The sequence below is a fragment of the Neophocaena asiaeorientalis genome, unplaced genomic scaffold (genome assembly GCF_003031525.2).
Source record: "Neophocaena asiaeorientalis asiaeorientalis breed wild unplaced genomic scaffold, Neophocaena_asiaeorientalis_V1.1 scaffold62, whole genome shotgun sequence".
Lineage (NCBI taxonomy): Eukaryota > Metazoa > Chordata > Mammalia > Artiodactyla > Phocoenidae > Neophocaena > Neophocaena asiaeorientalis.
Genome location: NW_020175191.1, coordinates 8,232,560 through 8,304,367, shown reverse-complemented (window position 1 = coordinate 8,304,367; position 71,808 = coordinate 8,232,560). Strand labels below are relative to the sequence as shown.

The 71,808-nt window shown below is 42.6% G+C and overlaps 1 protein-coding gene, 3 non-coding genes and 1 pseudogene across 4 annotated transcripts; 4 read left to right on the top strand and 1 right to left on the bottom strand.

Moving 5' to 3' along the window:
- Window positions 1-2,081: 2,081 nt before the first annotated feature.
- On the top strand, window positions 2,082-14,681 carry PRKAB2 (protein kinase AMP-activated non-catalytic subunit beta 2). Its single transcript, XM_024764776.1, has 8 exons — window positions 2,082-2,113; window positions 2,385-2,567; window positions 6,160-6,326; window positions 7,122-7,215; window positions 7,452-7,572; window positions 11,187-11,320; window positions 11,992-12,060; window positions 14,386-14,681. Exons 2-8 carry the CDS (start codon window positions 2,412-2,414, stop codon window positions 14,461-14,463), a joined length of 819 nt encoding a protein of 272 aa, XP_024620544.1. The 5' UTR covers window positions 2,082-2,113; window positions 2,385-2,411; the 3' UTR covers window positions 14,464-14,681.
- A 5,726-nt stretch (window positions 14,682-20,407) lies between these two features.
- LOC112413006 (ER membrane protein complex subunit 2 pseudogene) lies at window positions 20,408-33,297 on the top strand (annotated as a pseudogene).
- Window positions 33,298-39,424: 6,127 nt separating this feature from the next.
- TRNAQ-CUG (transfer RNA glutamine (anticodon CUG)) lies at window positions 39,425-39,496 on the top strand. The gene has a single exon. It is a non-coding gene; the product is annotated as a tRNA-Gln (tRNA).
- A 2,071-nt stretch (window positions 39,497-41,567) lies between these two features.
- On the top strand, window positions 41,568-41,641 carry TRNAN-GUU (transfer RNA asparagine (anticodon GUU)). The gene has a single exon. It is a non-coding gene; the product is annotated as a tRNA-Asn (tRNA).
- Window positions 41,642-43,803: 2,162 nt separating this feature from the next.
- On the bottom strand, window positions 43,804-43,967 carry LOC112413093 (U1 spliceosomal RNA). The gene has a single exon (XR_003005900.1). It is a non-coding gene; the product is annotated as a U1 spliceosomal RNA (small nuclear RNA).
- Window positions 43,968-71,808: the final 27,841 nt, after the last annotated feature.

Below are 71,808 nucleotides of genomic sequence, written 5' to 3'. Positions count from 1 at the left end.
AGAACAGTGTCATGAATAATCCCCAAAGCAGATTTGCTTCTCCTATGCTGATTTGACGCTTGTAAGGAAATACATACTAGGGACATATTACTTGGCATGGAGAAACCACCCTGGGGCTAGAAAGCTGAACAGTACACAAGTTAATGTTTATTGTATTAGTCCTTCAAGGGCCTTGCTTCAGAGTCCTGTGGAAAGATTGAAAGGAACTCGGGGAATAAGCGGGGGTAAGATTATCCAAAAAGGAGGTAACTAGACAGTAATGATTTTGGAGGGGTGAGCAAAAGGTTGCAGTAAAAAAAAAATGTACCTTTTTTTCTGCAAACTGTCTTTGGTTAAGAGCTACAGAATAACTGAGTTTATTAGGGGCAGAGCAAAAACAAAAGGGGGAGCAGAGGATTTGTTGGACTTAAGTGGATGGGTTTTCAACTTAATATAAAACGAACTTTTCAACAAATAGAGCTGCTCATTCAGAAAAGGTGGCCTTGTGTGACTTGGGGTTCCCCATTACTGGCTGTGTTTAAGACTAAGTGCAATTATCCTGTTATAAATGTAGTAAACAGTATTCATGTACCCTTCATTCTGCAGATGTTTACTCTGTTCAAGGTGCATGCAAGAACATGAAGAATCAAACCTAGATTTGCTCTCTGCCAGTTGTCAATGCAGTGGTTCTTACACTTTAATGTGTATACACATTCCCTTGGGGATCTTGTTAAAATGCAGAATCTGATTCTGTGGGATGGGGCCTCAGACTCAGCATTTCTAACAAGCTCCCAGGTGACGCCAATACTGCTGGTCACTATAACACATGCTGAGTGACAAGGGTTTCTAGTAGGTAATGAGACATGCATATAATCATAATACAAAGTAAGAATTAGTAAATACCACATAAGTCCCATTAATTATCAGTAGAAACCTGAATCTGCTCCAACAAGACTGTCGTTGCCCTTTTCTACCTAAGTATTCCTTCTGATGGTTCTGTTGCTCTCTTTCTTGAATTTCATTTCTTCTGGGGTTGCTCACTGCAAGTGCTGTTTCTTAGCCTAGAATAGCTTTCTCCTTCTCCTTACACTAATTTTAACAATTTGTCAAGATTTATCTCCTGGGACTTCCCTGGTGGCGCAGTGGTTAAAAATCTGCCTGCCAATTCAGGGAACATGGGTTCGATCCCTGGTCTGGGAAGATCCCACATGCCGCGGAGCAACTAAGCCCGTGCACCAACAACTACTAAGCCTGCGCTCTAGAGCCGAAGAGCCACAGCTGCTGAAGCCCGTGCGCCTAGAGCCCGTGCTCCGCAACAAGAGAAGCCACCACAATGAGAAGCCCGAGCACCACAACAAAGAGTAGCCCCCGCTCGCCGCAACTAGAGAAAGCCCGTGAGCAGCAACGAAGACCCAATGCAGTCAAAAATAAATAGAAATAATTTTTTAAAAAAAGATTTATCTCCTAATTATTCCCTCTTCCCTGGGGACCCAGTCAGGCTGTCTGCTCCCCATGGCACTTAGTTTTACCCTCGAGCAATTACCACTACTCACTACTACTTCCTTAGCTTTCAGTTGCAAGTCCGTTTTCTTATTCCCTATAGCAACTCACCTCTCCGGGATGCCTGTCGAAAAGACGCTACAAAATGAAAACGTTTGGCGAACCTGAGGCCAGGTGAGGGAGCGGGGAAAAAAGCAATGCTGCTCCACCGGGTGCGCACCAGAGCCCGTGAGGGGACCCCGTGTCCTTCGGTGACCGTCCCCACCCGATGGCAATCCCTGAGGCTCAAGCAACCAAAGATCTCGGCGCAGTCTCGCCAGCGAAGCAGTCCTGGCCCCGCACGCGGTGGATTGCGGAACCGGCGCCCCCGCCTGGCGCTGAAGGCTGCGCGCGACTGCCCACCATCGAGGCGACGGTGGCTAGAGAGGCCGGCGGGCCCCGGGCGCTGCCGCTGCGCGGCCGCAGGGAACGCGCGCGGGGCGACCCCGCGTCTCTGGCCTTGTAGCCATTTTAGGAGGAAACCCGGGTCGCTAGCCCGGGGCGTGGCTTCAATTTCAATAACTTTATTGGTGGCCTTATCCGCAGAACAGCCATCGCACCATTGGTCCCGGGAGGAGGCAGAGCATCGCGGGAGGTGATTGGGGTGGGAGCGCCCCTGGGCAGTGAGCGCGGAGGGTGCGGGGGAGTTTCCGAAAGCGGGTTTCTTGAGCAGCGGGCAACTAGGGGGATTGGGGGTTCCGGGGGTTCCTGGCGGCCAGGGAGGGAGGGCGGGCGGGCTCCCCTGCGCGCGGCTTTCCTGGGGCGGGGATTCCCTTGCCCGGGTCCCCAGACGCAGGGGCGGGGCCAGGGGCTCCCCAGACGCGACCGCCGGGGTGTCCCTAGCCCCGTGTTGTTCCGCACGGCAGGTGGCCCCCGACTCGAGCTGCACCGCCATGGGAAACACCACCAGCGACCGGGTGGCCGGGGAGCGCCACGGCGCCAAGGCTGCGCGCGCCGAGGGCGCCGGCAGCCATGCCCCGGGCAAGGAACATAAGATCATGGTGGGGAGCACCGATGACCCCAGCGTCTTCAGCCTGCCGGATTCCAAGGTGAGTGTCCCCAGGCCCCCAGTTGGTGGCGATGCTGCAGTAGTCTGGGTGTCAGGGCATCTCCTCCCTATTTTGATTTTTTCTTATCACACTGACCTGGGTTACGGTTTTTAGAATTAAAGGCTTTTTTCGGGGACGGAGATATTGAGTGGTAATTCCTTTCGCGGTGCTGTCTCAAAGTAGGATAGAGGCGGAGTTCTTGTTACCTGACTACTCTTTTGGCCACATTTTTAGGATGAGGCCAACAAACCTCCGGCCGGTCGCCCTTGGTTCTCCTAACAGGCACCCTCTTCTAGAGTACTGATGAATTTGTAGGTTGTGAGCCCTGGTGAAAAACTTCAGAGGGTAGGTTTCCCGAGTTGCTGACCATAGGCGGCATTTCCTCACATTTGCCTTGAGGTAGGTAAATGAATTTCTTTTTCCTGATAACTGTTGTGTATCAGTATCATTTTTGCCCTTCTGAGAGCTCATCACTTCAGATCCTCTTCCCCTTTGGCATGGCTGTGAGCAGCAACCACTTGCTAATATGAATACTTTCTTCTAGTCTTGGGGATCAATAAAGGACATTATTTGGTTGACTGCTTAGTTTTCATCTCATACTTTACAGTAGTCTTGGCTGAGCTGCTTCTTTCACGTCCAGCTGCTTCTCAAGTGGGAGAGCAAATAATTCCAGGATTTCTCTAATTTCCGGTAGTGCTTCATAATGTTACCGCGGCTGAAAATGGACAACCCACAGTTGCCCTGAAGACCTTGCTCTCAATCAAGGACTTTCAGGAAAGTGGCAACTTGTATTCACCCTACAGAAAGGATAGATGGAGCTGACAGCAATGTAATTACTATTCGAATGTTTCTAATCACTTTCAGAGTTGTAGGCATTAAATACATTAATTCCTCCTGGTAGTCTGACTAGAATGAAGTAGAAAAGTGGAGGGGTTGGGGAGATTGGGGTAGGTTTGATGTTATCACTCATCCTGTCCCACCCATCTGGGGTTTTATTTTATTTACTCTTGTAAATAGAGAATAATTTGCCGGGTTGATAACATGTGGATTCTACTGTTTATTTTCTTGGATCACAATTGAGAACATAATCACAAAGAGATTATGCTCCTCAGCCATTTACTTCTTCAGAGCTTTCTCAAGGTGATTGTATTTTTACCAGTTTCCTACTTTGGTGACTCAGGATTTAAGTACAGTGTATTTGTCAAACTGTGACTGCAGTAATTGGCGTCCTGAATAAAAGCCAGGTTGCTCTGTCTGAAATGGAGCCTATTTTGGATCATTCTTTCCCTTACCTCAATCTTGACATTTGTGAAATAAGAAAATAGGTTCAAATAATTCCCAAGGTCACTTCCAAATCTAAGATTTTATAGTTCTCAATCTACTCTATTTCTTCCCTCAATGTTTCACTTAAACATTTTTCAATTATAATTCTAATTGTTTTGCCTCTTTTCCTGATGATTTTGCTGACTATTTAACTTGGAGTAAACAGTCTTTTTGCTAGTCAGCTGCTCTCATGCCTACCACAGAAATGTCATATCATACGTGGAAGGGCTTTCTTCCAAAGCTAGGCATATTAATAGTTTGTAGCTTTCAAATTCTAAACTGAAACTATTAAATCATACAAGTAAGTAATAGAAACAGTGGCAGGCGGGCCTACATTGCTTCAAATGCCAGCCTTCTTTGGTTTACTAGTTCAATGGTTTTCAGTCCTATTTGCACATTAGACTCACCTGAGATTTGTTTGAACACTGCATAGAAAATTTGAAACATTTTTCATGTTTCAAAGTCAGGAGAACAGTGTAATGAACCCCTGTATTAACTGTCATCCAGTTTAAACAATGATCAAATCATGAATGAATTTATGTCACCTATACCCCAATCCACTCTTCCTCCACCAATTATTTTGAAGCAAATCCCAGACCATCATATCAAATATTACTTTATTTGTAAATATTTTAGGATGTATCTCTAAAGATGAGGTTTCTTTCTTTATTTTTAATATAATTTCAGTATTATTGTCTGGGAAGCTTTTTAAAAGTAGATTCCCGGACCTTATATCTGAATCAGAATCTGAGGCATATGTAATTGTTAGGCATATGTAAACATTTCTGTAATTCTAATGCAGCCTGTCAAATAAGAGTTCATTGCTTTGAGAAAATGGAGATCAAACTTTTCTCTTAAGCCACTTCCTTATATAATGTGAAAGTTCCTTCAATTCTCTTTCTCTGCTTGCTTTGGGTTATGCTGCTACTGGTATCTCATAGTGTAGTTTTGAGGAATATTGAGAGAGAGTATGGAAGGTAGTCTGCCTCAGCCATTTTGAAAGCAAAGCCCAAATGAATAAACTAGTCCTTTTTTTTTTTAACCCACATTATTTTATTTGGTAATATTTTGGCTTGGTACCATATAGTCTTATTTACCAAAGTTATTTAAGCCAATCTGAAGTGGGGGTGAGCAAACTTTTTCTATAAAGGGCCAGGTAGGTAATATTTTAGACTTTGCGGACCATACAGTCTCTGTCACAACTACTCACTTCTGCCATTGTAGCATGAAAGCAGCTGTAGAAAATGAGTACGTGAATGAGTGTGGCTATTTTCTGATAAAACCTTATTTGTAAAAGCATCTGGCTCACTGGCCATAGTTTGCCAATTCTGTTCTGAAGGATGGTAATGAAAAGAAACTAAGTAAGGAGTCAGTTGTTTTTCCGGAATCCTACATACTTCATTTCATATTGGAACCACTTTTTTAAAGGAAACTGTGTTTTTGATCTGATGCTTCTTGGGGCTCCAGAATTTTCATCCCTACTCCTGAAATAACTAGTACAAACCTGGCATAGGTGAACAAGTAACATTTCATAACCATTTCTCAAAATTTATGAAACCAATGATCTTCGGGCCTCTCACTGCTGTGGCCTCTCCCACTGCGGAGCACAGGCTCCGGTCGAACAGGCTCAGCCGCTCCGCGGCATGTGGAATCCTTCCGGACCGGGGCACAAACCCGCGTCCCCTGCATCGGCAGGCGGACTCTCAACCACTGTGCCACCAGGGAAGCCCTGATTTTTATATTTTTAATTTCCTTTTGTAACCTATTAACTAAAGTAGAGATTGTGAATTACTTATGAATTTTAGCATCTCTAATTTCTATTACAACTGATAACTTGGGAGCTGCTCATATTTGCATGTGGTTAACTTAATTATTTTTTGTAGAACCATACTTTATTTTCATATTTTTTCTCTTAAGAGACACTCAGAAGCATATCATAATTGTCTGCCTATGAGTTAATCTGGTAAGAGCAAGTAAGGTTTTTTGTTTGTTTCTTAAGGGAAATCCTAAGGCTCTGAAAGAATGAGTGATACATGCAGACTCAGAAGTTAGGCTGTGATTTGGGTAGCCTTTGAGCATAAGCCATTTGACCATTTTGGTCCTAGATGAGTTCCTTTTCTATAGTTTGTTTAAAATCTGATTTAGTTGCTAATTTCAAGGCTTATTAATCCTTAGCAGAAACGTAGCACCCCTCTCTGCCCTAGGGAGGAGAGTGACCTTTTCAGAATTCCTGGGTCACAATTTAGGGATGACCTAATCCTTCTTACAGCTCCCTGGGGACAAAGAGTTTGTATCATGGCAGCAGGATTTGGAGGACTCCGTAAAGCCCACACAGCAGGCCCGGCCCACTGTTATCCGCTGGTCTGAAGGAGGCAAGGAGGTCTTCATCTCTGGGTCCTTCAACAATTGGAGCACCAAGATTCCACTGATTAAGAGGTGAAGACAAGTGTCTTGGTTGAGTCTACAGGGTCCAGGAGTAGAGACTTGATTTCCTTTCTTAGGAGAGAGACCTGGCTGGACTACTCCTCTCCACCTGCTAGGGACTCTCTCTAGAATATTTTCTGTGACCAATAAGTATATCTGTGACATTTTTTTCTAACCTCATAGTGAGTCAGAGATGTTTTACCACTTAGAATGTCATTTTCTTTAAGACTGTGTTAACACAAGTCCTTTCTATGCTTGTGGGAAGTCTTCCATAACTGCCTGAGTCCAGTTGCTCTGACTTCTGCACTAAAACAAAACACACTGTAAAGTTCTAGGTAGTAATGTTGTTTGTTGCTTTCAGAGCAACAGTGAATTATGTAACTGGTTATGGCCCTTTGTATATAGGTAATTTTCTAGAATCTGCTCACCAAAATATGGGAAGGGTACCTTGAGGCACTTCTTATCCTGAACCTACTTGCTATCTTATTTACATTCGTGAGGGATCCGTTTTGCTGAAGCAAAATAGTTGTACTAAGGTGGAACATTCGGGAGGATTAACATCTTTATTGTTCTTTTCCAGATATTAGTTAAGAGCTAAAGTTATTGGGAGGGGCTAGCAAATACATGCTCAAGGTGATATAAAAAAGGAGAATGGGTTTATAAATTATTTTTTACTACAGGGGTTGCAATCACTTAAGAATGCGGGAGATCATTGGTATGATATTGTGATTGCCTCGTGGTTTTTACATTTATATTCTGTCTTCTAATAGAAATTTGGCCTATTTAACTTTCTGTTTTCTTCTATAGCCATAATGATTTTGTTGCCATCCTGGACCTCCCTGAGGGAGAGCACCAGTACAAGTTCTTTGTGGATGGACAATGGGTTCATGATCCATCAGAGGTAAGGCCTTGATCTCCGAGGGTAACCACTGACTTAACAGTCTCCTTTAAACTATCATTCCCCTTGGTGTCAAACATCATTGCAGTCAGGACTGATAGACTCCTATACTGTTGGATTTCTTTCTTGATAAAAGGTGGTGGTGCCAAATATGATCCCTTTTAAAAAGAGGAGAGTTGAATAGAAGAGATGTATTTGAAATGGGGTTTCATGAATTTTTTTTCCATTCATTGTTTCAGCCTGTGGTTACCAGTCAGCTTGGCACAATTAACAATTTGATCCATGTCAAGAAATCTGATTTTGAGGTGTTTGATGCTTTAAAGCTAGATTCAATGGAAAGCTCAGAGACATCTTGTCGAGGTAATTTTGTAGTATTTGCTCTTTCTTGATCTGTTTTTCTTATAATGCGTGTTTCTTCCCAAGAGTGGTTTTTGTTTGTTTTTTCATTTTCTCCTTAGGAATCTTATGAATCGTATGTATATGTTTCTCCTATAAACATTAGGTACCCGTCTTCAAGAAGAAAATCTGTCTAGTGTATTTGATTTCAAACTTTTTAACCAGTAGGTTTACACTGTAACCCAGTACACACACACACACACACACACACACACACACACACACACACAAAACAGTAACACAAGTCTTAACAGTATAATATTTGCCTTTCTTACATGTAAAGTACTCTATTTTCTATTTTATCCTTCTTTTTATAAACCACTAATAGGCTATGGTCTATAGTTTAAAAAGCTATTTCTAGTAATATTTCAAGTTTTTCATTGACCTTTGAGAGTATCAACTAGCAGGGGCTAGCTGTGTCTCATATGCCTTGTTTAGCTGCCTCAGCTTAATCCTGCCAGTTTGATAGCTCAGTTGGCAGTTCTATAATTTTATAGGGCCCTACATATATGGCAGTTTTTTGGGGGAAAAGGGTTATAAAAACCTCACATTTCCTTTTTTTTTTAAATTTCTTTAAATAATTAATTAATTAATTTTGGCTGTGCTGTGTCCTAGTTGCGGCACACAGCCTCTTTGTTGCGGCATGCAGGATCTTTTAGTTACAGCAGGTGGACTTAGTTGCGGCATGCATGCAGGATCTAGTTCCCAACCAGGGATCAAACCCGGGCCCCCTGCAGTGGGAGCGTGGAGTCTTACCCATTGGACCACCAGGGAAGTTCCCAAACCTCACATTTCTTTTGTGTATATGTTAACTGAAGTTTTGTAAGTTTTGGGTTAAAAAAAAAAATCCCTTCGTAGAGGAAAAGACTTGTATCCTTTTGTTTCTCCCAGTGCTTTTTCCAGGGCCTTCATCTCTCCTTACTTTAGCTATAAAACCAGAAAAGTGATTTGCTATCCATACTCACAGTTACCAATTTTGTTGTTTTACAATAAAGGCTATGACTGTCTAAAGAACTGTATTTCCAGTAAGCACACTTCTCCCTTGTGAGTTCAAAGCCTGCCTCTGCTACTAACTAGCTTTGCATCATGGACAACTCCATCAACCTTTTTGGTTCTTGGTTCCTTATCAGTAAAATCAGAGGCTTAGACTCTCAGCGATTCACAGCTGAGGAGACACAGTACCTGAAGTGAGACATATTAGAATCTCAGGACACAAGAGTGGCTTATACAGTTTCTAAAAGAATAAGCAATAGTATAATAATTGTTTAGGAAAATTACAAAGATATTGTTTTCATTATATAAGCTCAGAAAGTAAGGCTGGACATTGTTCTTAACTGGTGGTGCAGAGATTTAAAAGAGTTTAAAAATACTGAATTGAATGATGAGGCCACTAGTTACTCTAAATTTTTGTATTATATGATTCTAGCAAAGCAACCAATGAATAATAGACATATAATCATAATTATGGACAAAGAGGACTAGCATACTTTTGATATTTCTCTCTTCCCACTTTCACCCAATTTCCTGATCCACTGAGGTAGGGTTTAGAATACATATTATTAGGAATCTTCAGATAATGGGTTTTAATCTGCACTCAGTGACCATCTTTGCCGTGTATGTGACTTTGGGTAAATGACTTAACCATTTTTTTTTCTGATGGAAAGGGAAAAAAAAAAAAACTGTTCTGTGTACTTGCAAAGAGTGTTTTTGTGGATCTATGATAAAATACCTGAGAGTACTTTGAAAAGTTTCAAGTTCTATACATTTTTAAGATATTGTTTAATATAACAGTATTTTTGCTACTCTTTTCTTTTGTCCCACGGTATATTTAATTGAAATCTGAGTTCTTATGCTGAACTGGTTATTAAAATCCTTTTTACTAGAAACTGTAAAAAACATTAAAAAATTTTAAGCAAAAAATTATAGTTCTCTGCATTTTTGTGTATTTCTATTCTGTCTGCATACACTTTTTCCATTTTTTTAAGATATAATTTCACATGCCATAAAATTCACTCTGTTAAGGTGTGCAAGCCAGTAAGTTTTAGTATATTCACAGAGTTGTGCAACCATCATCACTATATAATTCCAGAGTTTTGTTTTGTTTTTTTTGGCTGCGCTGGGTCTTCACTGCTGCATGCAGGCTTTCTCTAGTTGCAGCGAGTGGGGGCTACTCTTCGTTGCAGTGTGTGGGCTTCTCATTGAAGTGGCTTCTCTAGTTGCAGAGCACGGGTTCTAGGCACATGGGCTCAGTAGTTGTGGCTTGTGGGCTCTAGAGCGCAGGCTCAGTAGTTGTGGCACATGGGCTTAGTTGCTCCGCAGCATGTGGCATCTTCCCGGACCAGGGATCAAACCCGTGTCCCCTGCACTGGCAGGCGGATTCTTAACCACTGGACCACCAAGGAAGTCCAAATTCCAGAGTATTTTAATCACGCCCAAAAGAAACCCCATCCCCATTAGCAGTCACTTCCCATTGCCTCCTTCCCTCCGCCTCTGGCAACCACAAATCTACTTTGTGTCTCTATGGATTTGCCTATTTTGGACATTTCATATAAATGGGATCATACACTACGTGGTCTTTTGTGTCTGGCTTCTCTCACCTAGCATAATGTTTTCAGGGTTCATCCATGTTGTAATATATATAATTCATTCCATGGATATACCATTTTATTTATCCATTCATTAGCTGACGGACATTTGGATTGTTTCCACTTTTTGTCTGTTACCAATAATGGTGTTACGAACATTTGTGTTCAAGTTTTTGTGTGGGCATATGTTTTCATTTCTCTTGGGCATGTACCCAGGAATATAATTGCTGGGTCATATGGTAACTTTGTGCTTAACTTTCGGAGGAACTGCCAAACCGTTCTCCAAAGTGGTGCACCATTTTACATTCCAACCAGCAATGGGAATAATAAAAAGGTTCCAACTTCTCCACATCATTGCCAATAATTATCATTGTCTGTCTGTTTTTATTCTAGCCATCTTAATGAGCGTGAAGTGGTATCTCATTGTGGTTTTGATTTGCATTCCCCTAATGACTACTACATTGTTATTAATTTTTCCTTTTTGTTGCAGTCATCGTAGTATCAGTAGTCTTAGAGTTTATAACCTTGCTGCTTGACTGGAAAAAAGAACAAATCTAATATTCTCATATTGTTTGATAGTTTATAAGGCATTGTCACATCTGTTGTCTCATTTGATTCCTATAAAAGCGCTGTGAAATAGGGCAGAGATTGTTATTTTCATTTTATGAATGAGGAAACTGACTATAGAAGAGGGATTTGTCCCAAGTCATACAATTGATAAATGGAGTAGCTCTTCCCTGAACCTACATCTTTTACCCCTCATCTCCTCCCCTATCTTTCACGTCATGTTACCATGTTGAGGAACTTCATGGTTTATGTTCAGGATGACGCAGACTTTTTCTTTGTTTGCGTTACAGTTGTAGACCCAACAAGTCACAAGTTTGATTCTTGACTTCTACCATATTTAATATTAGCTGCCATTTACTGACAGTTTTTTCATGCATCTTTAATAGCTCTCCAACTTTCCCTTATATTTGAATAAATATCTTCCAGACCTTTCCAGCTCACCCCCAGGGCCTTATGGTCAAGAAATGTATGTGTTTCGATCAGAGGAGAGATTCAAATCCCCACCCATCCTGCCTCCTCACCTTCTCCAAGTTATTCTTAACAAGGACACTAATATATCTGTGAGTATCCTAAGAGTATTGCTGGGGCATCTGGGGGTTACTAGACCATTTGAGCTACAGTGTAGTAATCCTAGAGGTTGGGATTATTACAAAGGTGTGTTGAGTATAAATCATATACGTATCAGTAGTTTTACAAGTTCCTTTTTCCAGGGCTGAGTTGCGACTTTTCCAAATACTGTTACCTAAATTCATAGTTGTCTTCTGGTCCTAATATATCAGGCTCAGAGCTATGGATTGCTAGAACCAGTTTCTAAGACTTCTATTCCAACATAAGATAAGGAGTATTTATCATTTGGGGATATCCAAAAGAAGTATATTTTGCATATAATTTACATTTCTAGTCAATTCACTTGATTCCCACTAAGATTATTTTTGCCTCTTACACAAATCTTCTATATGTGTTGTGGGCAAGGTCTGTTAAAGAGGATGAATAGGTAGTGAGGCTAAGGGTTTCTGCTCTGGACTCAGAATTTTCCTAATTTTCTGTAATGAGAATGTATTATTTATATATACTAGGATGAGTGCATTATTTAAAGGAAATAATACATTCTAGTTTTGAGTTTTTTAACAGTCCCAAAGATCTCTGAGGAAGAATAAACTGGTTTAGGATTGTGCATTTAACCCCATTTAGTGGTGTTTTTTTGGGTTTGTTTTTTTTTTACCCCTCTTAGTGTGATCCAGCCTTGCTCCCCGAGCCCAATCATGTTATGCTGAACCATCTCTATGCATTGTCCATTAAGGTAAGTGGTGGGCCTGGTTCTTCACATAGTTCCCCAAAATGGGAGGGGAAGAGTTGAACACGTGTTCCCTAGTGGCTACTTGCTCTGCTACTTAACTGAAGCTGAAGCTGGCAGTAATGGTCAATTTATAGGAGAAGAAGTTTCTTTCTTTAACTAGTGGGTTTGTTTGTTTTAAATTTTAGTCTCGATATCTGAGTTCTGGCTAGCTGAATTGCGCTGTGATTGAATGGACTTTTTTGCTTCCTGGTTTCTTTCTGGGTAGCTATAAACCTTTGCACCACCTACTTAATTAAGTTTGAGTTCATAGTACTAGGATTTCATTTACAGAAAAAGCAAGTTTACCTTCCAGTTCAAAGAATGCTTGAATGTGATATTAAGGCTTCCACTTTTTTAGAGGTGGACATGAGCTGCTTTCAGCTGCCTGAGTCATATATACTCAAGTGCTTGCATCTTTCCTATCCACTACTTAAAGGAGAAATGTGACCAGACTTGCCCTGTCCCCCAACATCCCCGTTCCAGCTCTTAGAATGCTTCTTGGTTTCTCTGCTGCTTTAGATTCTGGATTGAAAATATCTGTTCAGTCTTGTCATGTCTTTGTGGTCTGGCTATTGGAATAATATTTTATATAGTTCTGTAGTTACCAAACTAAGCTGACCATCATCAGAATCACTTGGGGGAAGTTTGGGAAAATATAGATTCAGAGGCTCCATCCCTAGGGATTCTGAATAAGTGCATCTAGGATGGGCCTCAGTAATATTTTTAAGCTGCTTATATTTCTTAGATGTGCACCCAGATTAGGGAAGTCACTGATACAGCTGTCTTTAACAGATTACCTGGTATTTACTAAATGTATATTATTGAATTTAATTTTTATAATAACCTTGTGGGCTAAGGATTATTCTTTAACCCTGTTTTATAGATAAGGAAACTAAGGCTCATAGAAGGTCATATTGCCAATAAGTACAAGAGAGAGGACTGAGGTCCAGTCCTCCCATCCTTATTCCATGTCCTTTCCTAGAGACCATTGTGCTGGTTCTTCCAAGTAGATCTTTCTCTCACCCACTTCTCATTTCCACCAAACTCTTTCTGGAGTTGAATTTTTTACCTGCCTTGCTTCTATCATTTTTAGGCTGTGATCTGCATACTGTGGTCACAGAATGTCAATCTGAGAAGTATTCATTGTAGATGATACAATATAGAGGAAAATAGGAAGAGGCACTGGTTTCTTAATTGGATTTGCTTGGGTTCTTTGTGATCTAACTGAATTTTGCCTCCTGTATCTGCTCTTTGGCTATCAGGTAATGTCCACACGTCTGCCATCTCTTTCTATGGTACACCCAGGGTCTGTAACACTGCTTGGGAAATGGTACCTCTTACTCTTCACACTGGTTCTGACCCAGGTCAAGGTCTTGATTGCTGTGGTTCAGCTTGGCCATGACCTATCCCTGGTTCTCTCATTGTTTAAGCTGTTTGGAATTGATCCATTGGATTGAGTGTCTTTCCAAGGAGGATTTTAGGGTCCACTTTGTTCAAGGATAGAAGATGATTCCTGAGTCCCCTCTTGATCAGAGATGCCTTTTTTTAAAGTTCATCCCTGGTATTAAATGGGGCTTGGAAATGGTTTTTCAAAAGGATCACTGCCCTTTTTTCTCATTGCTTTTAGGACTTCCTTCTAGAGATAGATATCAGGATATTTCTTTTTTTCCATCATAGTTGTTTTTTTTTGTTTTTGTTTTTTGTTTTTTTTGCGGTGCACGGGCCCTCACTGTTGTGGCCTCTCCTGCTGTGGAGCACAGGCTCCGGATGCGCAGGCTCAGCGGCCATGGCTCACGGGCCTAGCGGCTCCACGGCATGTGGGATCTTCCCGGACCAGGGCACGAACCCGTGTCCCCTGCATCGGCAGGCGGACTCTTAACCACTGTGCCACCAGGGAAGCCCTTTTTTTCCAATCATAGTTTTAAGCCCAATATTTGAATGTGAGGTGGGGAAGGAAGTGAGGTAGGAGACTAATTAATTTTTTCAGCACCTACTTTCTCTGTCAGATATTTTCATGTAATCATCAGAGCCATATTAATGGTAGGTGTTGTCCTTTGTAATGATGAGAAAAAACTTACAGCCATTAAGTAGATTACTCAAGGTCACAAATAGAGTAACAGTAGGAGTCAGGATCAAAACTTAAATTGATTTGAATCCAAAACCAACCTTTTTTTTATAATATCAAACTAACTCTGTTAAAAGTGAGCGGTTGTGAAGGATTAATAGCTGGGAACAGCTGCCTACTTCCTGAACTAGTGAATGAATTACATATGTTTATTTCCCTTGCAGGACAGTGTGATGGTCCTTAGCGCGACGCATCGCTACAAGAAGAAGTATGTCACTACTCTGCTGTACAAGCCCATCTGAAGGGATTCCTTCCTGCCTCCCAGGATTCAGGAGAAGCCTCTCCCTTGCCTTTCTGGACTAGACCAGTCTTACCTGGGACTGGAAGGCTGATTTGCTTTGAGGCTAATATGTTTGTTTCAGAGCCTCTGAGTAGGATGCTCTGCTTTTGCATTTGATTGCAAATGAGAGCTTTAGGAGTTCATGGAATTTATTTTAAGAAAAAATCATATATATACATACACACACACACACACACACACACACACACACACACACACACACACACACACACGAGAGGAAAGTTAATGGAAGCCTCCTAGCTAGATGTATTCTCTCTGCCTGTGGGAACTCACCAAGATCTGTTGGGGAGAGCTGCAGGAAGAACCATTACAGGAAGCTTTTTTCCTAAAGTGAATGAAGAGCAAACTCTCAGGATCCTTGTTGGGTGGAGATTCTATCACTGCTACCTTGGCTCTCCAAGGAATGGACTTGTGCCAGAGCGCTGCCCTACTTACAGCTGCCTCCTTGCAGGAGCAGCTTTTCTTGCATGGGTTCTCCGTATTCCCAGAGTATGTGCACAATCTGTGTTTTTTTATGATACCAGGTACCCCACAAGAACCCTTTTTCCTCTCATTTCACATTCTCGCTTTGTTAACCTCCTTCAGATCCTATATCTGACTCTTGCCTAACACAAAACTCAGTGGGTAAGTGACCCCTTTCAAAGGCTGTGTGAGGGCTTCCCTGGTGGCGCAGTGGCTGAGAGTCCGCCAGCCGATGCAGGGGACACGGGTTCGTGCCCCGGTCCAGGAAGATCCCACATGCCACAGAGCAGCTGGGCCCATGAGCCATGGCTGCTTAGCCTGCGCGTCGGAGCCTGTGCTCCACAGCAGGAGAGGCCACAACAGTGAGAGGCCCGCATAACCACAAACAAACAAACAAACAAAAGGCTGTGTGAGACCTGACCCACCTTACAGACTAGGGTGGCCAGAAAGTCTCCTTTTTAAGCTCAGCACAGGCCCGTGACACTTTGTCACCACTTATTTTAACTTCTACTGAAGAAAATATGGCTCAGCCTTATATGAAAGGCAGAATGCAAGTCTACTCTTTTGTTTTGGTTTTTGGTGCCACAGTTTAGGCTGTATTGGCACATTCCCATACTTTTTCCCACCTGGTTTGGCCCTGCTTCCATGTTTTCTTTCACAGAGCAGATAGCTTTGAAGGTGGGAGTGAAGCCAGGGAAAACTTTCATGTCTTTCATCCTTGGAAGATTTTTATGTGTCTACGTTTTTCTTTTATCAGAAAATGGCTTTTTGGGCTTCCCTGGTGGTGCAGTGGTTGAGAGTCTTCCTGCCGATTCAGGGGACACGGGTTCGTGCCCCGGTCTGGGAAGATCCCGCATGCTGCGGAGCGGCTGGGCCCGTGAGCCACGGCCGCTGAGCCTGCGTGTCCGGAGCCTGTGCTTCGCAACGGGAGAGGCCACAGCAGTGAGAGGCCCGCGTACCGCAAAAAAAAAAAAAAAGCCTTTTCGTTGGTCTTAAGAGACTGCATTTGGAGAACTTTAGGCTTATGATAAATTGCTCCCAATATTTTCTTCTCTAGTCTGGTCCCGTACAGTCTTAGATTAATAAGGCTGACTCTGTGTACATCATTACAGTAAACATTGCTCTAGATACAGACCCATTCAGGCTCATTTTATGCACCTAAAAGTGTCCCTCAACTTAAGGATTCAAGAGGCAAGAAATTACCCTTGGTGTTCCCAGCCATGAAAAGTATCCCTTTCATGCACTAAATGCTAACAGTTATCTTGTTCTTCTGTATCTTCCAGAAAGTGTTGATGAAGTGGGGTCAGTGACTTCCATTTGTGGAGTAAAAAGTATCTATTCACTCCACTCTTGAGATTCAGAGATAAGATATTTTTCCCCAAGTTTCTGTGGCTCTTCCATTACACATAAATGCAAGCCAAACATTCAATACTGAAGGAGGCTAAACTTGTTGCTGGAGAGGCTCCTTGACTGCTAAGATGAACCCAGCCCCACTGAAAGGGCACCCACAGGCAAATTAGCTACCTCCTGTCTTTCCCACGTAAAGCTGATGATACAGTTGTCTTCCAGTATGTAGAACTCTTAGATCCTGTGTGTGAGGCAGTAGGGTATGGGATTGTTGTCTTGCTGGGAATGTAAATTGCTAAGTGCTTTGGTGGTTAATTGCTGAGAGTAAATACTGCTTTAGCCACTCAAGGCCACCATCCGCCTCAAAAGGCTTTTGTGGAGAACGTTTTATGGTTCCAGTCACTTTTAGAATGGTGTGCCATTTTAAAAATCCAGGCCAAATTCTGTTACTACCAACTCTCAGGATCTACATTGTCTTCAGCTATACTAGAATTTTGTTTTTTCCATTACCCATTAAACAAGTGGGCCACTTAGGAGGATTTAAAATCTTGGTTGTCACCTAGAGGATTTTGTTGTACTCATATGTCTTGTCAGCAGTATTGACATGTAATTGTCTCTGTGTTCCTGTATTAAAATCTCTATTCTGCACAGATAATTTAGAGTGTGGCAGGAAAAGAGATTCCTTCAGTTTCTCTCAGGCCAGAGGCTTCTGTGAAATGGGTCTGTCTCCAGTGACAGTAGGTTTTGGTGCTGGTGACCTTCAGATCCTTCTAATCTGGAAATGTGTAGAAAGTGTCAGTTTTCCAAATTCTGAGGTAATCTTTCAGCCAGATGTGAAACTGGAGCCTACCAGCTGGTATGGAAAGGGATCAGTAAGAGGAATTGGATGATGACTCATTCAGCCCTGTCCCTTCTCTGTACTGCTGACTAACATACCACGGCCTGGAGAATTCCTATCATACTCTCAGTCTGTCCCCTAGAAACTGTTCTAGAAGGTTGCGAGGAGGGAGGAAGGTACCCAAGAGTACAGATCACTCATTCTTTTATATTGGTTAAAGGGATGGTTTATTTTCTACAGAAGAATTTGACAGATTTTGAAAACGAATACAGGAAAAAGATTTTTTTAGGGTTTTTAAAATTTGTTTTGCCTATAAGAGTTTCACAGTCAAAGTAAGAATGTAATTCTTAGGGAGGGCTGACTCTTGAACTGTATCATGGTTTAGGAGTTATGGGAAAAAGAAAGAGTAACTGAGCTGAGGACTGGTACTAGGAAAGTTAAGGCTTAACTCGGAACTAAAAATATCCTTTTTTAAATTAAATCAAACGTATACTGGTGTCTTTGGATCTCATTGTACAGAATTTACAATATAAAAAATCTTTTTCTTGTTTCTATTTTCTACACTTTCTCCTATGTTGTGCTTTAACTTCATGTGTCAGGCAGACTTTACCAGGGTCTAAAGTCAAACATTACCTAAAACAAATATTAGTCATCTTGCTGGTAAGGAGAACTTCTGTGTTATGGTTATTAGCTTGTTTTAAGCTTAGAGTTGAATGAGATTTAATCACTGTAGGCAAAACCCCTGAAGGTCATACCTGGCCTCAACAGTGTTGGCTTTTTTTAAAAACAGTGCTTATATATGGTAAAGAAGCTCTGTAAAAGAAGAATCCAAGAGAGGTTTCTGACAGGATCCTACAAACCCAGGCCTGCTCACTTCACCCCAATTATTTCTAGTCTCGTAGACCTAATGGATCTGAGATAAAATCTTTGAAAAGTGTTGGTACTCCACATATGCTGCTAAAATGAAGGTAAATTCAGAAAGAAGTGTTACCTCTGGACTGGTCTTACATTAATCTGGGTATAAATGAAGGAGGCACATTAATGATATAGAATCCCCTGCTTTTAATTGGGGAAGTAGAGCTTTTAAATTTTTGACCTCAACTAAAAATGATATGCAGTAGTCTATGTTTGCGTATGTTTGAAATACATTCTATTCTCAGAGATTTCTAAATCCTCACGTTCTAGTGATTTGGGGCCTAGGCTTAAGAGCAGATACACAGTTGGTTCCTGCATTATTGTGACTCATCCTTAAAGCCAAGTTGTTGCTGTCTTCTAGGAACTGCTGACTCTAGTTACCCATGGGATGGAGGACCTGGGAGGGATAGGAGTTAGGGTCTTTTAAAACTCTGGATCTAGGCATTTGTCTCTCCTTAAGCACCAGTCACAACTGGAGGTTGAAGGGCTGTGATTTCTGAAATGAACTGAAACTTTTGGAGTAAAAAGGCCAAATCTTTAAAAATTATAAGAAAACAGAAAGAAAAGGAAAGAATTCCAAGAGTCTGTTACTTACGAAATCCAATTCTTCGCAGTGGAATCCCTCTAGGATTCAAATTTGGGCTTTGTCTTGATGGCCTCTCACTGCTGTGGCCTCTCCCAATGCGGCAGAGCACAGGCTCCAGATGCGCAGGCTCAGCGGCCATGGCTCACGGGCCCAGCCGCTCCATGGCACGTGGGATCTTCCCGGACCGGGGCACAAACCCGTGTCCCCTGCATCGGCAGGCAGACTCTCAACCACTGCGCCACCAGGGAAGCCCCTCAGTTGTGCTTTGAATGAATACGTTTTGTTAAAAATTTTTGTTTTAGTTCCAACATTAGTTGGAGTCGAATTTTGTGTAGCACAGTGCTTTTGCAGTACGATTGATATGAAAAACTAAATGCTATGTGGATTTTATAGTCAGGTTAAAATGGTCGAGGAGATACCTACTATAAGTATCACATTATGTGTTCATCATCCTATTTCTTTTCTATTCCCATCTACAGAACACCTACCCAGGTTGTGGTTTTAGAACAGCCAAAGCTCACTAATGTTGATTAGTCCTAATCTCCACACTGGGCCCCATATGTGAAACTTGTTTAAATTTTGGTAAATTGGAGAATGTTGGTTGTTACTACACTGAAGCATTTTGAGTGAGTACAGCTCTGTTACAAAGGGGGAATAAGACTATAAAGGGAATTAAACATGTGAGTCCTCCTTTAAATGGTGCTTTTTGTAACCTTTAGTGCTGCGGTACAGAGCTGCTTTTCGGTATTTCACAAAGGAGTGGCATACAAGAATGAATTTTAAAGCTTTTCTCCAAATGTAATTTTTCACTGGACTCTGACATGTCTGAAAATTATGTGATATAACACATACAGAAATGTGAGGGGTTTTTTTCCCGTGAAACTGTTGAATAAAAGTATTATACAGCAATAATATTTGAGTTCTTCATTGATTACTGATTATATTATCAAGACCTATCCACTCAGTTAGCCTCAGGATCTAAAGAATGTAAATTGCCACACAGATACTTTTGAATAAAGAGGAAAGTAATAGGTATATGGGACACATGGTGTCGTCCCTCCATCTGCCACCTTTCCTCTTCTTTTTGTTCCAGGCTATGCCGACGTTAACTAGAGGAATGCAAACTCTGATCTGATTTTTAGCACTTTCTGTAAGCTGCACACTTAGCCATCTTCCTGTGCTGGATTAGCTGAGATCCTAGTCTAATGATTTTCAGCCCTGGCTGACATTAATACTACCTATACAGATTCTATAAAAATACGGATGCCCACTCTACTACCTCCACCCCAATTAAATGAAAATCTCTGCTATGGGATCCAGGTATCTATATTTTTTTAAGCTCCCCAGGTGATTCTAACATATATCCAGAGATATATGTATCCATTATCCTGGAACTTCCCTACTCCTTCTTTTCTCCGTCAGATATGTACTTGAAAGCAGGTTATATACTTCATTCTGACAGCAATCACTTCCCTCAGATGTCTCTGTTCAGGGCCATGATGATAGTATCATTTTTATTTTCCATCCCTTTATTTCATGGGGTTTTTACATAGCTGGTCTCTGGACTTTTCATCAGATAACACAACAAGGCTACCCTGTATTTGCTGCTGTAAAGATTCAACTGAGTTAAATTTCCTCAAGGGAGAGAAGGGAATGATACTGTGGGAGTGACTAGAGGGTGAGAAGAATAGAGGGAGTTGAAGAGAGAAGTGGAGATGTAAAGTAGAAGGACAGGTAATGAAGACATGTGATAGTAGAAATGGACCAAAACAGTTAGCCTCAAAGCTCAACAGCAGGTCAAAAGACTGCCTGCAGACCAGAGGTAGACAGTGGTAGGTGTAACGTGGACTCAGGCACTAACAGAATGGTCTCCTGAACATCATGTACCCTGGTCACTGAAACAATAAAATGGCACCAGAATTCTGTCAAGACCCACACTTGCACTGACATATGCTTCCCAAAGTGCTTCCTTCTGGCCCAGTTGATCTGGGGTCTTTTGTTGTATCCCTTACTCCTCCCCTGTTGTATCCCTTACTCCTCCCCTGCATCGACAATTACCCATGACACAGGTGGTTGGGAGACATTGTGAGTCTCTCCGCTGCCCTATTTGGTCCCTATTCATCCAGCAGCACATATGCAGATCTGGAGTACCACCTCCCTTTCCCTAACCCGTTCCCTGGCTCCAGGGTACTTACAGATGAACTTCTCTGCACTCTTTTACCAGTAAGAATTCTTCAGGCACTCAGTCATATGCTGAAGGAGACTCCTGTCTTGAGAGTATTCTCTTCATTGACTTTCTAGGGAGGAGGGCAAGGTTCTTTGTCAGAAGGCCATATGCTATATGATATTTTAAAACCCAAAGTAGTTTTTCACCAAATTCTCAACTACTCCAAAACTAATTTCCCTTCACTACAACTTCCAAAGCCCTCCTGCTAGTGATAGCTTAGGAGGAGAACATCAGGTGAGAAGTCTAAACACCTGAAAGAGCCACAAAGATTACTGCAGACCTGTATACCTGGATCTTAGGGGTAAAAGTCTTAACTCCAGGCCAACTGATCCTCAAAACTATGACGACAGATCTAACTTAGTTCTTGTTTTCAGGGATCTTTGTCATCGATTACAATAGTCTGGGTCACAGTTACAAGTTACATTTTGGGATTGGGTAGTGGAATGGGTGTTACATTCAACAGGATCTCAGAAAATATTTCTGAGGGTCAGGGGACAGACTGGAGATATTTTGAATGTTTGGGGTCTTTTGTTGTATCCACAAATGGAAACATCTGTGGCAACCTGAAGATGGTGTTTCTTTTTCTCCCCCAATTAGCAGAGCTGGTTCCTGTAGGTTGTCTGGGAGAATGACCTAGAGTTAGGATATCTGAGGAGAGTAAAGGAATTTGACAATCCAGGGATCTACCTGATCAAGAGCCAGTCTGAGCACAGAATGGATTCTGAGAGTGGCATCTTATTTTTAGATGTAACAAAGAACTGTGGCTGCAGCCAGGACTAAATGATCTAATGTTCAGGAGGGAAAGCAGAACTGCCCAAGGTGAACTGAGATCACTAGCCATCTTATTCCCTGTAGCTATTTGCTGATTCTGGGCATGGGCTGAGGACTGAGCTTTGCCCAGGCAGAGGGTATCTGATGGGGGTAAAGTGAAACCAACAAAGCTCTTAGTGGGTATGTGGTGATAGAGGGATGAGTTGAAAACTTGAAGGGCATCAGATGCACAGCTAGTTTTCCCTAAAGGACACTTACTGAAGTCTGGACTGCATGGAAGGCTTAAGAGCTAGCATGAGAGCTTATAAAAAGCAGAGTGAAATGTCCCAAAGTCTCCTGGTTCTGAGGTAGTAAAGACTAACTAGAGAAAAGGGGCTTGATTGAAGCACATGGTCCCAAGACATTGTCAAGTATTGGACTAATGCGGGATGGGACACAAAAGAACTATACTAAAAATTCTTGAAAGGTCAAATGGTTCCCAAATAATTGCATGCCAAGACAAAACTCAAGAATACCTATAGGAGTACAAAAATATCCAGCACTCAACAATGTAAAGAGTCACAATATTTGACATCCAATCAAAAATTACCAAGAGACTTCTATTTCTGGTCAAAATAGAATAACAGGGACTAGATTTATCCTCACATCTAAAACAACCAAAGATCCAGACAAAATATATTAAATAATGGTTTTTAGACATTCAAAAACAAGCAGTGAAGGACAGTAATCCCTGAAATACAGGAAACAAATGAAGTGAGCACTTTAATTGCCCAGGCTGAATACCTTGAGAATTTCCAGCCTGGTAAGTCTGCAAAGACCAACAATGCAGAATGCACGGGGTAGAGTACCAAGGAGGAGAAAGCTGCACAGAGATAGAGCTTAATAGACCAAATGCTAATCTCTTCCAGAAACACCCTCACAGACACACAGAAATAATGTTTTGCCACCTCTCTGAGCATCCTGTTTGGGCAAGTCAAGTTGACACATAAAATAAACCATCACAACATAATAACATGGTTAAATCTCTAAAACATTAGGCTGAGCAAAAGAAGCCAACAGAAAAGAACATATACCATATGATCCAGAAATCAGATCAGTGATTATCTAGGGATGGAGGTATCAATGGTAGGGATAGGAAAGAGGGAGAGATTACAAAAGAGCAGGAGGAAACTCTGGGGGGATGATGGTCATATTCATTATCATGAGTGTGGTGATGTGTCACAGATCAAATGTGCACTTTAAATATGTGTAGTTAATTATACCTCAATAAATCAAAAAATGTTAAGAATTTTAAAATGACGGTGAAATAACTATGTTTTTAGACAAACAAAAACTGAGAAGACTCACCAGCAAAGGCTATTACAAACATACTAAAACTACTTTTTTTTTTTTTTCTTTTTGCGGTACGCGGGCCTCTCACTGCTGTGTGTGGCCTCTCCCGCTGCGGAGCACAGGCTCCGGACGCACAGGTTCAGCGGCCATGGCTCACGGGACTAGCCGCTCCGCGGCATGTGGGATCTTCCCGGACCGGGGCACGAACCCGCGTCCCCTGCATCGGCAGGCGGACTCTCAACCACTGCGCCACCAGTGAAGCTCTAAAACTACTTTTTATGAAAGAATGAAAATAATCCTAGTTGGAATTCTAGCAGTATTGTGAAAGTAATCATTTGTATAAAAATATACTAAATAAAAAATGTTGCATGTTGATATTTCTAAGGTAAACTCTTAAAGAATGGTAAGGTAAGTTAAGAGGAGAAAATGTAATAACATAAAATATTTGTCTAATCAAAAAGAAAGCAAAGAAGGAGGGGAAAGTGGAACATAAAACATATGGTAAATATAGAAACCAAGTAATAAAGTGGTAGACATATACCCAGGTATAATAGTAATTATATTAAATTTCAATGAACTAAAAGATTAAGATTGCCAGACTAGGTAAGAGAAAACACTGCCCTTGAGAACATAAAGAATTTTGTTTAATTTGAAGGCTATTCTGTAAGAAAGTAACTTCATATATGTGCTCAGGAAGAGATAGAGGGGGTATCATAGAGTACATAATTTTCCTGGAAACATTCTCAACCTCTGTAGTAGAAATTGTTTTGTTTTGTTTTCTTGTTTAGAGACCTTTAAAATTGTTATAATAGCCATCCTAATGAGTGTGAAGTGAAACCTCATTGTGGTTTTAATTGGCATTGCCCTGATGATCAGTCATGTTGACATCTTTTCACATGCTTATTGGCCATTTGTGTATCTTCTTTGAAGAAATGTCCATTCAAGTCCTTTGCCCATTTTTAAATTGGGTTCTATGTTTTTTGTTGTTGAGTTTTAAGAGTTCTGTATATTTCCTGGATATTAATCCCATATCAGATATATGATTTGCAAATATTTTCTCCTTTTCTGTGGGCTGCCTTTTTACTCTGATGATAGAAGTCCTTTGATGCACAAAAATTTTTCATTTTGATAAAGTCCAATTTACCTATTTTTTTCTTTTGTTGCCTGTGCCTTTGATGTTATAGCCAAGAAATCATTGCCAAATCCAATGTCATGAAGCTTTCCCCCTGTTTTGTTCTAAGAGTTTTATGGTTTTAGCTCTTACATTTAGGTCTTTGATCAATTTTGAGTTAATTTTTGGATATGGTGTTAAATAAGAGTTCAGCTTTATTCTAGTGCTGGTGGATATCCATTTCCCCCAGCACTCTTTGTTGAAAAGACTGTCCTTTCATCCATTGAATGGTCTTGGCACCCTTGTCAAAAATCATTTGACCATATACGTAAGAGTTTATTTCTGGTCTCTATTCTATTCCATTGGTCTACATGTCTGTCTTTATGCCAATACCACACTTTTTGATTACTGTAACTTTGTAGTACGTTTTGAAATCAGGAAATATGAGTTTTCCAACTTTGTTCTTCATTTTCAAAATTGTTTTGGATATTCAGGATCTCTTGAAATTCCATATGAACTTTAAGGTGGATTTTTCTATTTTTGTGAAAAAAGTTGGGATTTTGATAGGGAATGCATTGGATCTGCAGATCATTTGGGGCAGTATGGACATCTTAGCAATATCAAATCTTCTAATCCATGAACATTGGCCAACTTTCCATTTATTTTTGTCTTTTTAAAATTCTTTCAGCAATGTTTTGTAATTTCATTGTACAAGTCTTTCGTCTCCTTGGTTAATTTCCAAGTATTTAATTCTTTTTGAGGCAAATGGAATTGTTTTATTAATTTCTTTTTTTAGTAGTTCATTGTTAGGGTATAGAAACACAACTGATTTTTGTGTGTTGATTTTGTATCCCGCTATTTCGCTGAATTCATTTATTTTTTCTAACTTTTTTTTGGTGTGGAATCTTTAGCATTTCTTACATATGAGATCATGTCATCTGTGAACAGAGATAATTTACTTCTCCTTTTAAAATTTAGATGGCTTTTAGCTCCTGCATTTTTATACCAAGAATCCTCTGAGGGATTCTTTTCATTCTTCAAAGATTCAGCAAAGACCCTTCCTTAGAAAGACCCTGACTTATACCATCCATTCTTGAGGACATTCGCCTGTGGTGAACTATGATGAGAATAGGATTGTCCTTGAAAATTCTCACTGTTTCACCTTCCCATTAGCAAGACATGTTCTTGTCTTGTACTACATGCCCCTCCTCTATGCTGCTATAATATCCAAAGGTTAGGACAGTTGCCACATTCTGATAAAAGTATCTGTTTTTGAGACTTATTTCCTACCAATTTGAGGTTCTCAAGGAGAACTTGACTGACTCTGTGACTCCAGTGCCTAGCATGGAGTCAGGAAATTAATTACTCAATAAATATTCATGAAACAATGTGTATAAAAACCTTTGTTGGGCTTCCCTGGTGGCGCAGTGGTTGAGAGTCTGCCTGCTGATGCAGGGGACACGGGTTCGTGACCCTGTCCAGGAGGATCCCACATGCCGTGGAGCGGCTAGGCCCGTGAGCCATGGCTGCTGAGCCTGCGCGTCCAGAGCCTGTGCTCCGCAACAGGAGAGGCCACAACAGTGAGAGGCCCGCGTACGGCAAAAAAAAAAAAAACACCTTTGTAAACTGAAAGTACAGAAGAAAATGATTATTACTATATTTCTTTACATGCAGTGATCCTTTTTCCTTAGCCCCTTCTGATCCTATGAAGAAGATCCATTAAGGTAAAATTCATTATACATCTTCAAGCATCTTTCATTCCTGCTAATCCAAAAGTTATTTGGTAGGCATCTACTGTAAGGACAGCCCCAAGGTTGAATTCTGAAGTGTGCAGCAGAGCCTCATGATTACATCCTCCTCCCCCTGGAGGTGATGCTCCCCAGCAGTATAATGAGCCCTGGGTCCATTCTGTGGACCTCCTTGGCCAGGTGCACAATTCACTGTGGGGTAAGCTATTCTCTCAGACCACACCACTCAGCTTGGGCTGCCCCTTAAGGAGTTGGATATTGTTGTAGGCATTTCTTATTTTCCCCTCAAGCTTTCCTAACCTAGCCTGAATACTGTCCTTATTTTCATCCCCTTTGGCTACCAAAAGACTACCATCAGCTCATCCTTCAACATGCTTTTATAATTCTCTAAACATGTAGACACTCTTCCAGCTAGTTCCTCAGTTATATGTTCTCAGGGCATAGGCTAAGCATAATGTTTTTTCAGCAAATACATACACCAAGGACTACGGCCTGGTCTTGGTTGCAGTTCCTAATGACCGTTTAACACACACTGAGTTCATCACAGCTCAAAGAGAACACTGGAGCAGGAATAAACTGTCAAGCACACAAGATAAGACCAAGGCCTGACTGACTCAGCTGGCAAAAATACAATGAGCCACTTTTAGATGCAGCTTATTACTTATATAGACAGTGAAAAAAGAGTAGTCAAACGTACAAGCTCCCTGGGCCGTTGTCTTACATATCAAAAAGTACAACACCAAAACAAAAGGGGCTGATGACTGCAATGTGAGTTGTAGGACACCCACTGCTGAGGAGCCAATTCTAGACTGGAACGAATTGGTTTTGTAGTCTCAGCTGTACCTTGAGAAAAGCAGGCAGAAAGCATCATATCTCATCAAAACCTGGTAGGTGTTGATAATCTATCTCATGAGAGATTAGCAGGGGAACAGGGAGACTAGTGGGATCTTCAAGGCAACTTCTCACAAGCCTCCCATCCTCTTGCATTCCAGAGGATAAAAACGCATTCTGCCAAAACTCAGATTAGCTGCAATTTAAGCCTGTGTGAACTATGTGAATACAAAGGTTTCCAGGGCAGCATGGCGGGGCCGTTCCTCTATAAGGAACTTGCAAAACTGGAAAAATGAAGGACAATAACCTAATTTTATAGATGAAGAAACTGAGACTTACAAAGATTAAGAAACTTGCTAGAGCTCCCACAGCTTGTTGGTGGCAGAGGTACCTTTATAAATCTGGGAACCTCAAGACTTCCAGGTTAGTGCTCTTTGCACTGTGCCATACAGCTTCATATTAGAATGTCAGAGTGGAATAAACAGTGATTTTCTCACTTTTAAGATGAAAAAATCAGAAGATTCCTGCCCAGGAAAAATATATTCTCATGGATTCCATGGGTCTATTTTTTATGCTCAGTCAGCTTTCCATCCCTAGTTGATGAAACTAGATGAAGGAACACGTAAATAATAATTAACACTCATTACAATTACAATATATTTAGTAATTATCTATATAATGTTTGGCTGTTAGAAGACAATCTTTGTGTGTGTAGGACCTGTCTTGTTCCCCCCATGTCCTTACAAGTCCCTGCCACATAGAATAGTCAATAAATACTTGTTGAATGAATGAATAAAAGTCATTATGAACTTTTATTTTATTAACAGCTAATTTTTACCAATATTGCTTAGTTCCAAGTGTATTCCTCACAAAATCCTTTACTGGGGCTGGATTGAAGAAATAAAACCATGGATTTGGAAAAGATATTATTGGATTTGAATACCAGATCTACCACTAACTAAATATGCAATAGTAGACAATTTATTTAATCTCTTTGAGCCTCATTATCCCATTTTACAAAATAGAGAATATAACATTATGTATAGATCTTTTGGATGATTTTAAATATGTGTGTGTGTTTGTGTATGTATGGGTGTGTGTGTGTGTGTGTGTGTGTGTGTGTGGCTAGACAGACAGACAAACAGACAAACTACTAAGTTCAGTGTCTGAGAAGTCACTCAGTTAATATGAATTCCTTTTTCTCCAATCCTTGGTGCATGGGCTGCAGACCTAGGGATCATTTACACCAAAATCACATGAGGAACTTGTTAATACTCTCTGGGCATAGGGATAGGGCACAGGACGCTTCTTTCTTCCACAAATTTCCTAGGTCATTCTTATACCACCACTGAAGAAGCAAAGTAAATACGTAGTTCAAAATCTGAAGAATTATCTCCTGGATGACCAGTGATTAGCTCAGCCCCTAAATTAGGTTTCTCAGGATTCTACAGTCTCAGAGCAGGAAGCTTAGTGACTGGTGTGACATCAAGGAAAAATGCTTTGAAACATGGGAATGGGGAACAGAATAACTAGGACAGAGTTTCTCAATAAGAAGGAAGAAATGACAGGTGTTGAAACAACATCAGGGTGAAGGAGGGAGAGAAAGAGGCACATGTATTGTTTGAGAAAAGATATTTGAAAAAAGCCCACTATTTTTAAGACATAGACTATAAAAAACAAAGCTCAATGATAACTCCTTGAAGGTAAGGCTGTGCATTAGGGAGATTCTATATTTTGTATTATCAGTTATCCTCAAGACTGTGGGAAAAATTAAACAAATTGGTGTTTTAAGTCAGTAATTGTGAGAAATAAAGAAAATAATCCATCATAATATATGGTTCAATTGTAGTTTTAATGTGGGAACAAAGCTGCATTTTACTTGTCCAAAATATCACACACCTAAATTTTTTTAGAACTTAAGCCAGGCAAGCTATTTTGCGATGATTCAGGATAAAAGGACTGGCATTAAGAATGATGACATGGGAGATTGGTTCAATAGGGCAGAGTAGAAGGATGTGTGCTCACTCCCTCCTGCGAGAGCACACAGGAATCACAACTAACTCCTGAACAATCATCGACAGGAAGACACTGGGACTCACCAAAATAGATACCCACATTGAAAGACAAAGGAGAAGCCACAATGAGACAGTACGAGGGGCAAAATCACAATAAAATCATATTCCATAACTGCTGGGTGGGTGACTCACAAACCGGAGAACACTTATATCACAGAAGTCCACCCACTGGAGTGAAGGTTCTGAGCCCCACATCAGGCTTTCCAGCCTGGGGGTCCGTCAACAGGAGGAGGAATTCCTAGAGAATCAGACTTTGAAGGCTAGTGGGATTTGATTGCAGGACTTTGACAGGACTGGGGGAAACAGAGACTCCACCCTTGGAAGGAACACACAAAGTAGTGTGTGCATCGGGACCCAGCGGAAGGAGCAATGACCTCATAGGAGACTGAACCAAACCTACTTGCTAGTGTTGGAGGGTCTCCTGCAGAGGCAGGGGTTGGCTGTGTCTCACCATGAGGACATGGACACTGGCATCAAAAGTTCTGGGAAGTACTCCTTGGCGTGAGCCCTCCCAGAGTCTGCCATTAGGCCCACCAAAGAGCCGGGTAGCCTCCAGTATTGGGTTGCCTCAGGCCAAACAACCAACAGGGAGGGAACACAGCCCCATCCATCAGCAGACAAGCAGATTAAAGTTTTACTGAGCTCTCCCCACCAGAGCAACACCCAGCTCTATCAACCACCAGTCCCTCCCATTAGGAAACTTGTACAAGCCTCTTAGATAGCCTCATCCACGAGAGGGCAGACCGCAGAAGCAAGAAGAACTACAGTCCTGCAGCCTGTGGAACAAAAACCACATTCACAGAAAGATAAACAAGATGAAAAGGCAGAGGGCTATGTACCAGATGAAGGAACAAGATAAAACCCCAGAAAAACAATTAAATGAATTGGAGATAGGCAACCTTCCAGAAGAAGAATTGGGAATAATGAAGATGATCCAGGACCTTGGGAAAAAACTGGAGGCAAAGATCAAGAATATGCAAGAAATGTTTAACAAGCACCTAGAAGAATTAAAGAACAAATAAAGATGAACAATACAATAACTGAAATGAAAAATACACTGGAAGGAATCAATAGCAGAAAAACTGAGGCAGAAGAATGGGTAAGTGACCAGGAAGACAGAACGGTGGAATTCACTGCCACGGAACAGAATAAAGAAAAAAGAATGAAAAGAAATGAGGACAGCCTAAGAGACCTCTGGGACAACATTAAATGCAACAACATTCACATTATAGGAGTCCCAGAAGGAGAAGAGAGAGAGAAAGGACCTGAGAAAATATTTGAAGAGATTACAGTCAAAAATTTCCCTAACATGGGAAGGGAAATAGCCCCCCAAGTCCAGGAAGGACAGAGAGTCCCCAGCAGGATAAACCCAAGGAGAAACACACCAAGACACATAGTAATCAAATTGACAAAAATTAAAGACAAAGAAAAATTATTGAAAGCAACAAGGGAAAAAAGACAAATAACATACAAGGGAAATCCCATAAGGTTAACAGCTGATTTCTCAGCAGAAACTCTACAAGCCAGAAGGGAGTGGCATGATATATTTAAAGTGATGAAAGGGAAGAACATACAACCAAGATTACTCTACCTGGCAAGGATCACATTCAAATTTGATGGAGAAATCAAAAGCTTTACAGACAAGCAAAAGCTAAGAGAATTCAGCACCACCAAACCAGCTCTACAACAAATGCTAAAGGAGCTTCTCTAAGTGGGAACCACAAGAGAAGAAAAGGACCTATAAAAATAAGCCCATAACAATTAAGAACATGGTAATAGGAACATACATATCGATAATTACCTTAAACGTGAATGGATTAAATGCTCCAACCAAAAGACACAGGCTTGCTGAATGGATACAAAAACAAGACCCATATATATGCTGTCTACAAGAGACCCACTTCAGACCTAGGGACACATACAGACTGAAAGTGAGGGGATGGAAATGATATTCCATGCAAAGGGAAATCAAAAGAAAGCTGGAGTAGCAATACTTATATCAGATAAAATAGACTTCAAAATAAAGAATGTTACCAGAGACAAGGAAGAACACTACAAAATGATCACGGGATCAATCCAAGAAGAAGATATAACAATTGTAAATATATATGCACCCAACATAGGAGCACCTCAATACATATGGCAACTGCTAACAGCTATAAAAGAGGAAATCGACAGTAACACCATAATAGTGGGGGACTTTAACACCTCACTTACACCAATGGACAGATCATACAAACAGAAAATTAATAAGAAAACACAAGCTTTAAATGACACAATAGACCAGCTAGATTTAATTGATATTTATAGGACATTCCATCCAAAAACAGCAGATTGCACTTTCTTCTCAAGTGCGCATGGAACATTCTCCAGGATAGATCACATCTTGGGTCACAGATCAAACCTCAGTAAATTTAAGAAAGTTGAAATCATATTAAGCATCTTTTCTGACCACAGCGCTATGAGATTAGAAATCAATTACAGGGGGAAAAAATGTAAAAAAGTAAACAAATGGAGGTTAAACTATACGTTACTAAATAACAAAGAGATCACTGGAAAAATTGAAGAGGAAATCAAAAAATACCTAGAGACAAATTACAACGAAAACACAACAATCCAAAACCTATGGGATGCAGCAAAAGCAGTTCTAAGAGGGAAATTTATAGCAATACAAGCCTACTTCAAGAAACAAGAAAAGTCTCAAATAAACAACCTAAACTTACACCTAAAGGAACTAGAGAAAGAAGAACAAATTGACAAGATTCGACACCCATTTATGATAAAAACTCTCCAGAAAGTGGGCATAGAGGGAAACTACCTCAACATAATAAAGGCCATATATTACAAACCCACAGCAAACATCATTCTCAATGGTGAAAAACTGAAAGCATTTCCTCTAAGAGCAGGAACAAGACAAGGATGTCCACTCTCACCACTATTAATCAACATAGTTTTGAAAGTCCTAGCCATGGCAATTAGAGAAGAAAAAGAAATAAAAGCAGTCAGTTAGAATGGGCAGCATCAGAATATCTACAAACAACAAATGCTGGAGAGGGTGTGGAGAAAAGGGAACCCTCTTGCACTGTTGGTGGGAATGTAAATTGATACACCCACTATGGAGAACAGTATGGAGGTTCCTTAAAAAAATAAAAATAGAATTACCATATGACCCAGCAATCCCACTACTGGGCATATACCCAGAGAAAACCATAACTCAAAAAGACACATGAACCCCAATGTTCATTGCAGCACTATTTACAATAGCCAGGTCGTGGAAGCAACCTAAATGCCCATCGACAGACGAATGGATAAAGAAGATGTGGTACATATATACAATGGAATATTTTTCAGCCATAAAAATGAACGCAATTGGGTCATTTGTAGAGACGTGGATGGATCTAGAGACTGTCATACAGAGTGAAGTAAGTCAGAAAGAGAATAAAAATATTGTATATTAATGCATATATGTGGAAGCTAGAAAAATGGTACAGATGAACCGGTTTGCAGGGCAGAAAGAGAAACACGGATGTAGAGAACAAACCTATGGACACCAACGGGGGAAAGTGGCAGGGGGGTAGTGGTGGTGTGGTGTGATGAATTGGGAGATTGTGATTGACATGTATACACTAATATGTATAAAATGGATAACTAATAAGAACCTACTGTATAAAAAAATAAAATTCAAAAAAAAAATTCTCCAGGGAAAGTGCACAGCTGCCTTTAGATCCTGGAAAGATGACAAAGGTCTTATCTTTTAGAAGATTTGAGCTTTAGGAAGAAGATGTGAGATAAAATGAAAAAAAGGAAAGAACAAATTTCCTGAAATAGTGGTCAAATGGTAAAAGTTTAAGAGTTAATTAGTGAATATGCTTCTATGGTTGGAGATGGTAGTTGGATAATATGTGAATAGGTAATGATTGCAGCCCTAGGCTATGGTCAGTATGCCTTGGCATTGTTTTGCCTTCAGGAGTTGAAGTTTCCTGGCAGTCACAGAGTCAAGTGAAATCTGACACCATGGAAAGATATAATGATGTTATATAGGTATGTGACCCAATTTTACAAAAGATCCAGCTGATACTTTTATAAGAAAACATAAAATTGAAATTCAAACACCCTGGGGAAATGTGAAAGCAGTTCAGAATTAACATGAATGAGTATTTAGAAGAATCTGGGTTGGGGACAAAGAAGCATAGCGTAAACTTGTAGAACTATACATCAATGAACACAATTATGCAAAGAAGCCTTTAGTTTAGAGGAGCTTATGGTGACAAATCCACACAACACACCCTGTCAGATCTAGGGATGCTGTCAGCAGGAAGCTGAAATTAAATATAACCAAGGTAGACTTGAAAATCTTGACTTTTCAGCAAAATATGTTGACAGGCATTGAAACTGTTCAACAGAAATATAAGAGCTTTATTTGGGCTTAAGTATATGCAAGTCATATTGCTTCTGATCCAAAAGCAAAAACAAGAATGGTAAAGAAGAACATGAAATATGTTCATTGGGAAGATAGTCAAATAACACGTTGAAAATAAGAAGGAAACCAAATATTCTCTTTCACCAGTTGAAGACATGTCAGAAATATCGTGAATCACTGTCTAAGTTTAAGTCAAGCTCTTGCATGTTAGACTTCACAACTGCTCAGTTGAATTTATTGGCTTGTAACTTACTAAATGCATAAAGCTATTTATAGTAAATCTGTACAAATAAGGCAGTTGTATGTGGGTGGAGAGGGGGGAGGGGGAGGGAGAGGGAGAGGGAGAGAGAGAGAGATTGAACACCATTTTACCTGCATACCCCCAATCATGAATGCTGTCAAACTCCCTATGTTAGCAAGGAAGACATAACTTAATGGCTTAATTGATGCAAGTCTCAGGGTAATCAATGATTAAATTCTAATTAATTCATTTTGTGTATATTTCTATAGGCAACTGCACTTTTAGCCATACTGAGATTTTTGGTTATAATATAGAATTATCCAGAGCCATTCAGTCTTTTCATACAGAGTGATTTTTGCTTTTCCCTTATGCAATGTCCCTCCTACAAACTACAGATTAGAAAGAAATTGAGGCTTCTGAAAGAAACATCAAAAGAGCCTCAGTAAAAGACTGTATCTAGTCTTAACTGTTAATAGTACAGGAAATAGACTCATGGGTACAGCTTCCAGTGTAAGCTAACATCATCACCTCAGACAGACATTTGTCAGACTGTGCAAGTAACTCCAACTTGTACAAGGATTCCTGCAAGGATTTCCAGGACTCTTTGACCCAGAAGCAGATGACTTTGTAAGGAAGTAGATTATTTACCCAAGATCAACAAAACATGAATTAATTACTGGGTCTAAATGTACCAAAAGAACTAATCAAATTGTGGTTAATATTCTCTTTAGTGTGCATATGAGAAAACTCTTTTTCTTTTTAATATACCTTGATTCCTCAATTTAACAGGGTCTATTTGTACAAACTGAAATGAAACATTGTTTAAAAGGTATTTCATGATACCTGAGTCTTTGGAATACTGAAAAGACATCCTGGGGAAGTCTTACTATAGACTGTAAGCCAATTAAACATCAAGAAAATCTAAGAATAATGACTCTATAGAAAATAATATGGTAAATTCCCTGGTGGTCCAGTGGTTGGGACTCCATGCTTCCACTGCAGGGGGACACAGGTTCGATCCCTGGTCTGGGAACTAGGATCCCACATGCCACGTGGCACGGCCAAGAAAAAAAAAAACATATGTGTTGATTGGCTTACAAAACTATTCAGCATAATGTAACAATAGTTAAACATAATGGAAAATGCTTTTATTAAATTCCTTTATTTTTCATGATCTTGTAGTTACTTACAAATATTCAGTAAGAATCCTTATTCTTCCTACCAGAACATAATAATATATTATATTGTAATTACGTTGTAATATATGACCATGCAACAGATCTTGTTAAATTTGGTGTGCAAACTCACTTTAAGGCATAAGAGCCATACTTCACTTATAGAAATGATGCCTACAAAGTCCTTTCAGAAAAATGGTCTCTTACCTGGTATACGGCTTATGGAATCCCAGGCTTACAGATACTAAAAGATGTCCCTTTCTATAGGCCACAACATTGACAAGTATGGGGATCTTAGGGAAAGAGGACCCATACAGTTTTAGGTGCAACAGATAAATCCTGGTAGAGGTAGTCTGGATAATTATTAGTTCTTGATCTCAGTAAAACTGGTAAGAGAATAAAATACTTCTTGCATTCCCTCCAAAATAAATTACAACCCCAGAGGCTTTACAAGGCTTCCAGAAAGAAGTTAACTCATAGCCTTAGTATCTAATTATATTAACTATATGTTAACAAGGATGTTTATGGGCATTAATCAACATTTCTTTTTACATCTATGCAAATAAAACTTGTCAAATAAAATAAAAATTCAAAATAATTGTATAGAACCAGAAAATTGCCAAGCACTTAGGTGAATGGAACCATGCCTTACAGGTAGAAATTTGACTACAGAGAGGAACTAGGGTAGTAAAACTGACATTTTGCCCTTTCACCATTATGAATAAACATTTACACCATCTGCAGTCAAGAAAATAAACACATCTAAAACCTGAGATAAACAGAAAACCTGTGGTCACCCAGTTTAGCTTTGGTCCCCCCTGCAAAAATGAAAACTTAATCATTTCTTGTAAACATGGACTCTAACAAACAACCTTATTTTTCCTTCCACACTTATTAACTGCTATTCTTCTATAAAATACAGCTTTCCCTCCTCCATCTTTTCTTTAAGAATAGCACATGGATTATACTATGTGTATACTACATATATATTATATGGATTCCTCTCTCATTCAGTATGTAATAATATAATCATTATTCTTTTTGATGCTCCATTGGTCTCCAGTTTAAACAGGGGAACTTTTCAGGCTGGCTTCTGTGATCTTTTGACATGTCTCTACTAGTCTTTGGACACAACAAAATGTTGCAGGCTCACTTATACTTTTCTCCCCCAACACAAAATCAGGCATTTCTACAAGGGATCCCAGACAAATGGTATTTAGAAACTGACCACTAGATGAGCTCATTGCTGTGAGGTATCACTGCTTCTAGACCTTATCAGTGGGTATCATTTTGTAATAGGGAAGAACAAATTTGACTCCAGATTGGATCTGGTTCTTTTACTTTAAACTTTGTATTCTATTGCTTTTGCTACAAGTTAATAACTAAAATAATGTTGCCTATAGCCTGAAATATAAAGACAGCCCATTCTCAAGGCTCTGAACTTTAAAAGGCATAATGTCTTGTTGGAGGTTTATAGGAACACTGTGATCAGACCTACTCAGACAGCTGCAAGAACAAATGATTCTGGCACCAAGAAATTTTCAATAACCCATCACTTTCCCTCCCCTTTCAGTATAAAAGAAGCCTGAATTCTAACTCCATAGGACGGTTCTTTGGGACATTAGTCTGCCATCTTCTCTGTCTGCTGGCTTTCTGAATCAAGTCACTTTTTCTTGTCCTAACAACTCATCTCTCAATTTACTGGCCTGTTGTGCAGCACACGGTAGGAGAGCTTGGACTCGGTACCAATTAGTTGATATGGCTATCTCCAATTCCAATCCAACACTATAAGGTTCTTCCTCAGCTCCTCCCATTTCACAATTTTGTCCTCCATCTCCCAAGTTGATAACCTTGATTCCTGACAATATCAACATTTTTACTTATTTGCTCTATCCTACTATACACACAAGACAGCTTCAGAATTATTATACCAATTCTACGACCAACCTTAAACCTATTAAGTAAAGTTCAAGATGTCCTTAGGATATATCCCACTATGGGTGTACAGACAAGCACTGCTTTCAAAATTTACTTGAATTAATTATATTCTATGTGGTTATACTATCATTTGATATATAATTAAATTCTTTTGTTTTGCTTTTATTTTTAAATTTTAAGATTAGCTTTTTCATCCTCTTTTGGAATATGTAAAACAGTGACATCGTTTAAAAAATGAAAACTGTAAGATACACTTAGAAAAAATCCCCTCTCATCTCCATATCTTAGACTCCATTCCTGTGCAACCCTAGATAAAAACATTTTCATTAGTTTCTGGCCTATCCTTCCTGCAAGATAAGCATATCTATTTCCCCTTTTCCTTACATAAAAGATAGCATTCTGTTGAGATAGGCAGGGACCTAGGACCCTTTACTGGAGGGCTTGCACCTGGACAAACATCTCCTAGAGCAACAGAATACAAAGAAGCTATAATTGACTAAAAATAACTGCACACCTTCACTGTTGGGACAATTATGAACAATACGCTACAAAAAGGCCACAAACCAACTGCCATTTCTGAGGTGCCTGGAGCAAAAGCAGGGTACTGCACCTGATCCCTGCACACAACACCACCAAGGGGGTGGGCAGACCACCTAAACTAGGTCCCCTGACCAATCCATGGACTGCCCCTGTTGTTACTCCTTTTAACGACCCAAGCAGCTTCTCTCTGGGAGCAAGCAAGGGCACCTGTTTCTAGGTTTCACTCCCTTGTGCTGCAGCACAAGCCCCAGTAAAGCCTTGCCTGAAATTCTCATCTGGCCTCATCAATTTCTATTGACTGAAAAGTCCAAAGACCGGGATTGGTAACACTGTGTACCTGCTCTTTTGTACCTTGCCTTTTGTTTTCCACATAAAAACACATTCTGGAAATAAATCCATATTGATTCATAAAGATATTCCTCACATTTATGGCTGCAAAGTACTCTAGGTATGTTATGTATTAACTGGTCATTCTTAAATATGGGAAATGGGGTCCAATCATTATGAAATCATTAACCTTTGTGATCACACTCATTTCACAAGCACAGACAGCGTTAGGAGGGGGAGCGTGGTTTTGAGAGCCATCTGATTTAGAGGAGAGTATGAGGGCAGGGATAGATCCCAGAAGAACCCAGCTGTAGGCGAATGCTGCTCAGCCCAGCAGCCAAACCTCCTTCCTCTGCCCCAGTTGGTCCTAGTGCAGCTCCAGCTTTATCCCCAGGGATCTTCTCAGAATTCTGGCACCCTCTCCGAGTTCTCTCCCCAAAGAGGCTCTCCTTCCCCCTCCCCAATTAAATTGCCTCTGCGCTGGCATCTGAAGCATCTTTCTTTCATTTTTTCTTTTCCTTTCTTTCTTAGACCCAAGCTACACCTGTATATATTCTTTGTAAGTTACATGATAAAAGAATGTACCAGGAAAAATTTCAATTCTTCTCCTCCACACTAACTTCCCTAAGAGTAACCGCTGTTAACAGGACATAAACCACAGCTCTGGCTCATTTATAATTCCCCACTGAATCTGACTAATATACTTCAGTCTAAGGGGCAAGACCTTTTCTCTTCTTCTCTCCCTTTCCACACAATGAGTGTAAGATCCCACTCTCTACTCAAGAGTTATGAGTGTCCAGACGCTCAGATGTTGGGTTGTGCACAGATGGTGGTGGGAGACCTACAGCAGAGTCTCTGGGCCACTGGAAATTTTAAAATGAGAAGGCTGGCTGCGGAAGGTGGGACATTCTATGACCCATTCATCTTTCTTCTGCCTGAATCCTAAAATATTAGAAAGTTGCTTTTTCAAGCCCTTTTTTGGCTTGTAGCCAAAAGGGAGGAGCATGCTTTTTTCCCCTCCATGAATGTATTTTAGTCGGTAGTTTGTCGGACTTTTAATTTCAAGGTCCTGAGTATCGCCCAGCGTTCTTTGAATTTTCCGGTATCTACTGCACCCCATCATTGTGCGCGGTACTGGATGTAGCCACGAGGGGGCGATATGAGCCACTGATTATTCCCAATTGAAGGTCTAAAGGAGAAGAGTGCTGACGGTTCACTTTCGTGGCATTTGACCAATCTCCCAGGAGCTGCGCCGAACCCAAAGTTCTTCATCTTGGAGTCACCCCGGCTCCAGGGTAGTCCCGGGCGGGCAAAAGGCCCGCGCTGCCCAGGCCTCGAGCACTGGCTATAGACGCTCAGCCACTCCCTCGAGCAAAGTCCCCTAAAGGGTCCTGACCCGAGAAGCAGTCGGGCTTCTCTCGTTGATGGAAAATGTTCCTCACCTTCCTGTCACACTGTGGCCGCTCTTCCCCATGTTCTTATAGCCTAAGCTGTGTACTGGGGCGGGCGCAGGGAAAGTGAGGACGAATGATAGCAAAGCAGATGCAGGAAGCGGGAAAGATGAGGAGGAAGACAGCAAGAGAGGGCTCTCGAGAGTAGAATCGGAGGCGGAGGAGGAGGCAATCCCACGAAGTCCCAAGGGCTGTCCTGAGGGTCTTCAGACCTCCCAGGGCAGCGGGAAGAGGACACTTGGAAAGAAGAGGAAAGGAACTTTTTTTTTTCCTCGCGGGAATTTTACCTCAGGGCAGAAAACTCTAGAAATGGCGGCAGAGCAGGGGGATTTAGGGGAGCCCTAAAAGTTATTCCCTGTCGTTCACTCCGAATGGATTTCATCTCATTCTATGACCAGCAAACCTGAAGAGACGGCCGAGGGCAGGCGAGTCAGGCGCCTCCTGGCGTCGCGGAGGAAGTGGGCTCGGGGCGCAGTGACGAGAGCGCCCGGCGGGAGGCCGCTCCTGGGCCCGCGGGGCTGTGCGCGGCCTGGCTCAGTGGAGGGAGCAGCGGAGCGGCCGTTAGAGGGTTCCGTGGTGTAATGGTGAGCACTCTGGACTCTGAATCCAGCGATCCGAGTTCAAATCTCGGTGGGACCTTTCTGTTCAGTTAGAAGAAGGATTTTTTACTCCTCAGAGGGGACGTGCTTTCCCGCTCCCGCGTCCCGGAGAGGCGCGGTCCGCGCGGTCCACGCGGACGTGGAGGGCAGGTGAGGGGACGAGCCCGCGGCGTCCCCGCTGGACCCTGGCGACTCTGCCCGTCGTTGGCCACCGGAGGCCCCGGCCCCGCCGCCCAGGGGCGCAGCGACCGAGCCGGTGGCACCCCCTCGTCGGGTCACCCTGGGTCTCGGGGGCAAAAGGCAGAGGCTGCGCCCACTGAGTCCTGCCCCGCGAGGGGGCTTCGCACCGCACGTCTTGTAACTGCGCGCTTGTCTCTGTAATTGGTCGTGGTGCGGGGCTGTGACGTCGCTGAGCAGCCAGGGTGACAGCGTCTTAGCTTTCGGGTCGAGGGTTCCAGACCTGGATGGCCAGTACTGTATTGTATTCAGGTGCCCTATTTATTATTCCGAATATTAATGGATCCTATCCCAGTTTATACCCATTTTATTCAGAACTGCTCGCTCCTAAGTCTCCATTGGACACGAAAAGGCACTCTTAGGCTAAGAGCTGAACCTGGACTCTAGGAAATCTCATCCTTTCATCCCAAGCTCAGCCAGAAAGGGGAGCCCGGGCTGCGGATTCCGGCGTCTGAGGAGAGCAGGGATCCCTGACCCACCTCCCTCCAGGCCTTTGAGACACGCGCAGATCTTATAGTCAAGGCTAGACTGTAGTGAATATGCCGTGTTTGGTTTGATTTGAGTTGGGAACCACATTCATTTTTTTTAATCATTATAAAATTAATTTTTTAAATGTCGCCTCTAGACATCGAAAACACAATGTAACAAATGAACCCAGCCAAATGCCCCCAGTTAGCGGAGAAGTTTGTTCTTGGAGCCGCAGGCGCTCTCCTCAGAGTGGGCGGCACCGGGAGCGTCAGCGAGGGCGCAGCTGGAGGGAATGCTGACTCCAGGCCGTGGGGGTCTCGGGCGGAGTCTTGGGCGTCCTCAGAACGTGGAGTCCTCCGATGGGGTGTGCGCCTCGCCACCTCTCCCGCCTGCTCTGTGGCCAGTAGGGGGCAAGGCACCAAGTCCAAAAGGTAGAACCATACGGTGTTGCCGGGGGTGATCAGGCACGGGCTGGATTTCTGTTAGGATTCGAGTTCAGACCCAAGCAGGCAGGCTCCCATCACCGCACCAATCACACCACGACCACTGTGCTCCACCAGGGACCTAAGGAGCTGTGGTCGGATCCACGTTAGCCCAGCCGTCTTTCTCCTTTGCAGCTTTCCTGCTTCACGGCTCTCAGACCCGACACCTGCACCCGCAGGCTGAGGCCGCAGCACCGCCTTGGGTGGGGAGTTGAGAGCCGGACGGGGTGGTGCCCTCCTGGCCTTTCTAGGACTTTTATCTGGTTCTAAATCAGCTGCTAGAAGAAAGGTTTTGAAGAACAGCTGATCTGAAAAATCTAGGTTCCTCGAGGACTAAAACCTTACAGGTGGCATAAGAATTCTTGGTCTACCCACCACGCCGGGCCCCGGCGGCGGAATGCATCCTCCGCGAGGCATTTATTGAGCGACTGCTGAATGCCAGGCCCTGCTCCGGGCGAGGGGCTGCCTGGTGAACAAACTCCCGGTTGTGCCTCGTGGAGCCCTTCTCTGGAGGCGCCCAGAGCGGGCAGAACGGTGGGGGCACAGCCGATTGCTGTCCTTCCCCCGTACGACCACCCGGGCCTGGAGGGGAACTTGCGGTGAGCGCGACGGGTGAGGCCGATCACGAGTGGGAGATGGAGGACTTGAGCCCGAGAGAGGCGGCAGTCGTCTCGTGTAGAGGGGCCGCTTTCGAGGCAGCCAGGAGCAGGCGAGGATGGTCGTGGGCCCGGCGTGGCTTCGTCGGAGACCCCAGCTCACTCGGGCTCGGTGTCCACGGCCGGACGTGCCCGACGACGAGACTCAGTGTCTATGGCGCCAGCGAGGTTGGACAAGATACATTTGAATCTCTTTTCCGCTGGCGTTGGAAGGGACGAGGAATACATTCTGATTCCAGGATATTACAAGAAAACCTCGCAGCCGCTCGTCTCTGTGGCGCAATCGGTTAGCGCGTTCGGCTGTTAACCGAAAGGTTGGTGGTTCGAGCCCACCCAGGGACGAAGATTGGTCTTAGAATGCGATGAGCGAGGTCTCAGCTGTCGCTTTTATGCGTCTGCCCTTTCAGTTCCTCCCCAGAGACCCTTTCCCGAAATCTCCAGTCAGCTGATCTCCGCCTGCTCCCGGTTTTTACCTGGTACCCCCTGGTCTCTTTGCACCACCTGAGGGCTGCCCTCACTAAGTCATCTGCCTTGTACGTTCCAGGACAACTGCCAGAGGATGAAGGCACACGCACACGGGTGGCGGCCATCCCTTACTCAAGCTGCGACGTCATAAATCAAGCTCCATGGCACCACCCGCGCGGAGTATTCACCGCCCCATCTCAGGACGCCTCCGCCCTTTCGTTTGGGACTGTCGCTTTCTACGCCAAGTGTTCTGCAAAGTCAAGACAATTCCTATTCAAAATTTTTTCTTCTGTGTTTTCGAATTGCTCATTGTTAATCCCTTGTAGTACGTACGTTTCCTTTCAGACAGTGTAGTTTTCATCTCTTTACGTTAGAGCGGGTCTTTTTTTTTTTTTTTTAATGTTTTGCCGTGTGTATATTTAAATGTTTTAAGTTACGGAATACAGGTGGAATAAATGTTTTAACGTCCTCCTCTGGTGATTCTAACATCTGTATCAGCTCTGGGTCATTTGCAAATGACCGATGTGTCTCTGCATTATGGGTCATTCCTCCTGCCTCTTTGGCTACCTCAAAATCTCTGATAGACCAGGCATTGTGAATGGTGCCTTGTTGGAAGCTGGACAGTTGTGTTCCTGTAAACGCTGAACTTTGCTGACGGATGCAGTTAAGTTACTTGCAAACAGCTTGATCGTTTCACGGTATTGCTTTTAGGATTTGCGAAGTGGTTCCGAGCAGCGCTCCGTCTGGGGCTAACCAGCTTCCGCTACTCAGGCAAGATGGTATACCGCGTACAATTACGAATTTTTGTTGTTTTTCCCTTTAGTCTAGTAAGAAGCACGACCTGTGTGAGTCTGATCTTGTCGAAGATTTCTCCTGCCCTTAGGGAGTTTCCTCCTACGGCCGCACTGCTCCGTACTGTGCTGCACGATGAACAGATTCTCCTTTGTAGTTCTAATTTACTTTCAGTATCTTTCTCATCTCTGTGAGTCTGTCTGCTGAAAGATAACTCCTGCGGTTTTCCTGCTGTCTGCTCCGTGCTCTCAACTCAACAAGGTCCACTGGGCTCCATTTCAGTTTGCCCTCGTGCGTATTGATTGCAAACTCTCCAAGCAATAAATTGGACCCATAGTTTCCCATTCCTCAGCATAAACTCACTACCATTTTTCATCAGACTCTTACTTTTTAAAAAATTAATTTCACTGATTTCCGGCTGCGTTGGGTCGCCGTTGCTACGCGCGGACTTTTTTCTTATTGCGGCAAGCCGTAGCGGTAGCTACTACTCATCGCCGTACTTTCTGACGATGTGGCTTTTGTTGCTGCGGAGCAAAGCCTTCAAGTGCAGAGAATACAATAATTCCAACACGGGGACACCTGGTAGGCTCGCCCCCGTACTCCGCGCCGCGCGGGAAACCTTAACCACTGCACTGCCAGGAAAACCCGCATACTACTCGCCTTTTAAAAAAAAAAAGCTGTGTTTCAAAGCTTCTGGGAGATTTTTATTGCGAAAGCCTAACTTGTAAAAAAAAAAAAAAAAAAAAAAAAAGCTGCGGAAACCCTATTTACTGCGGAGTAAGGAGCAGTCAGACTAAGAAACTAAAGGACTAAAATAATTTTTCGAACACGCTTTCTGTAAAACACCTCATCACTTGCTTGGAAAATTCATACGCGGTTCCCCACAAAAAGAGAAATAAAACCCGCGCCTACTTTTCCATACCATATCTACTTTTTTTTTTTTTAAGTATGGGGGCCTCTTATCGCCGTGGCTCCTTTTCCCGCGCAGCACAAGCTCCCGACGCGCACGTCTAGCGGCCATGGCCCACAGACCCCCACCACTCCCCGAGACGCGGGATTCTCGCGAACCCGGGCACGAGCCTACACCCCCCACGCCAGCAGGTGAACCCCCCCCCCCAACTATGCCATTATGAAAACCCGGTATTTACTTTTTAACGCCTTTACAAAGACCGAAATAAAAACACAGAAACCCGCGCCGCACATTATACGAGTTACACAAATTATTTCTATTATTAAACACGAATTGCAGGGGGAAAGCGCGCACGCAGTCCCCCACTACCACAAATTATGCAGTCGAGTTTCCCACATTTGGGGAAATCGCAAGCGTCAGCACACCCGAAGTGCAATGGGTGAGCCTCATCTTGGGAAAACCATCTTCATGATAATGGTATTTCCCCTGCCAGGTAAGTATGAAATAGTTTCCCCGCCTCCCCGTACAGCCTTAGACGCCTACACTGTACACACACGCTCCCCACCCACCCTCCGCACCCCCTCCCCTTCCACCCCTCTCAGCCCCTCCAAACGACTCTGCTAATAAAATCCAAGCAACTTCTCCGGAAAACTTCCACAGCCCGGGAAGTGGCTCGCGGGGAATTGTTGTACCCATAAGCTGCAAGATTTACATAAGCCAAGCCCCATTCTTGACCTCTAAGGCGGCTCCTCTCCTCCAACCCCTGCCCTGTCCCCGCCCTGCCGAGATGACCAATGGGCGGGCCGGCTGCTGAAGGGGAAGTGACGTCACAATGTCCGCCCACTTCGGGAGCCCACCTAGCCGAGGTAACACGCCTCTTATCCTTTATCTGAGATACAGCCGGATTTTGCCAGTCTCCTCGAATTCTTACCTTTTGTCCTGCGTTACACGCCGGGGAAAGGAATTCTGGGATCGTGTGTTATGCTGATCCAAAAATTTTTTAAGTATTAAAGAAGTTGTAAAACAATGGATACAAGTATATATGTATGTATCTTGTGTATAGACATACAGATTCAGGGTTTCATCTCAGAGTGCTACTCGGTGCATTTTCTGTGCACGTCCTTCTATACTTCAATCTCGTGGTATCCCAGGGACCATGTTTTTCCTTTCCCCCCCCTATACAGAATACAAGGAATGAAGATTCTGAAAAAGAAGCTGATGACCAAGATAAGGGATAGAAAGATGACTTGTTTGCTTGAAGAGAGGTTGGTTGGTTGGTTTTCTCTTACTGGGTAAGACTGGGTTAGACCTGAGGGCGGGGAGGGGGAAGACTGCAGAAAGCAGCTAACTTGTGTTTTCAGACCAGAGAGCAAGGAGTGGTGTAACTTGATCCTTGAGGGTGCCTTTGGCTTAAGGGGGAAGTTGACTCTTCTGGAGAATCTTGGAGTCAACAACAAAGGAACTCAGCACCCAGCTAACTTCCAGGAAGAAGCTTCCTTTCCTCCCCTGCTTTCCCCCTTTCCCCTCCTTTCTCTGTCTGCAACCACCAGAAATAAATTCTGGCTCATTTCATCTGAAATATGCTTTATTCCAGGGATAGTAATAGCTCAGAGAATCTCCAGCAAACTGGAGAACCAGACTGTACAAGCAGGGAAGAATAAGAAAGGCCAATGGAAGGGAGCACACAGACCAAATGGGAAGGACACTAGTGCCCCCTGCTGAGTGACAGACCCTGTAGCTTTGCACAGGTGACACTACTGGCCCTGGACACTAGACACCTCCAATGGTTCCATGACTTCTGCTGCACCTGGTCGGTGTTAAACTAAGGATCTTGAGGTAGGGAGATTCTTCTGTTGCAGGGGACAGAAAAAATTTCTCCAGGGCCTACTCCTTGTGTCTCTCAACTCCTGTCAAATGCTGGAGTAGTTGTTGCTGATGGGGATTGGCCAGCTCTTGGTAATAGACCCACATCTTAGCCCCTAGGAAAACTAAGAAAGCAAGTATGTGATCCTTAAAAGTTGCAGAATGTGGGAAGTTCCTCATACAAAGGGGGCTCAGATACTAGATGGCTTAGATATGGCAAAAGACCCCCCCTGTACCCAACACCCTGCAGCCAGCCCTGTGGATAACATTATAAATCCAGTGCCCAAGCCACTGCAACCCTGCCTCAAATATACACGTGTACACGACCCAACCTCGGAGCATACTAGATGTTTATCCCTGAGCACAGGATGAGGGTTTCAACCTCTTATACAGGGATGGTGGGTACATCATCCAGTATTATTTACATTATCTCCACTGAGAATTGAAAAGTTTGAAAGTTCATATTTCTGGGGGTAGAGTAATTGATCTAAAGCCATGGTAAGAAATAGCCACCAAAACTGGTTCTAAATCCTCTCTATCCACCAATGTCCAATGTAGGAGTTTCCTGTTGTTACTGTAACACATTACCACACAGTTAGTGGCTTATAAAAACACGCATTTATTATCTTATGGTTCTGGAGGTCAGAAGTCCAAGATGCACCTCACTGGGCTAAAATTAATGTGACAGTGGAGTTGAGGTTCTTTCTGGAGGCTCTAAGGGAGGACCTCTTTCTTTGCCTTTTCCAGCCTCTAGAAGATGCTCACATTCTACTCACACAGCTCCCTTCCATCTTCATAGCCAGTCACGGCTGATCAAGTTGTTCTCAAAACACATTATTCTGACACCAACTCTCCTTCCTCCCTCTTTCACTTATATGGACCCTTGTCATTGGACCCACCAGGATAACCCACCCCCCCGCCTATGTCAAGTTCCTTAATTTAATCACACTTGCAAAGTCTCTTTTGCCATGTCAAGTAACACGTTCACAAATTCCAGGGACCAGGATGTGGACATCTTTGGGGAAGCATTATTCTGCCGCCACAGCCAGTCTCCTCAGTGAACACATTTCTGCAAACATATCAGTCAGTGGTGGCCCCTCTCTTCTGAAAGTCAGCCAGGTGAAAGCAACTGAGTTCACTGCCTTTGAGTGTCAGCCAGTCAACAGCTGTGCCCCGTGTTGAGGCGTTTGAGTCAGAGAGAGAGAAGGAGAAAGTCTGTGGGGAGAGGAATCTGAGGCCCCAGGGCCTGGGAAGTTCCCAGGGACCAGAGCTGAGAGCTGCAAATGCCTTCATGGGAGGAGGAGGCTGGAGAAGGTGTTAGGAACTGAATGTATGTGTTCCACCACCCGCCCCCCAAATTCATATCTTGAACCCTAATCCCTGTAGGGCTGTATTTGGAGAAGGGGCCTTTAAGGAAGTAATTAAGATTAAATGAGGTCATAGCCTTGGGACCCTGATCTGATAGGATTAGTGTCCTTACAAGAGGTGATACCAGAGAGCTTGGGCTCCTGCCCTACCCCAGCTCAAGCAAGGAGAAAAGGCTATGTGAAGACGCAGTGAGGCATCTGCTATCTGCATGCCATGAAGACAGCTCGCATTGGAAACTGAATTGGCAAGAACATCAATCTTGATTTTGGACTTCCAGCCTCCAGAATGTGTGAAAACAGATTTCTGGTTAAGCCACCCAGTCTATGGTAATTTTTTATGGCAGCCCAAGCTGACTAATATAGGAGGTTACTTAGCCATTGGCCCAAGAAGTTTCTCCTACCTGGCCTTTGTGGGATCTGCCCCAGTTTTGTTCATTCCCTGTAATTAGTACTCACAACCTGTTTTGCCCTTGTTAGGGCTGATCAGTGACTTTAGAATGAAGTTTGATCACCTGGTTTAGGATTTCATAGTGCAATTTACTCCATGTAACAATGACCTGCACCAAGGATCTTCTTAGAATTTCTTTTGAACGAGTTTGACATCTTCCCAAATATCAACCTAGCATGACTTGGACAGCTGGATTGAGATTCTGCAGAGTGACCCCATGACCCCATGTGGCCTGCATTTCCTTTTCTCATGAGAGATTTCCATGCTTTGGACTCTCCAGAACCACAGACCAGGGTTTGGTTGCTGGTGAGGAATCTGTGCCTAGCTCTGGGGAAACCTAGGGAGAAAGGAAAGATCCCCAGAATCAAGGCATGGGAGGCTGCTCTTGTGGGAATAAAGGAGTCTGGAGGATGAGAGAGGAGGCTGGGGTGTGTGTGTGTCCAGCATGAGGTCAGGGGAAGTTCAAGAGAAGGCAGCTGCCATTCTGGGACCAGAAGCTAGAACCTCCATGGCATTCACGCTCTGGTCATCGTCCTCCTTATTCTTCCTCAGCTTCCGCCTTCCCCTTCCTTGCCATCCTCCCCTACCTTCTCCCCAGGTGTTTTTGTTCCCACTCCTCCTCCTTGTCCCTGCCCCTCTTGCTCCCATCCTCCCATCCCTTCTCCCCCACCCCCAGAGCAGGCCAACATGGGGAGGGGCTGCCCCAGTCTGAGAGGACGATGAGGGAGTATCTTCCACCAGCCTGAGAAACACGAACACATTGCTCTCTGGTCAGAACCTGGTTTGGAGGAGACAGAGCAAGATGGCTCTGCCTGAAGAGCTCATCCTCCACAGCCAACCCAGACAGCACGGGCCTTAGGCCGACCCTGGGGATGTGTGACCAAAAGTCAGGAAGCTCTCTACTGGGACCTGGAACATCTGGTTCAGGAGGCCCCAGACAGGTTAACCTTTTGAGGCCTGCTTCTTTACAAGGCCAAGTTCCAAGGAAAGGGGCATGGAGTCCCCCCCTATCTACCTGGTGTTTATGCAAGGGTGGGTCTGAGAAAACCCATCTGTTCCATGGAGACCAGCTGAAAGTTCATAGTCAGAAGTTAGTGGGGTCCCAGGTGCACCCACTCCACCACCACCTTTACTTCCTCTACCACAGGCTCTTAGTCTTGGATGAGATTTCCACCATCAAAGTCAACCTGGGGGTGGGGGGAGGGTGGGGAAGCAACATCTGGGAAAAGAAAACTAATCTGGGAAAAGAAACCTAACTAACCTAGTTCTTTTTTGTTTGTTTGCTTTTCTTGCGGTACACGGGCCTCTCACTGTCGTGGTCTCTCCCGTTGCAAAGCACAGTCTCCGGAGGCACAGGCTCAGCAGCCATAGCTCACGGGCCTAGCCGCTCCGCAGCATGTGGGATCTTGCTGGACTGGGGTATGAACCCGTGTCCCCTGCCTCGACAGGTGGACTCTCAACCACTGCGCCACCAGGGAAGCCCTAAGCTGACTACTTCTTGTGCAATAGTATGGTCATCAATGGAGTGTTTCTAGGGTTCTGATTTGACTTTGTCTTGCTTTGCTGTTCTACATTGCACTTTCATATACTGTCTTAATTTTACTAAACTTTATTGAAAGTAGACAAATTTTTTTTTCTTTATTCCAATATTAGTTGGCACCTTAGTTAGTAATGTTCTCAGCAGCAGAATAATGCCCCCTCTAGGTTGTCCCTGTTGTAATTCCCCAAACATGTGAATATATTACATCACATAGAAAAGGAAACTTTGCAGCTGTGATTAGGATAAAGACCTTGAGATGAGGCGATTATCCTGGACTATTCAGATGGGCCCCCTGTAATTACACGGGACCTTAAAATTGGGAAGCAGAAAAGAAGGTCAGGATGATGCAAAGTGAGAAGGACTCTACCTGCTGCTGCTGGTTGTGAAGATGGATAAAGAGGGCACAAGCCAAGGAATGTGGGTGACCTCTAAAACCTTTTCAGAAAAGACAAGGAAACAAATTATCCCCTAGAGTCTCCAGAAGGTAAGGCAGCCCTATTGACCCCTTGATTTTAGTCCAGTGAGACCTTTGTTGGACTCCTAACCTACAGAACTGTAATATAATAAATGTGTGTTCTTTTAAGCCACTAAACTCATGGTCACTTATTACAGCAGACATAGAACACCAATTCAATAAGTGTCTAGTACATTCACCTTAGCATAATAAGATGGGGGACGTATGAACACTGTATAAATCTGCAGGTTGTCTGTCTGTCTTTGGCTGACAAGTCAAGACATATTGGTACATGTTTGAAGCATTACATTAGGTATGTTTTTTCCTTTCCATTTTTTTTCCGTAAAGAACTCTCACCCTGTTTCCTGCTCAGGTGTACCCAAGATGGTTCTCATTGCAATTACAGCAAATTGAAGACATTGGTGGCGACACATTTGCTTTTAAGAACAGGTTCTAACATGTAGAGGGAAACAATATAATTTATGGAAAGTTAAATACTGTAGAATCCTCCATTCCAAAGATACATTTTTTGCAACTTTTTTTTCTTTTTAGGGTGAAGAACTACTTTTCAAAGGTGAAACACAAGAATGCCTTTTAGGAATTTTTACTAAAAGTAATTGATCCTGACCAGGTCTGAGATTTACTGGGTTCATATGCTGTTGTTTTCATAAATGTTACATCCATAAAATGAAGTTCTTAGAAGTAATATTGAGTTCTCCATTGACTACTGATTACACCATCAATGCCTTCCAGCCCTGGCAGACAGGGATGAAGGAAGAATTGCTGGGATGCTTGAATAACCACAGGGCAAGAGGTCCTCAAATTTTAATACTTTATCTTTAAGTAATACTTCATAGATTGGCTGACTTTTCATCCATTCTGCTAACTCTGCCAGTGAGTTCCTCTGTAGTGACAGCTAAAGGCGCTCATGGAAAATACTTAAATAACCAAGTGTAAAAGCAGAAGTCGAGGTCACTTCATCTACTACGAAAGGAGAGCATGTGTCTACCTCAGGCCTGAGTCTTTTGATGGATCTTTTTGTGATTGATGGTGGTGGTGGTGACAATGGTTGAGTTTTTTGTTCATGTTGTTGCTTAATTTTTCAACCATTACTAGGAAATAATTGCGCAGTGAGTGCTTGATTTTAATTCTGGCAGGCAAAAGAACATAGCTAAGGACTTTTCCCAAGGAATGCTTTGAGATCTTTATGTCAATTTGTGGTATGACTTATACACTTTTCAATTAAAGATTCTTAAAGGAAAACAAGCTTATTTATAGGTTTGAATCAGTCTTATAGAACAATAGGTTTTCAACTGGGATCTGCAGCCCACCCGCATCAGAAACATGTGGTTTGTGTTTACGTGAAAAACGCAGACTCTAGGGCCTCACACCAACGAAACCTCTGGGGATTGGAGCCCAGGAAGGAGGATCTGTAATCTCCGCAGCTGATTCTGAGGCACTCTAAATGTAAGAACTGCCCTTTAGTACTTTTAGATAGGGGATTGTTACAAAATGACAAGAGAGTAAATCATTCTTTTCAACTTAGACTTCAAGCGTTAGACAGTGAGGTGAGCTCTTCGTGACAGTTTGTCTTTCCTATTCTTCCCCACTCAGCCTAGGGACTCGTGCAGAAATTAGAAACAAAGTAGGGGGGAAAAGTCTTGTTTCTTTGTACACATATTTTTTGAATTTTATTTTATTTATTTTTTATACAGCAGGTTCTTATTAGTCATCAATTTTACACACATCAGTGTATACATGTCAATCCGAATCTCCCAATTCATCACACCTCCACCCCCACCCCCCCCACCACTATCCTCGCTTGGTGTCCATAAGTTTGTTCTCTACATCTGTGTCTCAATTTCTGCTCTGCAAACCAGTTCATCTGTACCATTTTTCTAGGTTCCACATATATGCGTTAATATACAATATTTGTTTTTCTCTTTCTGACTTACTTCACTCTGTATGACAGTCTCTAGATTCATCCACGTCTCTACAAATGACCCAATTTCATTCCTTTTTATGGCTGAGCAATATTCCATTGTATATATGTACCACATCTTCTTTATCCTTTCATCTGTCGATGGGCATTTAGGTTGCTTCCATGACCTGGCTATTGTAAATAGTGCAGCAATGAACATTGGGGTTCATGTGTTTTTTTGAGTTATGCTTTTCTCAGGGTATATGCCCAGTAGTGGGATTGCTGGGTCATATGGTAATTCTATTTTTAGTTTTCTAAGGAACCTCCATACTGTTCTCCATAGTGGCTGTATCAATTTACATCCCACAAACAGTGCAAGAGGGTTCTCTTTTCTCCACACCCTCTCCAGCATTTGTTGTTTGTAGATATTCTGATGCTGCCCATTCTAACTGGTGTGAGGTGATACCTCATTGTAGTTTTGATTTGTATTTCTGTAATAATTAGTGATGTTGAGCAGATTTTCATGTGCATCTTGGCCATCTGTATGACTTCTTTGGAGAAATGTCTATTTAGGTCTTCTGCCCATTTTTGGATTGGGTTGTTTGTTTCTTTAATATTGAGCTGCATGAGCTGTTTATATATTTTGGAGATTAATCTTTTGTCAGTTGATTCGTTTGCAAATATTTTCTCACATTCTGAGGGCTGTCTTTTCGTCTTGTTTATGGTTTCCTGTGCTGTGCAAAAGCTTTGAAGTTTCATTATGTCCCATTTGTTTATTTTTGTTTTTATTTCCATTACTCTAGGAGGTGGATCTAAAGAGATCTTGCTGTGATTCATGTCAAAGAGTGTTCTTCTTATGTCTTCTTCTAAGAGTTTTATAGTGTCCAGTCTTACATTTAGGTCTCTAATCCATTTTGAGTTTATTTTTGTGTATGGAGTATGGTGTTAGGGAGTGTTCTAATTTCATTCTTTTAAATGTAGCTGTCCAGTTTTCCCAGCACCACTTATTGAAGAGACTGTCTTTTCTCCATTGTATATCCTTGCCTCCTTTGTCATAGATTAGTTGACCATAGGTGTGTGGGTTTATCTCTGGGCTTTCTATCCTGTTTCATTGATCTATATTTCTGTTTTTGTGCCAGTACCATACTGTCTAGATTACTGTAGCTTTGCAGTATACTCTGAAATCAGGGAGTCTGATTCCTCCAGATCTGTTTTTTTCCCCTCATAGCGTTGGCTATTTGGGGTCTTCTGTGTCTCCATACATATTTTAAGATCTTTTGTCCTAGTTCTGTAAAAAATGCCATTGGTGATTTGATAGGGATTGCATTGAATCTGTAGATTGCTTTAGGTAGTATAGTCATTTTCACAATATTGATTCTTCCAATCCAAGAACATGGTATATCTCTCCATCTGTTGGTATCATCTTTAATTTCTTTCATCAGTGTCTTATAGTTTCTTGCATATAGGTCTTTTGTCTCCCTAGGTAGGTTTATTCCTAGGCATTTTATTCTTTTTGTTGCAATGGTAAATGGGAGTGTTTCCTTAATTTCTCTTTCAGATTTTTCATCATTAGTGTATAGGAATGCAAGAGATTTCTGTGCATTAATTTTGTATCCTGAAACGTTACCAAATTCATTGATGAGCTCTAGTAGTTTTCTGGTGGCATCGTTAGGATTCTTTATGTATAGTATCATGTCATCTGCAAATAGGGACAGTTTTATTCTTCTTTTCCAAATTATATTCCTGTTATTTCTTTTTCTTCTCTGATTGCCATGGCTAGGACTTCCAAAACTATGTTGAATAATAGAGGTAAGAGTGGACATCCTTGTCTTTTTCCTGATCTCGGAGGAAATGATTTCAGTTTTTCACCATTGAGAATGATGTTTGCTGTGTGTTTGTCATATATGGCCATTATTATGTTGAGGTGGGTTCCATCTATGCCCACTTTCTGGAGAGTTTTTATCATAAATTGGTGTTGAGTTTTCTCAAACGCTTTTTCTGCATCTATTGAGATGATCATATACTTTTTCTTCTTCAATTGTTAATATGGTGTATCACATTGTTTGATTTGCATATATTGAAGAATCCTTTCATCCCTGGGGTAAATCCCATTTGATTATGGTGTATGATCCTTTTAATGTGGTGCAAGATTCTACTTGCTAGTATTTTGTTGAGGATTTTTGCATCTATGTTCATCAGTGATATTGGTCTGTAATTTTCTATTTTGTAGTATCTTTGTTTGGTTTTGGTATCAGGGTGATGGTGGCCTCATACAATGAGTTTGGCAGTGTTCCTTCCTCTCCTATATTTTGGAAGAGTTTGAGAAGGATAGGTGTTAGCTCTTCTCTAAATCTTTGATAGAATTCACCTGTATAAAATAGTTATTAAAATAAAAATAATTATTAAGAAAAAAAATTTTTAAGTAAAAAATAAATAAATGAATAAAAAATAAACGGATGGACAGAACCCTAGGACAAACGGTGAAAGCAAAGCTATACAGACGAAGTCTCACACAGAAGCATACACAGTCACAAAAAGAGGAAAAGTGGAAAAAATAATAAATCTTGCTCTCAAAGTCCACCTTCTCAGTTTGGGATGATTCGTTGTCTATTCAGGTATTCCACAGATGCAGAGTACATCAAGTTGATTGTGGAGATTTAATCCGCTGCTCCTGAGGCTGCTGGGAGAAATTTCCCTTTCTCTTGTTTGTTCGCACAGCTTCCGGTGCTCAGCTTTGGATTTGGCCCCGCCTCTGCGTGTAGGTCGCCAGAGGGCGTCTGTTCTTCGCTCAGACAGGATGGAGTTAACGGAGCAGCTGATTCAGGGGCTCTGGCTCCCTCAGGCTGGGGGGAGGGAGGGGGAGGGATGCGGGGAAAGCCTGCAGCGGCAGAGGCTGGTTGGACGTTGCACCAGCCTAAGGCGCACTGTGCGTTCTCCCGGGGTAGTTGTCCCTGGATCCCGGGACCCTGGCAGTGGCGGGCTGCACAGGCTCCCAGGTGGGGCGGTGTGGATAGTGACCTGTACTCACACACAGGCTTCTTGGTGGCGGCAGCAGCGGCCTTAGTGTCTCACGCCCGTCTCTAGGGTCCTCGCTGTTAGCCACGGCTCGGCTCGCGCCCGTCTCTAGAGCTCCTTTAAGCAGTGCTCTTAATCCCTCTCCTCGCACACCAGGAAACAAAGAGGGAAGAAAAAGTCTCCTGCCTCTTCGGCAGGTCCAGAGATTTCCCAGGCCTCTCTCCCGGCTATCCGTGGTGCACTAACCCCTTCAGGCTGTGTTCATGCTGCCAGTCCTCTCCCTGGGATCCTACCTCCGAAGCTGGAGCCTCAGTTCCCAGCCCCACCCGCCCCTGCGGGTGAGCAGACAAGCCTCTCAGCCTGGTGAGTGCCGGTTGGCACCGATCCTCTCTGCGGGAATCTCTCCGCCTTGCCCTCCGCACCGCTGTTGCTGCGCTCTCCTCCGTGGCTCCGAAGCTTCCCCCCTCTGCCACCCCCAGTCTCCACCCACGAAGGGGCTTCCTAGCGTGTGGAAACCTTTCCTCCTTCACAGCTCCCTCCCACTGGTGCAGATCCCGACCCTATTCTTCTGTCTCTGTTTATTCTTTTTTCTTTTGCCCTACCCAGGTACGTGGGAAGTTTCTTGCCTTTTGGGAGGTCTGAGGTCTTCTGCCAGCGTTGAGTAGGTGTTCTGTAGGAGTTGTTCCACGTGTAGATGTATTTCTTATGTATCTGTGGGGAGGAAGGTGATCTCCATGTCTTACTCTTTCACCATCTTCCCTGAGACCTATAAAGCTTTTGATTTCTCCGTCGAATCTGAATGTGATCCTAGCCAGGTACAGTAATCTTGGTTGTAGGTTCTTCCCTTTCATCACTTTAAATATATCATGCCACTCCCTTCTGCTTTGTAGAGTTTCTGCTGAGAAATCAGCTGTTAACCTTATGGGAGTTCCCTTGTATGTTATTTGTTGTTTTTCCCTTGTTGCTTTCAATAATTTTTCTTTGTCTTTAATTTTTGCCAATTTGATTACTATGTGTCTCAGTGTGTTTCTCCTTGGGTTTATACTGTATGGGACTCTCTGCACTTCCTGGACTTGGGTGGCTATTTCCCTTCCCATGTTAGGGAAGTTTTCGACTATAATCTCTTCAAATATTTTCTCGGGTCCTTCCTCCCTCTCATCCTTCTGGGACCCCTATAATGCAAATGTTGTTGCATTTAATGTTGTCCCAGAGGTCTCCTAGGCTGGTTCATGTCTTTTCCTTCTTTTTTCTTTATCCTGTTTCGCAGCAGTGAATTCCACCATTCTGTCTTCCAGGTTACTTATGCGTTCTTCTGCCTCAGTTATTCTGCTATTGATTCTTTCTAGTGTAATTTTCATTTCAGTTATTGTATTGTTTATCTCTGTTTGTTTGTTCTTTAATTCTTCTAGTTCTTTGTTAAGCATTTCTTGCATCTTCTTGATCTTTTCCTCCATTCTTTTTCTGAGGTCCTGGATCATTTTCACTATCATTATTCTGAATTTTTTTTCTGGAAGCTTACCTCATTCCACTTCATTTAGTTGTTTTTCTGGGGTTTTATCTTGTTCCTTTTCCCTCTGCCTTTTCATCTTGTCTATCTCTTTCTGTGAATGTGGTTTTTGTTCCACAAGCAGCAGGATTGTAGTTCTTCTTGCTTCTGCTGTCTGCCCTCTGGTGGATTAGGCTATCTCCACATTTTGTTTTAATAGCCACCAAAAAGGTTGTTTCATTTCCTCTCACTGACCCTGTCCACGATTTATGTAACCCTTCAACATATCATTATAGCAACATATATAAATATATATCACACATTTATTCAAACATATGCATATTCTAAAGCACTGTGAAGACACAGACTAGGCTTTAGCACAACTGTGGTCTGCTCACATATCACTTAAAAATGATCACTGGTTCGTTTACAGAAGACTTTCAATGGGCTTGGATTTTTGGATTTGTTTTTTCCCTGGTGTCCCTGCTGTCATCCCCAGTGTCTGTCTCCTCTAAGTTGGCTGTCTTAGTGAAGCAGTCATCTGAGCACCAGGAAACGAAGACCTCTACCATCACCTTGTTTGTATGTTTCCATGAACCAAGGCAGAGCCCTGGCATTTCCCTACCCCACGAATGGCCAAAGATTCAGTGTAGCAACAAACGTTCATTCTGATTCAAGGTTTTGTAGATTCCATCCATCATTCTGCTAAACCAGCCAGCATATTATGAGAAAAGCCTGAATATTACAGTATTCTGTTAGAATGCAGGTGAGCTATTCCCCAGAATCTGTGGGGGAAAGACGTGTTTAACTTTTTATTCAGACTTGGAAGAGGATACCGTGGTGAGGATCTACCAGGTCAGGGAGATCTTGGCTGATGGCTCCGGAAAGCAAACAAAGGCAAGTACACAAGACACAACCTGAGGCCTCCTGGAATATTCTTCTTAAAATATCCTATCGTTCCACTGGTGATGTTTTTGTCCCCATGGTAGTATTGGATACTGGATTATTATCGTACACAGGATGATCTGCTTAATGTTACCGGCCCTGTCTGAATTTATCCATAGGAAATCGTACTGTTCTTGAGGAAGAGGAAGACCAAGACCTTATCTGTTCTAGGTAACTATGAAGAAACATGGGTCTTAATTCAGTGGTGACATCTGGTCATATCAGATGCAGGGAAATCTGAAAGTGCTGAATATGCCTATTTCTTCCATTCTGACAACCACAAAGTGTCCCTTTTAATAATGTTGTCTGTTTTCACTGTGGTACTTGTATAGGCCCCTTTATGAATCCCTCTCAATTATAGTAACCTACAGTCAGTTGATGCAGGGGTACTAATCAGCCACCCGATTTCTTGCAGTCTCCTGTTCTCTCCTTTTTATTAAAACCAGCATGAGATGCATATCTGCCTCTGCCTGTTTGGCCTTACCACACTGGCAGGTATTTGATGGCAAGGAAAGGAACGAGAAAAAAAATTCGTATCACATCTCAGTATTAGAGAAATTGGCCTTGAAGACACAGGACTTCTAGGAGCCCATTATGCTGCTAGAGCCTGTTCACTTGGCTGCTACATGTAAATTTCACGAAAAACTTATGCTATAGTTGAAGCCGCCTTTACGGTTTCTGAAGGCGTGTGTGATGTGACTGCTGTGTACTGGGGTAGTTCAGTCTCCTTCCTCCTGGGCTCGTTTCTGATCAGTGCTCAGAGCATGTCACGCTCACTTTCTCCCCCTCCCTCTCTCTCCCTTTCCCTTTGCAAGCACCCGCCGGCCCCAGATAGGAGAGGATTGTTATACCTCCCTTTATGGGGACTTCCCATTTCTTTTCTGTGACTGTTAGGCAGCTAGCTACAGATGAGCAGCAGGGGAAGGCAGAGGTGGAGACTCAGGATATGTGAGCCAAACAAGGAGGGTCTGAGGCACAGGTTGCGGTCAGCACGTCCTGAAGCAGCAGGAAGCACCTGGCCGAAGGGGAATTCCCCAAGGCACGCAGGCGCAGTTTGAGCCAAGCGATAACCGTAGATAACCCCAACCTCATTATGTCATCATTATAATAGAATTTACATGTGGTTTCAACACCCCCCCTCCCCGCCATGGGCTTTTCTTAGCGAATTTGGGTGAAAACATGGAATTATGGGTAAAAGCATGTGCAATATAACCCGTCACTCACGTGACGGGACCTTGTCACTGGATCTTAACCCAACTCCTACCCTTAGGTTCAAAGCGCTTATAAACACCCCACGCCCCTATAGCTGGGCTGGTTTCACATCGCAGAAGCCAGTCCGCTCTCTCTCCGAGAGTGTGTCTATGCTTTAAGTAAACTTTGCTTTGAACTTGTACCCGAAGTGTTCATCTGCAATTCTTGGCTTAATATTACAAGGACCGAGATGGCTGGTCCAGATTCGTCTATTGACCTCCTCGGTTAAAATTCTCCAACACAACGCACACCAAACCCATAACATAACTGGTCCCTTAACCCTCCCATCAAAACCCGCCAGGACTCCGTGTTCATGAATATTTGCTGTTTAATCATCAGTCCTCCCGACCCCACAAAGCTCAAGTCTGGAGCTGGTGGCGGTAGAAGAGAATGAAGTCCAGCAGGACTCACTGGATGAATGTGATTTGGCTGGTTCTATTGGCCATTATCTGTCAGACTCCTGTATGTCTTACACAGTGCCTCATTCCAATCGGATAAAAGGGAGGTCTCCACAGTTCTAGATGTAAATGGTGAGTACTCCCATTATAAAGAACATTAAGATTCTAGTAGGTCATGAGGTAGCATCTATATTCTTTGTATCCAACAACCAGTACAGGCTATGAGTGGCATCCCTGTAAACAGGTCCTCAGACTCATGATGATTTGAATTACATTCTTGGATTTAATGTGTTTTTTTGTTTGTTTGGTTGGTTTTTTTTTTGCAGTACGTGGGCCTCTCATTGCCGTGGCCTCTCCCGTCGCGGAGCACAGGCTCCGGAGGCGCTGGCCCAGCGGCCATGGTTCACACGCCCAGCTGCTCCGCGGCACGCGGGATCCTCCCGGACCGGGGCACGAACCCGCGCCCCCTGCATCGGCAGGCGGACCCCAACCACTGCGCCACCAGGGAAGCATTCTTGGATTTAATTTTTAAAAGGCATCCATCATGTGCCTTTTCATTCTTCTTGTCCCAGGCTGACCTCTGTCACCTGGACCCCCCTCACCAGTGCAGGCATTCGGTATCAAGTCAGGCTAGAGAGGGGAAGTGGAGGGGTAAGGGCAGGATCTCGGCTGCCACCGTCTCACCTGCAGGAATTTGTGTAACGGACCTCATTTTTTCAAGATGAAGATCCTCATACTCATGAAATTATGTTGATAATTTTATTTCTTGAAGTTTCTTACAAAGTCTCTGGCTTTCCACACGTTTTCAGTCTGCTCCATATTTGCAGTGTCTGTTATATTATTCACCAGCTCCAGGCTTTTTCCCTGGGCTGACTACCTCCCTCGGAAGCATTTGCATACCAGATCCTGAATATAAAATCCTGTCCATGCCCTGTGATTTCCAGGAAGCCAAAGATCTGTCTCTGGTGTCCCATCCTTCAGAAATAGCCATGGTTCTCCTCCTTTGTGTAGCAACAGTGAGCCTACCACGTATGGGTTATAGTTTCAATCGTGTGTGTATTCTCAGTGGTATAATCTCACGGAAACTATCCGCAACCTGTACACCTGATGGGGTTATTGGCCTAATTTATGAGCAAGTTCCCCTTGGGCAGCAGTTCATAGGGTGTGTAGATTAAAACCTGGTTTGCGTTACTTCTTGGGCTATGTTTTTGACTTTTCTTCTATGAGAAGCATTTGCATTGTTAGAAGCTTTACTCATAAAATCATCTTGAAAAAGTAGAAGAAACCCCATTGTGTATCGGACTATATCTGTCTTCTTTTATAATTAAATTGGCCATGAAAAATCATTTTTGTTCAGTGTGTGCCTTTTCACACTGGGACCATCCTCTTTCCTGTTTCCCGTTCCTCCTGAGGTACAGAGAAGCAAAGGCTTTCTCAGGAATATAGTAGTTCACAAACCAGAAATGGAACACGTGGTTATTGTGCGCCTGTTGTGTACCATGCACCTTACTAAGCAAGCTCCATGTGAGCCATAACCCATCCAGTCCTCGGGGGACACTCTCAGGTAGGTGTGTTATCTCATGGTAGAGCCGAGGGCACTGAGGCTCAGCAAGGTCCCTTCACTTGCCCAAGACTCCCGGCCACTGGGCTGTGGGACACTGGCCTCTCCTTGGCCTGACTCCCTGGCTCAGGCTCTGTTCGCTCCTCTCAGCAGTTGGACCCGTCAGCGACTAAGAGAGGATGTTGCTCACGTTTTCCTTTTTGCCCTGAACCAAATGATTTGAAACTGTCTGAATCTTAAACACAAAGTTGCCAGACTGGCGCAGAGCACTCCTGTGGTCCCTCGCTCAGATCTGCCAGCTCCTAATCCATCAGTGCACTTTGTCCCGTGAGCAGAGCCGGCTGCTCATCCAGCCCCTCCAGGCGAAGCCACAGCTCCACGAGGCTCTCCGTGGAAAATCAGCAAGGGCTGAGAGGTCCATGTCTCTCAGCGCCTCCTGCCCCCAGAATTATCTGCTCTCACTCAGGGTCCAGGGAGGCCTTGAATTTGCTGTGCTGGTGCCCTTAAAAAGGTGCAGAGCTCTATCTCAGAAACACCAACAGCCGGGTCTGAGTTTCCATGAGGAGGAGAAGAAATTCTCAGACACACGTCTCAGAAGTGAGATGTGTGTGATATGGCACAGCCCTGCCAGGCCATCATTCACAATGGGCCAGGAAAGGCCAAATTCCCCCCCACAGATGGGCTGAGAGGAATGAATGGAACATGTAACTGATACACAGATCCACCTGTGTCTGGGTTCTGATGATAACCTGAGGACAGTGTGGCTAGCTGTGATGCAGCAGCATGGGCACAGGTTGTTGGGTCTGCCCCCATCCTCTCTGTACAAGGAGAAACCCTGTAGAAACCATACAAACACTAGATTTTTAAATTACAACTTGACCTTCTATTGGAGGCTTCCCCACACAGTAATAATATTGGTCAGTACTGTCGATGTTTGATAAAATGTTTTGTCCTTTTCCCATGCAAATGCAAAGAATATTCCAAGCATAGGTAGACAAATAAAGTTACATGATGAAATTACGCAGTGAGAATTAAAAACAATCCTAGACATTGACTCAAAATCACATTGGAGAATGGGAACACCAGGTTTTGACAGTTCTTTCACCCACCAGATTTGTTAAGAGGTTTTACCCTTCAGCCCAGTGTGAATTATCATAAAATCTGATTCAGTGTCCTAAAATTGATGATTAATGATTCATGAACTCTGCCTGGAAGAAATAGGAAGGGCACCCTGGACTGAGAGAAGTGCTTGTGGAAAAAGCCCTGGAAGCTCAGAGAGGCTCCTGGTGCAGGGTTGGGGTCGGGGTGGGGCCAGCCGAGTCCAGGAGGATTTGTAGAAGGGAGTTGTGGGAAGTGATGTTGCAGAAGAAAGAGGGGCAGAAGACAGGAGGACTACAAAGGCAGGTGAGGAGTTTAGAGTCTGTGTAGTAGAGGAGGGAGGATGGATTTCCACAAGCCGAGGAGCATGTGATGAAACAGGATTTGGGGGTAATAAGACAGGTGACCTTTGGTAGTGTGGAGAGGACAGAATCAAAAAAAGCAGTTAGAAGGAGATTCTGTACAAACTTCACAAGCACAGCTGCAGAAAAGCACCCACATGACCAATTATCTACAACTGTAGCTGGACCAGCATTTCAATTGTGGGCACAGCAAAGCCACACTCGGTGTTTCCTCCACCATCTGGGGCTTTACTGCTAACCCCGATTCTGGAAGCCAAGGACCACTCTTCCTAGGTAAAAAATAAAAGGGGATTAGGAAGCTCTAGTTGTCTCAGGGTTGAGGGTGGAGGGGGCAATGGGGCCTTTCCCACACCCACTGTAGGTCTGGTTGAAGTCTGTGATGCTCTACCAGAGTGAGGTGAGCAAGAGCCTGGGATTTAGGACCAGCTCTGCCTCAGGCCCTGGGTTTGCAAACTGCTGATTGTTTCACTGGGCCAAGTTATTTATCTTGTTAGGTATTCACATCTCACCTCCCTCATCTGAACTCTTGAAAAATTATATCCCCATTCCATGGTTGTTGGGAATATTAAGCAACATGATGTCCAGAAAGCCTGATCAGTAAAAATGGTTTGATAACAACTATGAATATATAACATCTAACCGTTGTGTCTTTCTGGTGCTTTAACACTTACAAAATGATCACACAAGTGTTGTTTCCTCTGAGGTAGAGCACTTTTTTGATCCCCACTTTCTCTGGGACCCGTCTTCCCTTGCTTCCTCAGAAAGATAGGTTGGCCAGTATTTTCCTCTCCTTTCAACATCCACCCTCAAGTCAATTTTCCCCTCCTAGGTGCTCTCAGTAACAGTGTATTAGTAACATTCTGTAGCAATGTAAACCCTGGCCACACAACTCAGCCTCCAGTTTAGTTTTCATATCCAGGTTATTTTCCTTTTTTCCCCTCTTTTTAAAATAAAGGGCCACCCTCACCCATGAGGTGTACTGATCTGTCTATTTTATGAAACTCCATTTAATTCATCATCTTCACTCATCCCCATGGCCATGTCCTCAGTTTTCTTCTCCTTGGGATCCACCTCTGCTCAGATTTTCTTAAAAGAGCTTCCAAACCCTCACACCCATTTCTCCTGGGACATGTTCATCTTACCCTCCACCTCTCTCCACATCTGCACTGGAGCCTGGGGCTGCCTGGTGCTCATCCCTTAGGCGATGACCTCATCTGAGAAATGAGGAGAGACCCATGTCTTCAGGTGGAGGTGAGGTAAGACGGAGCACCCCTGTGGCACCATGGAGAGTCTCATAGAAAGTGCTCAGGGAATGTAGGGGATGCGTAGCCCTGACAAGAGCCATTAGGTCTTGTGGTATTTAGTTGTCTTCTCTTCCCTCTAGTCCCTCCTCTTCTTGTCCTTGGCTTCCCACATTCCCAGGCAAGACCTAACCCCACTGGCTCAGCCACTGTGTCTCCCGCTCACTTTCCACGGAGGCCTGAGATGAATCCAGGCTTCACAGGAGATTTTGCAGCAAAGGATAATTTTAATGCCCTTTATTTTCACATTCCTCCACCCAGTGATTCCTGCCCGCCATATCTAATAGCTCCTGTCACCCACCAGAGCTTCTCTCTCATTCTTCTTGTTTTTCTTTTCCAAATTCAGCTCATCAGGAGGATAACAGAGCAGTCCATTCAGTACCTCAACACCCTCATGAATGAGTTCCATTATACACACAAACACTTGTGTGGCTGCATTTTTATCATATTTTCCATGCTGTATTTAGATTGAGTATATATATGTATTACACATAGTATGGATACACATATATGTGAAATATATATTGATGCACATTTGAAAGTTTTTCTAGTTTCAGACTTCCCCAGTTCTTTTCTATCATGAGGTTTTCCTTCAGTTTTGACTTTTCTTGATCTGTACAATCTCTTCCCTCCCATCAGTACAGCCTATGTCCAGCATGATTTTCTTGCCTTAGTCTTTTCTACCTAGGAACTTTTTTTTTTTTTTATCAGTTTTATTTTTCTTGACTTTTTCTTTTGGCATTTGGGAACATGTTTGCCCCATGGCAATCTTACCAGTACTGGGTAGTGTTAGGAAGATCAACAAAAAGCAAATACAAAAATGTCTCCATTGGTTTCCACTCACCATAGACTTTCAGATGGCCTTTCTTGTTCCTGGACACTTTCCTTACTTGATGACCCTCCTGCGTGCGGGAGTAAGTCATAGTAAGATCATGCAAAACAACGGATCCTGTTGGCTGTGGTTTTATCTTCAGAGCTGGGTTTGGATGCTTCCATTGGAATGAAGAACCCTCCCAAGCTGGAAGGTGAGGTCTTAGCTGCCAGCAAACATGAGTGTCTGGTCTGTAGCAAGATTAATGCCTTAAGTGTCCTGAAACAGAAGATTATCACAAGAAAACTGCTGTTCAGCAAGTGGAGACTAGCATGCCAATTCCCTGGCCTTCAAGCTTAGGGTACAGAGGTAATCACATTTGAGGCTCTTACGTGTACTTCTTCCTTATACTCTTTACCTAAGATTATAGCTCAGTCTCCCACTATTTTTTCTCTTCCTCGTTTGTTCACTCAACAGCTGATGCTACCTCGTCTGGTCTTTCCTCTCTTTTCCATGGGGGCTGCCACCCTGCCATGGCCCTTCCATCTCCATCTCCTGTTTGCACTCTGAACTCTGTTGAGTTCCTATAGCTGCTGTCCTGATATTCCCTCTGACCTTTCCTTTTAGCCACAGGGAAGCCCAGATCCATGGTCCTCCTCATCAGAAGAGCATCATTTAGGCCACTGATCACATAGTCCTTCGCCTGATCTCACACACTTCCTTGGTTTCTTTGCCTACCTGGGTCATAGGTGGGAGTGCTGGACTGGCCTGCAGTCAGGTTCCCCTCAACCCCAGGTGGGCAGTTCTGTGCTACCGTGCGTGGGGTTTCCAGGGACTCACTGGAGCTGGCAGTAGGTGGGGGACAGTAGATGGCACCCTAAAGGGACATTGGCCAAAGGGAGATACAGAGGCCAGGTTTTCAATATGCATAATAGCATAAAGTGCATAGGCATTCAGACCTCTCCCCTTTCTTAAAATTACTCCTTCTACATGTTCAGTAAAAATCCAGAAGAAATGAATTGAGTTGGAATCTGAGGCCAGGGAATGTAGGAGAGCATGGTAGTGAATTAACTTTGGGCCAGATTTATGAAGACCCAGGGAGATACACAAGAATACAAGATGATCATTGCTTCACACAAATCTAATTGAGAAGGCAAGTTATTTATATGAGAGTGTCAGAGAAAGATCAAAAAATCTTTAGGGCCAGTGGGAAAGAAGTCCATGCTGGAGTAGATGGAGAGAAGAAAAAGAATGGTGTGAAATAGTGTAGGTCTACTGAGTAGTTCTAAATCATGCTATTATAAATTAAAAACTGGGTGAGTTTTTATCTAACATGAATGCCTTAACCCAGTCCATTGAAATTCTGATTCTAAAGTTCTGCAGTGAAGTTTGGGTATCAGTATTTTTAAAAACTCTGCTAATTTGCATCTAGGGATTAGAAGGACTGTGGATCTGGTAGGGTATCAGTAACCAGTATGGCAACGTCCATTGTGTGGCTACTTCATAGAAAACCTGAATATCAGCCATTAGGGGAATTTGCATTCTTCTCTCAACAGAACTATTTGTACAGCTCAGGGAAGAGAAAACAGAAAAAAGGTAGATAAGTTAGATATATAATATCTCTGTTTGGATCCAAGTTTCTCACAATTTTTATCGTACAAGATAGAGTTAAAAAAAATTACATAAAAACCCAGAGTATAAAATAGTACCTCCCCTTCCCACAATAATGAAATTTAGTGTTTCCTTTTCTACTGTTAAAATGCAACTTGCAGTTCGCTATTCACTAAATGGATTTCCCTAACGGGTTCAGAACTGCAGATTCAACAAATTGATTTTTTTTCCCACTTAATTTTTTCCTTATGCAAAAACCCCATAATGAATCTTAGGCCTCATTCTCCTATGTTTATCCTTTTTCATGCGCTTTTTATGCACTAGCATAAAAGAGTAGGAGAGACTCTTTCTTTGGGAAAAGTTTGAGAAGAAAGTGATGAGAATCTAGTATAACTAAAACTAATGCTTTTTCACTTTTACTTCAGAGTTTTGTTTTTCTACATGTTGAGAATATTCCTAGAAATGCCCTAAGGTGGATCCATCATGAAATTACCTTTCTAGAACGTTGGTGTCCATGGGATGCAAATGGGTTGGGCCACAGTTACACTCCCTGCTCTCTTTTTGCTAATTTCATTTTGAGTTTCCAGTTTTTTCATTTGTTCCTCAGCCCCTTTGGAGAAGGATTTCTCTGCAAAGCCTTATTCCTGTCCAGGAGGGTGACCAAACAACCTCCATTAACTGTTGACACCTCCAGATTGGAGCCTTTCCTCTCCCTTTCCCCAAATGTATGGAAAGGGCCTGTGGCCTGGGTTCTAGGGCCAGGGTTGTCAATAACAGGCCATGTGGTTTTAGTTAGTCCCTAGCCCCTTGGAAACATAGCTCCTCATCTGTAAAAGGTGGAACTGGACTTGGAAACATTCTGAGGTTCCTGTTGGCTCTCACATTCCAGGGCTTTCCCTGTAGCCTGCCCCTCCTCCTCAGAAGGCAGGGACATAGAGATAGAAGAGGGTGTGTTTCTCTACCAAGGATCCTCTGCTCCCATAGCAGTCTGTTTCTGAAAGTGTACAAGGGATGCTAAGCACATCCATCCTGGTACATGTGAGAAAGTCATCATTCGGTCCAGATGAAGGGGATTCAAGAGGGATGTACGTGGCTGCTGAGGATTGGGTGGTGGGGATTCGGTTAAGGCTTTGCAGCAGCTTTGAGCGGGGATATCACCAAGCACTGGTGGGGTGAGGACAGGGGTCCCTAGATTCTGCACCACAGGCTGGATGAAAGTTTAGGGAGGTATTTCTTCTAACTCATGTACCTCACTCTCCACTTCAGCCAGCCTGTGGCTCCCCCTTAAGCTCCTCCTGTTGACAGGAGCTCAGCCTGCCCCTGGCCTCTGTCACCATGTAGCCATCCCTCCAGGCTCAGCTATCAGCAGGACCTAACAAAACTCACATTTCATCTCTCTCTCTCCCTCTCTCTCTCTCTCTCTCTGTCTTTCACAGATACCAATTACTTTAGGAACTAAGAAAAGATATCGCCAATTTGGAAGAAACCACATTATAAAATGTACCTTTTCCATTTGATGAAAATAAATCTACAGCAGCAAGTCAAGTTAAAGCCCAAATAGAACACTGGAGGGATCCTTTCCTGAGAATCAACCTTACAACCAACAACTACTCTCCACACTCCAAGACACAGATCTGATGGAAGAAATCCCAGTTATCAGCCTCCAAGGGTGATTAATTGATAAGGAGACCAATGCTTTGATGGACACACAGTTTGGAGAGACCTTAACTCTTGCTCGTCTCAATGTTCATCCTCCACACACCGGCATCAGGAGCAACTGGAAGAAGGCAACATGTCAACCCGGTTATTCTTTGCCACTAGATGGACTGTACTAGGATCTGAGGGCATTAACTATGCAGTGTTCTTGCTGAAACTGTTTAGCCTGAGTTTCATCATGAGGTAGTTATCAGATGACTGCAGAATTTAGGCCATTGAACAAGACAAGTGGCCTGTCTTTCTTCAAACAGTCAACGTCTCCACAAATAAGACAACAAAAAGGAGGTGTTTTGGATTCCCAAGGACTAAAAAGATTGTGTCAGTATATTTCTTTAGTCCTTTGGAACCCAAAACCTCTCCTCAGCTTTCTGTGGTTGTCTTCAATGGTGGTGACATTGACTGGCTTGCAGAGGACAGGTCAGTTGTCTGGCTCAAGGGTCTACATTTTGCAGTTGTCTGATCATTTCCTCAAGGGTTCAGTTGAACCCTTTTTGCCAAGAACACCACTTACTGCATGCTGTGTGCTTCCAAGCACAGCCCCTTTGGAGACTAAGAGTGTCTACTTTGCCTGTCACCACTATTGTCATTTTAGCATTGGACACTTTATTATGCAGGGGCCATGAGATCCGTTCACTGGAAAGACATGTTTTCTGTCTATAATCAGTAACTTGATTAGTGGTACTTTGAGAGTTTATGAATATCTTGTTCCGTGATGCTCTTTCTCTAAATATTTTACCATCCCTTATTGTTCCCTCATGTATGTCAATTATCATACTTGTGTTTGTACCCTGGACATTTTTTAATTCAATCATTCTGTAAACTTGTATTCCTGGCCTTGTGCTGTGGGAAAGACAATCCATACCCCTTCCATATCATTAAAAGTTTTTTTGAGTTTCACTGTGGACTCATGCGTTTTTAAAATTCAGTGTTATAATCCATTATTATCATGATTTATTTTAGTGGGTATAGATATAAATTAATATAAATATTCTTGTTTCTCCTATTCATCTTTATATCTTAAACTCTCCCACATGTTTTAAGTTATATTTACCATTTGTAGTCGCTGTATTTACTGTGTTTGTTTTCTGTGTTATTTTATCTGTGTGTGTGTGTGTGTGTGTGTGTGTGTGTGTGTGTGTGTGTTTGGTATTTACAAAGGACTGGCTAAATGCACTAATTTTAGCTAGTGCACTAAAATTTTTGACCCCTTAGTCCCTTAGTATGTTGGCACATTTCTAATATTTGGAATATAAGTTTTAAATGACATCTCTCAACTTCAACTTTTACCACTGTGATGATCAAGGACATTATTCTACTTTTCTCTTTTCTTCTGTCTTTACCTACCACTTCTTACAGTATTATTTCAACCCAATCAAATGTATACCCTTTACATTCGATTTTTCCCACCTTGTCCCCACCTCTTTTTTTTTTTTTTTAATGCGGGAACCGGCAAGGTAGGGGTAGGAGCTGGAGGGGCCCACCAGGCCCTTTAGACCCCCTAGTGGCACAGGATGGCTGCCCCACCCTGGGAGTGCCAGCAGCCTCCCTGCAGAGGCCCGAGGGTATGCCCAGGCTGCCCCCAGAGCAGGGTCCATGACACACTGGCTTAAATCTACAATTACATATATTCAATGATGACCAGCTGTACAAAACTCAAAGTTTCCTCAGTCAGCTCTTGATGAGTGGAGTTCATCCTTAAAGATTCCTCATGATGGAGTAAGGACTCCCTAAGTTTGGCATATTTAATACTTGTTTTCTATTGCTTTGATACATGGACAGCTTGACTGAATATAAATGACTTGACCATAATGAATTTATTGATTTTTTTAAGAAACATCTTCTTGCTTTGTATGTTCTATTGAGATGTAGAATGTAACTTTCTCTCCACTGAGGGCAAAGGGAGGCCTGGAGCTTCACAGAAAAAAAAATTTTTTTTTAAATCTTAAAAATAAATAAATTAATTAATTAAATAAAATAAAATCTTTTAGCTCTAATAGGATAGGTCTTAGAGTTGACCATTCCAGGTCTATTTCTCCCAGGTCTCTATGACTTTCTCTCTGATCCTTTCTCATTATCTTTTATTCATTACTATTCTGTTTGATGCTTTCATTTTTTCGTTCAATGTCCCTTCTAATTTCAGACAAATATGATCCCTTATGTACTTTGTCATTTAGCCTCTTTTCCAGAGAATTTTCTTTTCCTTCAATTTTTTCTAATCTCGGCCAATTCTAATTTCTCATTTCTTCTTTCTTGTCTACTTCTATTTTGTGTTGTGTATTTGTTATGTGAAGTTTTGGGGCTTTTCCCCGTGTGTGTGTGTGTGTGTGTGTGTGTGTGTGTTTGGTATTTACAAAGGACTGGCTAAATGCACTAATTTTAGCTAGTGCACTAAAATTTTTGACCCCTTAGTCCCTTAGTATGTTGGCACATTTCTAATATTTGGAATATAAGTTTTAAATGACATCTCTCAACTTCAACTTTTACCACTGTGATGATCAAGGACATTATTCTACTTTTCTCTTTTCTTCTGTCTTTACCTACCACTTCTTACAGTATTATTTCAACCCAATCAAATGTATACCCTTTACATTCGATTTTTCCCACCTTGTCCCCACCTCTTTTTTTTTTTTTTTAATGCGGGAACCGGCAAGGTAGGGGTAGGAGCTGGAGGGGCCCACCAGGCCCTTTAGACCCCCTAGTGGCACAGGATGGCTGCCCCACCCTGGGAGTGCCAGCAGCCTCCCTGCAGAGGCCCGAGGGTATGCCCAGGCTGCCCCCAGAGCAGGGTCCATGACACACTGGCTTAAATCTACAATTACATATATTCAATGATGACCAGCTGTACAAAACTCAAAGTTTCCTCAGTCAGCTCTTGATGAGTGGAGTTCATCCTTAAAGATTCCTCATGATGGAGTAAGGACTCCCTAAGTTTGGCATATTTAATACTTGTTTTCTATTGCTTTGATACATGGACAGCTTGACTGAATATAAATGACTTGACCATAATGAATTTATTGATTTTTTTAAGAAACATCTTCTTGCTTTGTATGTTCTATTGAGATGTAGAATGTAACTTTCTCTCCACTGAGGGCAAAGGGAGGCCTGGAGCTTCACAGAAAAAAAAATTTTTTTTTAAATCTTAAAAATAAATAAATTAATTAATTAAATAAAATAAAATCTTTTAGCTCTAATAGGATAGGTCTTAGAGTTGACCATTCCAGGTCTATTTCTCCCAGGTCTCTATGACTTTCTCTCTGATCCTTTCTCATTATCTTTTATTCATTACTATTCTGTTTGATGCTTTCATTTTTTCGTTCAATGTCCCTTCTAATTTCAGACAAATATGATCCCTTATGTACTTTGTCATTTAGCCTCTTTTCCAGAGAATTTTCTTTTCCTTCAATTTTTTCTAATCTCGGCCAATTCTAATTTCTCATTTCTTCTTTCTTGTCTACTTCTATTTTGTGTTGTGTATTTGTTATGTGAAGTTTTGGGGCTTTTCCCCGTGTGTGTGTGTGTGTGTGTGTGTGTGTGTGTGTGTGTGTGTCTACAAATGCTTTGTTCACAAACAATTCAGATACAGATGCCATTTTACACTTTTCCTATGTTTTGTGATGGATTTTGAAGGGAATTTTTTCATGACCTGAAATTTTTGCCTATTTATGTTTTTTATCCTGTCATCTTAGAATAAATGTCTGTTGTATGATTTTCATTTTAACATGACTGGGTTTACTTGAACAAGAAACAGCAGTTTCTAGGTAGGAACAGTTCTAGGTAGGAACAGATTAGGGCTCTGAGTGGCTTAGTCGATTTCTTAGTTCTAGATCTGTCTTGTGCAATTATTTTAGCAGATGTAAGGTTCTGGGGAAAGGCCTGGTGTATCTCCTGATTCTGGGATTCTGTTTCTTCCAGTAGGAGCTTTAATTCCTACCAGTTACTTCATTCTTTCTCTTCACCACAAGCTTCCAAAGGATGCTACCTTCATCTAGTTCTCACACTTGATCCCAGTAATTGTGCCTCCTCAAAATTGTCACCCTCTGGTTCTCTGCACTGTCAAACCCCTTCCTGTCAATTCCCCAGACACCAGAGCTATATACGACCAGGTCTTAGGCATCCTCTGAGTTTATCCACATGCTCTTTCTGTGAGTAATTTTACCTGGGTTCCCTCCTGAGTATGTCCTCCTTGCTCTCCTCTCCTTTATATGCAGAGTCTTTGCTGATCCCTCTACTGCTGTGTGGCTCCAAGACCTGGGTGAAAACAAACCAGTTGGAATCCACAGTGTTCTCTGGCCTCTGGTTGTTTAGGGCAGGTTTATGAGTGGTGTCTTTGACTCTCTCTGTTAAGTCTCTAGCCCTCTGAAATATGTGTTGATAGATTCAGCTGCTGTTATCCTAGGTGGATCTGTGGTCTCCTATCATTCTTTTTCAAATGAAGAATTTCAATAGTACACAAAATTGACAGAATTATATAATAGAACATCCCCATCTTTGTCAGCCACGTTCAACATTTATCAACTTATGGCTGAAATTGTTTTACTACAATTCCACCCACTTATCTTTTCCTATATTATTTAAAGCAAATCTCAGACATCATATTTCATCTGTAATTATGCCAGTATGTTTCCCTAAATGAAGACTCTTTCTGAAAGTATTATCACAGCACTACAATTATTCATAAATCAATTTAAAATCTTTAATATCATAAAATAGTGTTCAAATTCCCAGTTATTGTTTTTAAGTTAGTATCCTTTCTTGGGAGCCAAATAAAATCCACAAATTGTAATCAGTAGGATATGTGTTTAAGTATTTACATGTATGTTTACCCTCAGTTCCTTCCTTCCTTCCTTCCCTCCTTCCCTCCTTCCTTCCTTCCTTCCTCTCTCTCTCTTGCTCCAGCTCTCTCTTGGTCTCTTGCTGTCATTTTTTTTTTTTAATCATTCATTTGTTGAAGAAACTGAGCTGTTTGTTCTGTAGCATTCCTGCAGTCTAAATTGAATACCTGGGTGTACTTTCATAAATTCTCTTGTCCTCCATATTTCTTTTTTGGTGGTAGAATCTAGAGCAGTGCTGTAATAAAAAGAAAATACAAGGCACACATGTAATTTAAATTTTACTAGTAGCTACACTGCAAGCTAAAAAAGTATAATCACACAATAATATAAATATGACCTATTCAATACACAGCTAGTTAATG

Coding starts and splice junctions, on each gene's coding strand:
- PRKAB2 (XM_024764776.1), top strand. CDS start 2,412: ATGGGAAACACCACCAGCGACCGGGTGGCCGGGGAGCGCCACGGCGCC. Junction 7,573..11,186: donor CTCAGAGACATCTTGTCGAG/GTAATTTTGTAG, acceptor AATATCTTCCAG/ACCTTTCCAGCTCACCCCCA. Junction 11,321..11,991: donor ACAAGGACACTAATATATCT/GTGAGTATCCTA, acceptor TACCCCTCTTAG/TGTGATCCAGCCTTGCTCCC.